The 71599-nt window shown below is 40.2% G+C and overlaps 4 protein-coding genes and 1 long non-coding RNA gene across 8 annotated transcripts; 3 read left to right on the top strand and 2 right to left on the bottom strand.

The window, feature by feature from the left end:
- The first annotated feature begins 3775 nt into the window (after positions 1-3775).
- On the top strand, positions 3776-5366 carry LOC121398362 (protein FAM135A-like). The gene is made up of 3 exons (XM_041577553.1): positions 3776-4011; positions 4884-4963; positions 5085-5366. The coding sequence occupies exons 1-3, from the start codon at positions 3935-3937 to the stop codon at positions 5315-5317; spliced, it is 390 nt and encodes a 129-aa protein (XP_041433487.1). The 5' UTR covers positions 3776-3934; the 3' UTR covers positions 5318-5366.
- A 1665-nt stretch (positions 5367-7031) lies between these two features.
- On the top strand, positions 7032-8464 carry LOC108703901. 2 transcript variants are annotated; one of them, XR_005964285.1, is made up of 4 exons: positions 7032-7359; positions 7510-7644; positions 7783-7856; positions 8220-8464. It is a non-coding gene; the product is annotated as an uncharacterized LOC108703901 (long non-coding RNA). The 2 variants fall into 2 exon arrangements; XR_005964284.1 differs by lacking the exon at positions 7032-7359 and having other exon boundaries at positions 7408-7644.
- Positions 8465-13072: 4608 nt separating this feature from the next.
- On the top strand, positions 13073-14856 carry LOC121398363 (protein FAM135A-like). Of its 2 annotated transcripts, XR_005964276.1 has the most exons (4): positions 13073-13247; positions 13557-13670; positions 14026-14326; positions 14774-14856. XR_005964276.1 is itself a non-coding variant. In XM_041577554.1 (3 exons), the coding sequence occupies exons 1-3, from the start codon at positions 13184-13186 to the stop codon at positions 14229-14231; spliced, it is 384 nt and encodes a 127-aa protein (XP_041433488.1). In that variant the 5' UTR covers positions 13073-13183; the 3' UTR covers positions 14232-14425. The 2 variants fall into 2 exon arrangements, 1 of the variants encoding a protein (XP_041433488.1); XM_041577554.1 differs by lacking the exon at positions 14774-14856 and having other exon boundaries at positions 14026-14425.
- Positions 14857-25464: 10608 nt separating this feature from the next.
- On the bottom strand, positions 25465-28661 carry LOC121398358 (DELTA-thalatoxin-Avl1a-like). Of its 2 annotated transcripts, none has more exons than XM_041577550.1 (3): positions 28466-28661; positions 27571-27755; positions 25465-26324 (listed from the first exon to the last, which is right to left on the bottom strand). In XM_041577550.1, the coding sequence occupies exons 2-3, from the start codon at positions 27672-27674 to the stop codon at positions 25907-25909; spliced, it is 522 nt and encodes a 173-aa protein (XP_041433484.1). In that variant the 5' UTR covers positions 27675-27755; positions 28466-28661; the 3' UTR covers positions 25465-25906. The 2 variants fall into 2 exon arrangements, with proteins under 2 accessions (XP_041433484.1, XP_041433483.1); XM_041577549.1 differs by having other exon boundaries at positions 27571-27741.
- Positions 28662-33018: 4357 nt separating this feature from the next.
- LOC121398350 lies at positions 33019-64279 on the bottom strand. Its single transcript, XM_041577538.1, has 13 exons — positions 64252-64279; positions 62910-62993; positions 52055-52184; positions 49998-50084; positions 49123-49209; positions 47681-47758; positions 43992-44062; positions 40316-40580; positions 38715-38924; positions 38265-38287; positions 36597-36858; positions 34256-34486; positions 33019-34089 (listed from the first exon to the last, which is right to left on the bottom strand). Exons 1-13 carry the CDS (start codon positions 64270-64272, stop codon positions 33980-33982), a joined length of 1659 nt encoding a protein of 552 aa, XP_041433472.1. The 5' UTR covers positions 64273-64279; the 3' UTR covers positions 33019-33979.
- Between the last annotated feature and the right edge of the window lie 7320 nt (positions 64280-71599).

Below are 71599 nucleotides of genomic sequence, written 5' to 3'. Positions count from 1 at the left end.
TTAATTCCGACGTCTATAACTAAAATGTGCTAAAAAGTCATTGTTTTCATGAACAACACAGACTCCCAGACGCCATATTTGTCTGACAACTCTACACTGATCACTGTGTGACTTGTAGTTCAGTCATATCTGCGGCTGAGCAACATGAAGCAACTAACGAGGTTTTGCCTCAGGGAGCCATTGGCAGACGTGGAACTAGAATTGCTGCCCCTTCCACATCGCTCTCACATATCACACATTCCCCGCGAAGTGCGCAATAGTTCTGCCGCGCCCGGTCTTTTTATTTGCGCTGTTGCCAAATAACTTACATATTAACTGCAGGAACCAATCTCTGTCCTACTGCCGTGCTCTGAATGAAGCAATGAGTGCGTCCAGCCTCCATTAGTTATTTGTTAAGTTATAACACAAACGCTAGGCCTTCCTATAAGGTGTGCAAATCATTGGTGTGGGGACATGTGACCCCAAAACAATTAAAACTAGTCTTTTGAACTGAAATACCAGTTGAGTGGACTCTGTATCCTACATTTGTTTCATTACTTCAATGTGCCCAGCCATTATCAGCTCTGCAGCCTTTGTTGCCTAAACACAACTGCTCTGCTATAGTCACACACATAATTCCCACTCATGAACAGCCCTCTGAATAATCTGCAATCAAATAAAGGGCATTGCTCATTAAAACTACATATGTATAAGTATATAATGGTGCTGCATGTTCTTTAGACCTGATCATGTGCTGCAATAAATACATTGTGGCAAATTCACTGAAGGGAGAATTTTCACCTTCATCAGGCGCAAATTCGTTACTATCAGTGTCGGACTGGGACACCAGGGGCCCAACTCAAAACCTTAGACCAGGGGCCACCAAAGAACCATAGACCAGGGGTCACTCTCACTACTATTATACTCCTTCTTCTCAATCAACCTCTATTCCCCTAGTCTCTTTTCTTTACATACTATAATCTGTTATTCCATCTATTTAGCCTCTTTGTTCTCATAGAAATAGGGAATGACTAGGGATGGGCGGATTTGACACGTTTCGTTTCGCCAAAAATTTGCCGTTGATGAAATGTCGCCGACGGCTATTAAAGTCTATGGGCGTCAAAACAATGTTGTCGCGCAGCGAAATTTCGTCTTTTTTGATTTTGACGCACAATGCTATACAAGTCTATAGGCGTCATTTTTTTGGCGAAACAAGGCGAAAAAATTCGCCCATCCCCAGGAATGACCATGAAATAGGCCAAATGTTTAGCAGCACAAGGGCCCCCTGACACCTGGGCCCCCCGGGAGTTTTCCTGGTATCCCTGTGGGCCAGTCCGACACTGACCACTATGCTAATTTCCGAAAATGCAAACATGCGTCTCAGCAGCTGAACGCCGGCGAAGTTTCTCAAGTGTAAATTCGTCATCGGGAGCATTTCATAGCGGGGAAAACATTGTTCATACTCTTACGCTTAGGTCAATTTGAATAGGACGGGTACATATAGGTCATATAGATCTTTATTAGAGATGTTGGTAAAGAATAATAACCTAACTGGTGCTTATTGCTTGACCAACATGTTGTGAGTTAAAATTTGTATGATGTGAACCACTTTTCCTTGGTGTAAATATAATAAAATACAAGTTTTCAAAGGCTCACAGTGAAAAACAACTTGTTCTCGTTGTACCGGTGCCCAGTGGGTGTAATAAACATAAAATGCCACATTTACACTGGTCCTTAATATGGTTCCTGCTTATTTATTATATTATTTTTTTTGCTTTATTACATTAACCCAATATGTTCCTTTGAAACCAAATACCGGGAATAAAAATGATACATCCATTGAATTTTATGGAAAGAAGACCCTTTCCTTATCCAGTCAAAGAACATGTCCTATTTCTGAAGTTACTTTAGCCCTCTCAGGAATCTTTAATAAGTTTTATTTTCACTATGGGAGATGTATAAGCCGGAAGACATAACATTCTGCTTCCCATGGAGAAAGCCAAGTGGTAGATCCTATTGATTATTTCAATGGCCGCACATCTTCCCGTATTCAGTGTAGCAACGAGTTCAGTCACCTTCAAGGAGACCTGAGGACTCTGTTTACATGTGGCACATTCTCTCTATTCTTACATATATTGTTTCAATTAAATAAACAAAGAAAAACCTTAAATGTAAAAATACGCTTTTTCCTTCAAAGTGTAATAATTGACTTTCCTAATTCATAGGGAGTCATTTAGTGACTATGTAGCTACACTAAAGTGGAAATTGATATTACAATTCATTTGAGTATGACTTAATGTGGGAATGTGGTCGGGCAACTCATGAGGAGGGAATTGTTTTTTAAATGAATAAAAAAAAAACCTAGACCAATACATGGGCCAACATAGTGACTGGTCTGTACGTGGGGTCTGGGTGCTACTGCCTTCTTGTAAAATCCAACTGAGACATTTACTGACAAACACAATCCACCTTTTGCCATTTTCAATGTTATTCCATTATTATTATTATTATTATTATTATTATTATTATTATAAAGTTGAAGTTACAGATGAAATACATAAAGTATATATATATATTGCCAATAATGGTTCCTTTTCTGCTCAATTGCTTTCCCAAGGTGCTTTTATTTTGCTATAGCAAGACAGTCATAATAAATGTCAAATAAACCCAATAGGCTGGTTTTGCTTCCAATAAGGATCTTAGTTGGGATCAAATACAAACAACTGTTTTATTATTACACAGAAAAATGAGATCGTATTTAGAAAATTGGATTATTTGGATGAAATAGAGTCCATAATTCTGAGCTTTCTAAATAATGGGTTTCCGGATAACGGATCCACATGGCAGGGTTACTCTGAACTATTACTGTACATTTTGTACATCACACACAGTTGTTGCTCTTATCAAACAGGGGCCTCTTATTCAAATCAATGCATGTTGCTATGGTAATTTGGACCCTAGCAACCAGATTGTTGAATTTGCAAACAGGAGAGCTGCTGGATAAAAAGCTCAAAAATAACTCAAAAACCACAAAATAATAAAACATGAAAATGTACAAATAGCAGGGAATGAATTAAAAGTGTAAGTTAAAAGTCCAGATAAAGTCCTGTATAAGGGCAGAATAAACACGGGGAATGAGGACTGATATGGTCGTGATTAAACTGATCCGTTCCTCAAGCCTCACTTATTTTCTGCTGATATCGTCCGTTTGTGTAACAGTCAGTAAATATAGATATTTAATAAGAGAAAGACATTTGAGCTCATTACGAGCGTCAGGCTCATTTATATGATGTGCAGTTAAACAGCTGTTTGCAGCTCTGGGAGGCTGGACATCGGGTCACATGACGCACCATTATGACATCACCAGTTGCGTTCAGTCAACACTTCAACTTGCCTTACAGCTGCACCACTATGACATCATCGTCACCATGGCAACGGCATCAGTAAACAAGTCAGTGCCATTATGACATCACAAGGCATCCTGTGATAAGTCAGTAAACACATATTAAGCATCAGTTTTCCTGCATCTTCGCATCGTGACGCATCGCAGAAAAACTTCCCCGCTTTTACTTCGACTTTTCTCAATTCTCTTTCTATTCTCAATATTCTCAATTTCTTTCTTTATTTCTTTCTTTCTTTCCTTCTCAATTTCATCTTTGTTACTAGGTAAGTGAAAAAAAACACCTGCAATCTTGAATTTTATTACATTTGAACATATTTCAGTAAAGAGACAGATAAAAAAGTGCATTTTGCAATGTTCATTCGTTTCCAGCTTTGTAGATTTGGGTTTGGCCGGTAGGATGGTTTATTCCTCACATGTAACACAAACCTACACACACCAGGGAACACGTACAACACCTTTTACAGCCACATTATCAGATGATTTGAAGCATTAACATGATTTTCCTCTTTGTTCTTTTGCTTTTTAGTAGATTAACCTGAAACAACAATAACTATGGAAAAAGTACAAGCTACACTTGAATTTTCATTACAACTAAAGCAATTCCAGATTCCGTTTTTTCTTCAAAGTGGGTAAGTGTGTCTTGATGCTTTAAGGAGTCCAATTTGGTTGAATCCAAATCTTCCAAAAACTTCCTAGGACTGAGTTGAATGTTAGATTTGGCGCATACTTCAATATGGCAGCTTGTAAGGCAATTGCTCTCACATACTCACAATGTCCTATGATCAGTGTTGAGTAAATAGTAAAACTGCAAGTTACTGGGCCCTGCAGTAAAATCATTTTAGGTCCTTTAGACATTGAGCATCATATTCCAATTGTTTTTGGATTGGCATCTCCTTCATAGAAATTACATTTACACTGTGGGGGTTATTTATCAAAGTCCAAATTTATCTCAGTATTTTCTGCTGCAAACTCCAATAAAATCCGCTCACGTTTTTTTTTGCGCTTATTTATTATTACATTTTCCCAAAAATGTGCTTTGCTGGAAAAAATCTGATTTTCACGATTTTTTTGGATTTTTCTTCAGATTTTCACTTTTTTTTCGGATTTTTCACCCGAAAACTCTGAAAACTTTGGGGTATTGCATGAAACCCAGCGCATATCAAAAAATCATTGGGACTTCTCCCATTGACTTATATGCAACCTTGATGGGTCTGAGATGCCGGATTTTCCAATTTGGACATTTCCATCCTAACAAATTCAGAAAAATTCGTGATTCGTGAAAGTTTAATTTTATAAACAAAAAAATCACGATTTTTTGTGATTTTTGCATTTGGAGTTTAGTAAATAACCCCCTACATATGGACTGCAGCAAAGGGCGGCTTGTGTAGCAGTGAAAGGAGCACATAGAAACATTCAGGCAAATGAACGTCCCCTTTAACAGAACGTGTTCATGAGGAGCAGAGAGAGTTTGATTTTAATGTCACATTGTTTTTGCTTTTAGATGTTACCAAATTAAGACATCCTTTGAGATTCTGACGAGCATCCCTCACACAATCGAAGCAAGGATTTTCCATACTGAAGGTACTTGTTACTTATAACCTCGTTACCTAGTTCTGCATATGGAGTTTTATTGCTGACAATCTTCTTTGTTCACTCTGTTGTGTTATAGTTTGGTAAATTGATTAAAACTCTTCTGTTTTAGATAACGTGAAGTATCCGGCTTCAGTTGAGGGCAGTGTCCTTTTCAGCAGTGCATTTAAATTAAAGAAAACCAAACGCGCTATTAGAATTGACGACGTTGTGATCTACACCGTTAATATCCTCCTGGATGAGAGTCAAGTAAGTGATAAAAAGTCTTTTAGATCAGCTTTGTGTTTGTGTGTTCCGTATACCGTATCTTATGTTTCTTCTATTCTCTCTACAATGGCAGATTGAAGAGACTCTGAATACCCTGGAGAGCAAGATGAACTTTGGCCTTTACTATGCAGAAAATCATAAAGAGTAAGTAGAGAAATGATCAGAATTGAAGAATAGATTAAAACTCTGACTCTATATTTGTGCTGTAATTCCTTTCTTTCCCATTTCTCTAATGTTTTTGCTTTACTGGAAAATGTTTAGATTCCCCCAACCCCCCATGTATTGGCCAGTTAGACTTACATATAGAAACTGATTTTCTACCTGAGCAGTTTAAGGGGTGGTTCACCTTTGTGTTAACTTTTCATATGTTATAGAATTGCTAATTATAAGCAACTTTCCTATTAGTCTTCATTATTTATTTTTAATAGTTTTTTTTAATTTAAATTTAAAACCAATTGTAAATTGTCTCAGAATATCACTATCTACATCAGTTCTGTTCAATTAATCAGCATATAATTAATTCTAATACAATAAAGCTAACAAGACTGATGGGTTAGTGAAATCTGATTTGTGTTTAACACATCGATCTTCTGGTTTTATCTGAACAGATTAAGCAAATGTAAGCGTTCGGCACCAATGTGGCGTGAGGACATGAAATTGCACTTTAACCTGCATCGAGGGATTCACGGCCAGACGAATATAGTGTTTGAGTCATGTTCAAAGCTGTCAATCATTGTTCATGGCCTGTTGGTTGTATTACAACCCCCACTGAAGACGTAAGTACACGGATTGTTATTGTCAGATAGAGATGATGACATTATTTTACTATTCCATTAAGAAATAATATCAATTTCAAGATAATACAATCATCTGTATTTGTTGTTTTTATAGCTTTTCCAAGAAAAACTCAGTATTCCAAAGAATTCTTCCCAGCCGGTGGACAAAGGCTAAAAAAACGAAAGTGGAAAGTGTCATTTTGGGCAAAAACTTCAAAAAGAAATTGGCAGCAGACGTAAGTAACAAACATGAATTTGTATTTGAACCTTTCAGAGGGTAAAAACAGTTATGTGAGTGGAATTATAATTACAGACAACCCCAGGCCCCACTAACTGCCTCCCTCCCTCCTCCTGAACCCCAACGAGTCTCACCATTTCACCGATGTCTTTAACTGGCAAAAGAGTAGTGCTGTGGGGTAGTAGGGCACCATCTTGTAATGATTTGTGTCCTCTTTGCTTTCTTTCTTGCTTCATGACTCTGTTTCTCTATTTTAGGGTAAAAGCTTTGTGATAGAAGAGAAATACTTGCAGCATGCCTACCGTTTCCTTTCAACACTACGATCCTGCTTGCTGCTTTCCTATGATGGACTGTACAGTTATTTCATCTCCGTATCAGAAACGCTGCCTTCCTCATGCAAGCTGGATCTTGGTATGTGATTGCTTCTACTTTGTGACACCTAGTTGTCCTGTTCTTTAGGTTTTGTTCAAATTAGTTCATTTAAACATTGACCTTTCTCTGACCACCCAACATCCAAAATGGATAATAGATATTGATGAGTCAATGAAAACATTCTTTCCTCTTGGAAGTTGAAAGATTATGGGCATGATCAAACAAAGTGCACATTTAGGTATCCCAAAGTGACCGTTAGTTTACACACTGGCCTTGATATCATCACAGAGTCAATATTAGGGCAGTGGCAAATGGTAAAACACCCGCTACTCATATTAGGTCACTCACCATCATTAGGAAGCACCGCGAGTAACTGGGCACCTACAATTATTGCCTACATGTCTAACAAGGCTCCTCTTATTCATTTTATTGAGATGTTCCCTGTGGTGGGTAACAGATGTTGGAGAATGACATAGGTCACCTGGAAAACTCCCAAGATTAGATTCTTCTGTTGCACCATTGCTATATCCTAGGGGATCTCATTCCTTTCCAGTCTGATCCACTCCATATTTTACATCACAACAGCAAAGTAACACACGTGGGAAAGGGAATAAACTTATATTCTTAGATGTACAAAACATTATTGTGAAATGTAATATAATGCCGTCTTTGTTTCCTCCACAGAAAAACTGGATCTGAAAGTCCGGCTCAGTGAGTTATCTGACAAAGTGACGGTAAATTTGCTCATTGCTTATTCTGTAATCTCATACTAACCTGTCACCCCAAACTAGTTTCCTTATACTATTGGGGTATTAAAAAGTGCTTTACATACTGTATTCTCTGTGTTTACACAAATTGTTGATTATTTAATATTTTAACCATAGGAAATAGAAGACCCCAATGATCTGGCAGACGCAATAAATAGCAGCCTAATAGAACTATCAGCTCAACTTCTCAATCTGTGGGGAAAATTTCTTCAATCCTCCTTCGAGAGTGAACAAGAGAAGAAGCAAATAAAGGTAAGAAGCGCATTGAATAGGCTTTAAGGCAGGGGAAGCTTAGTGCTCAATCTTCAGTGCGACTCCATTTATTGTTTTACATTGCCGCTATCTCTCAAGGTTGTGCTTATGAACTGTGTCTATTTTATTGTTTTATAGGAAGAAAAGTTCAAGAAATTATTCTTTTCTACTGACCATCCCCAACAAGAAGCTATTTTATATGATGAGAAGATGTGAGTACATGGTGTTTCTTCAAATATTTATGTTTAGATAAAGCCAGTTCTTATTTGATTGGGGAATATTACATTTACACATTTTATGGACATTTACGGTCCTTTACAGTTTTACTTGCAAGTGATGTTTATATATGAAAATGTCATGCTGTTGTCATACTTATATAATAAATGGGAATATAATAAATGGTCTAGTATCCTTAGCAACCAAACAACAGATGTAATTGGCCTGATTTTCAGGCGTTTAAAATCATAGGATTGGTTGCTTTTGGATACTCCAGATTTTTTATTCCATCCCTCAGTTTTTAGTTTACTGATCTCTGGATGTGATTTATTTCTAAATATACCCGTTTCTCATTGCAGAACCGAAAGCCACAAAGAGATTTATGAAAAAGTCAAAAAAGCTCCAAAAGATGATTGTCTCGAGTGCCGGGACACGGACATGGTATCAAAATCTGCCCCCGTTGTCTTTGAAGACCGGTACTTAGAGCCTGAAGCAATAGGTACGTATGGAAAGAATCCACAGGTGCTGCTGCCTCAGTGTGTGACAGTTGTTCATCCAGAACTCCTTCCATTCATTATTATCTATTAAATACGTATTTCTAAAGTATCAACGTATCCCACCGCTCTGTACAATAGAACCACTGAGATGACGTACTGAATGAAAGATAATATCACTTTTCTATATATGAGTGTGGATGGGAAGGCATTTTCCTGCTAACGTTAAAAATTTTGTTTTATAGATTGTTCAGAAGACTTTGTAGATTGTTCAGAAGAGTTCATAGATTGTTCAGAAGAGTTTATGGATTGTTCAGAAGAGTTTATGGATTGTTCAGAAGACTTTGTAGATTATTCAGAAGACGTTATGGATTGTTCAGAAGACGTTATCGATTGTTCAGCAGAAGTTAAACCATCCTCTGTTGATAGTATTGAAGATAACCTCAAGAGAATTATGTCACTCCTGTCAGCTATCGATGCAGACAATGGTTTAAATCCCTCCTTTTATGCCATGCCATTGTCTTTGAGGAAAGGGTAAGTTCTGATTCCTAACAAATATAAATATAATACACAAAATGTAATGTAAATAAAATCAAATAGTAAAATATATAAAGGGCCATAACAATCCTAAATAAGTATAAATCCCAGGATCACTAGTTATCGTGCAATATAGTCACTTGCATTCAGCTATAAAAGATAACGGGGCTTTTACTGGAACAACTGGATTTTTGTTGCTGTTCATAAGAATCAAAATGAGCAATACAAGCGGCACTCCGGATAAATTTGAAGGAGTTTATTGCAACATTAGGGTAACAAAATCGTCTTACGCATTGCGGGAGACATTCGCTTAATCATAGGCCTGTTGTTGCGTGGTGGGGTGAGTCTTGAGCGGTCATATTCTCACTGTGCTTATAAGAATGTAACATCCCCCCAAGTTCTTTTCATCATAAAGCCAGGCTAGCAGAGGCCGAGCCATTGGGTATGGCATTCAAGCACCTCATTGGGGACATTTGTTTTCTACAAATGATTTAGTTTTGGAGCTCAAGACTCTTAATCCAAGAGACACAGACTTCTCATGCTTTACTAAAGCAAATAGAGAATGTATATATACTTAAGACTAGATTTTGCTTAGTCAATACCCTATTGTTAAATCAGGTTTATGTGTTTTCACCTAGAAATTTGGATTTCCCCCACTGGTGTCAGTTAGTTTTACAGATATCGGTATTAGCCTAAAAATATTTTTTTTTTGTGTTTTTTAGGTTATTTGACGTTAAAAAAGAACTGAGGAAATGGATAAGTCAATTCTTCTCCAACAACCCTTCCAAGGAGTTTACTCTGAGCATGGAACTAGACAACGGATCAAATGAAGGAATATCTGTGCATATCAGGATGAGACCTACTTATTGTAATTCCCTTTTTACTATATCTTTTCAGGTGGGAAATATGAATATAACATATATTTTACCTTGACTTGAACATTAACCATGTTCTTATTTTTACCCTAGATACAACAGATCCGCAAGCAATAATTACCTTTGTATATGGATGTCTCGGTGGAAGAACTGCTGTCATTGGACATCTAGGAAACAAGGTACAGTATGTAGCTGGGACGTGGAACAAGATCAATAACTGAGGGAGAAATGATTATGGAATATATTATTCGCTTGCCCCTTGTTATTTCCTGCATAGCTGGTTCTGACTATTGAAACAATATTGTAGCAGCCAAATGATAAGAGGAAATACAGTCTAATCTGCTTTGTCACATCAAAGTTTTATTTTGATATTTTATTAAAATCAGCCCCTATAAGTTGTTATAGGAAAGGGGCTTTAAAAATAGTCGTTAGAATGGCCAAGGCATTGTCTCAGTTAGTCTTCTAATTCTTTGGTTTTCAAGGCAATGCTGCATTTATTTCAAATTACTAATTATATTTGTTTGTTTATTTGTTTTCTTAGGATCAAACTCTGGATGAATATAATTCTGTGGCTAATTCTCTATTGAGCCAAATTGCAAAACTTGTGGAATCTAACAGCCTAATCATATCCAGGATCAGGTAAAGAATGTGATATTGTACATACAGAAATGCTATCCATCTATCTATCATCTATCTATCCATATATCTATCATCTATCTATCTATCCATATAGCTATCTATCTATCTATCTATCTATCTATCTATCTATCTATCATCTATCTATCTATCTATCTATCTATCTATCTATCCATATATCTATCATCTATCTATCTATCTATCATATATCTATCATCTATCTATCTATCTATCTATCTATCTATCTATCTATCTATCATATATCTATCATCTATCTATATATCTATCATCTATCTATCTATCTATCTATCTATCTATCTATCTATCTATCTATCTATCTATCTATCTATCTATCATATATCTATCTATCTATCATCTATCTATCATCTATCTATCCATATATCTATCATCTATCTATCCATATATCTATCATCTATCTATATATCTACAAAGAGAGGGAGGCAGCAGACAGGGCACTTACTATGCGCATTACATAGAAATGGAAGTTGTAAGTTTTCCACCAGGACAAGTAACTTTGAGTAGCCAATCAGTATGTGATTGGTCGTCCATTGGAAAGGGAGAATCTAATTGGTTGCTATTGATTACTGGGGCTGGTGCTTTTTATAAATCATTATTCTTATGTAAAGTTAATGTTGTCTGATGCAATCTGATACTGTAAATACTATATATATATATATATATATATATATATATATATATATATATATATCTCTTCATGCAAACAGTGAAAGTATTCACATCAGACATCACTTGCATTTTACTCTAAATATGCCTAATTTTATCATTATATGTAAAAAAGATGAAGATATTGGATATTAACTTTTCTTCTGTTATGGGTTAAAAGTGAGCTACAGTTAAGAAATGTACATCAATGTGAGACCCAACAGTCTTATAGGGCAGGGCCTACGTAACTCACTGTGTCTAATGGGGATGTATAATGTATACATAGAAATGCATCATATCATTTTCTTAGAATATTAGCTCATAGAGTAGAAAAGCAACAACACACACAGAGAGCAAAAATAAATGCTAATATTGCTGATGGACACCCAACATTGTGTGTTTTTATTGTGTAGATTATTCCAAGAAACCAGCAAAAAGAAACTCGTTTGGCGGCGACTTATACCTACACAAAAACAGCAGAGCAGTTCTACTGGTGAGTTAAACATTGATTTCCCCATTTGATTTCAAAGGAAAGAGGACATTACTTTGATAAAATTGACTTATTTTATTTTATTGTAGGTTCCAAAGACGACTCCAGTAGTGAAGACGGAACACATCTAATAGTCAGTGCGCACGGCTTGGGTGGTAAGTAAAATTTTAAAGATTTGATTCTGAGACGAACACTTGAGTGTGTTTTGTCATATGATTTACCATTGCCCTGCCCTGTTAAAATTAATGGCTTTATTTCTACTCTAGGTTCCGCACTTGATCTTCTATTAATAAGACCTCATATCGAGTCTGGAGTGACACATGGGAAAATCAAATTCCTAATGTCTTGTTGCAACGAGGTACGTATATCTGTGTGTCTAGTTCTGAGGCGTCATCTCCATTCCTATATGAGACTGTTCAAACATTCTATCCATCTCAGCTCAATGGGAACTAATAGGCAATGATGATAAAATGTAACTATCCTGGGAAATCCTTTTATTATTAGTATTTTATTGGTTTACTGATGATTAATATGAAATTATCAGTTATAGTGGGGCCCATAAAGATCATTCTGATATATAACTGTAACAACTGGTCTGTAACAAATTGACGTAACAAATAGATCGACCAATGACAATTCCTTTTGAACAGAAATGTCTTCTGTAGGGTTTGGTATCTCAAAATATATAGAAAAATTATATTAAATTGCATGAAAAATGTCGCATTGACAAGGTGGGAAGTGGATAGGTCTTATAGAAGATTATTGTTGCTGATTGTTAGCAGACAGGCCCTTTAATATTACTATTTTATACACCGTTAAATAACTGTGGCAATTATAATGTTTTCATTAGTGTCGGTCTCTGTGCATGTCTTGTTTTAATTCTGATGCAATATTTATTTTTCACTTCTTGTGTTTTCTTTACAGGGCTGCACCACTGGTGATATTGATAAATTAGGCAGCAGTCTCCTAAATGAAATATTACAGTACATAACAAGCAAGAAGCTCATTATTTCCAGGATCAGGTACAGTAATTAGAGTAAAAAATCTCTATATAATCTCTTATATATATGAATTTTATATAGTAATGTTACTTTTCTCTCCCCGCAGCTTTATCGGCTTTTCTTTGGGCAATCTAATAATACGCTCAGCCTTGTCGAGACCTGAATTTGAAGGCTACCGTGGAAACCTGCACACTTACCTCTCCTTCGGTGGACCACATATGGGCCTTCTGTACCCCAACTCGTTTCTCTATAAAACTGGTAGGGATTTACTGGCCATTGCTTTATTATTGACAAGTAACTCAAAGATTAGAAACAACAAGTAATATATGTATATGGATTTAACCATGCTTCATTTACATCAAGTACAATTCATTTATCATTATGATAGGACAAAAGTCAAAAATGTCAAATTATGTTTGGGAAAGATCACGTCTGTATTTTAGAACTTTCAAGATGCAGTGTGTTTCCTGATAATATAACCCCACACCTACATTTCAATGAACTTTAACATGCTTTTATATAATACAATGAATAAATCTGTGCATCTCTTTTGTTATAGGCCTGTGGATAGAGAAGCGGTTGCATATAGGTGTCTCCGTATCTCAGATGGCATTATCAGATCACAAAGACCCAAGACAAAGTTTCCTCTACAAACTCAGTCAGAAAAAAGGTAAGACATATGGCCCGTCTTTCGTATGGCTTTCATCTGTATATTAAATCATATAAAACCCTAAAATAAAACTGCTGTGATCTGAAAGTTTTATTAGAAACTTTTGGGAACTATTTTAACCATAACCAGCAAGGTAGTATTTTAAGAGATTTTCCATGTCTTACCATTGACCTGACATGGACCCAATACTCTTCAGTAACTTACATAGTGATTTGAAATTTATCTTATTGAAAGTATTATGCCCGTGATTTCATGAAAGATACGTCTATATTGTTCTGGAATCTCATGGTGAATATTATTGTATTACAGGCTTGGAGCACTTCAAGAATGTGATTCTCGTGAGCGCGTTACAAGATTACCTTGTTCCCTATCACTCCGCTCGTATTGAAATGTGCAAAGATGCTGTGAAGGGAGATGAGTTAGGTAAGGTCTCACTTTTAAACATACGTCTACTGAACAGAGTACATGTACCACTGAAGCAGTAGCCACTTCTCCTCCAGCCAAGACTACAGCTCCCACAATGCCTTGCACACTGATGTGATTCTTTACAGGTTTGTTTATCACAGATCATGCAACACATTAAGGAAAGTAGGCCTCTTGGCTGGAGGAGAGTTGACCCCTGCTAAATAGTTCCAGCTGTACATTTTATTAAAAATCTTTCCTGCACATTAAGAAGGTGCACAAGTCTTTGCTGGATAAATCCAAGGTCATTGTTTGTTGGTCGGATGGAAAGACTACCGTGTATTTATATAACAATGTAGTGCCGTTTCCTTTTCAGGAGCTGTTTACAATGAGATGCTCCGAAACCTCCTTGAGCCTGTTCTACACAACGAGAACTGTAACTTTGTCAGATACGACGTTAGTTTCGATCTGGCCAAATCATTCTTGTCTTTCGCTGGGATTGAAGGCCACCTCGCATTAATTTCATCTTGGCAATATTTGGACAACTTCTTTCAAAACGCTGGCCTGAAATATTTTGAATAGAAGAAATGTGATGCCCGACGTTGTGTAATACTATGGAAGTGCCAGAGACATTGAGTTGCAGAACCTTTTCTACCTTGTTGCACAATGGACTAATGGTGAGATTTATATCTGTTTAGATTGTTCCATGTAGGTTTATAGATAGGGCCTTATTTATCAAAGTCCAATTTATCTCAACATTTCCAGCCGCAAACCCTGATCTAATCCGCACAGGTTTTCTTCTGTGTATTTATTATTACTTTTTCACGAAAATTTTTCACACGAAAATTGCACGAAACCAGGCGCACATCAAAAAAACTTTGACACTTCTCCATTTGACTTATATGCAACCTCGACAGGTCTAAGATCCCGGTTTTTCTAATTTGGACTTTTTCCATCCTCAGGGTTTACTGAAAAAAATAATAATTTTTTAAAAGTTTGATATTATACTAAAAAAATTGGGATTTTTGTATTCGGAGTTTAGTAAATACCCCCCTTGGAGTCTGTTTTATTTAACTGTATTATAGCTGATTAATATACTGACATAATCTTATTCTTACCTACAGATTTTGCCGCAAAGACCGATCTACTGTAAAATGCTGATGTTATAGACCTGTGAAATGTATTTGTTCTTTGTAACTGATTTACCAATAAAATAATAAACTTTAATTAAACATATTTGTTGATTCTTTTATCCTTTAATAGAAAATGGTCAGACATGATCATGGGGAGGGACACCATGATAGAGACAAATTGCATAAAAAATATGTATAAAAACTTTCCGACAATGAAAACACCATTAAGCAATAACAATAAGCCAATTGGCAAAAAAAAAGATTATCATGATATGTGTTGGTCACTGAGTATAGTTGTGAATACAGCGATTTGTGCAACAGAGAAAATAAACATCTCTCAGCTTTGTACAATATATAAATCAAATACTGTATAAATCAGCCTGATTTAATGAGAAAATACAAATTATATTGAAACCGGTAGTGTTCAGTCCCCGATTGGCTGGCAATGTATTTCCTATACTGGGAGAGAAATGATGAATTTGAGTGTTATTGAACAAGTAAAATACCCCATTAGTCTGTAACCTTGTTATGAGCTAAGGGGGCCCAGTCTGAAGGCCAGTTAGGGGGAGATTTGGGGTGAGTGCTTATTTGTGCCCTGGGTACCCCTGGAACTATAGCAGGGTGACTGTTACCCCAATGTTTCTATATATCTGTAACCTTGTTATGAGCTAAGGGGGCCCAGCCTGAAGGTCAGTTAGGGGGAGATTTGGGGTGAGTGTTTATTTGTACCCTGGGTACCCCTGGAATTATAGCAGGATGACTGTTACCCCAATGTTTCTATATATCTGTAACCTTGTTATGAGCTAAGGGGGCCCAGTCTGAAGGCCAGTTAGGGGGAGATTTGGGGTGAGTGATTGTACCCCTGGAACTATAGGAGAGTGACTATTATCCCAATGTTTCTAAATATAACCTGCTCCTCTTGCAGAATAACCTCCCTTATGTAACTTGTAGCCTAGATAGAAAGATACACCTATAAAACCAATATAAAACCAATAAAAGTATAAACACAGATGGAGGTTTGATAGATCTGGAAAACAGCAGAATGTACAATATTCCTAAGCTCCCTTTACTCACCTTGTCCTAAGAGGTAACTTTGGTGATCTGAATTTGATTATCTGAAAAGATTATCAAGATCCGTCACTGATTTATCAATGGCAGTGGAACAGCTAAACCTCAGAGGGGGGTGTAAATAAAATTGGTAAAATCTATTAAATGGTAAGCAAGTATATGTAAGTATATGTAGCTGCTATTTTAACTTGCCCTGATCTTTGAGAAATTCTAAGCTACTCCTAAAAGGCCACAAATGCACGGCCCCTTGAAAATGAAGGAAGAGTTGGAGATCTTAGAGAAGGAGGATTAGAGCAGGAATCACTGCACCCCACACCCACAAAGAACCCAGACCAAAATTGTAGTTAAAAAATTAATTGGATGGGGGGCGTGTCTACACGTGAAGCAGGACGGACGCATAAGGGGAAAGCTCCGTGCCCGTGCTGATTTTACCCTGATAAAAAAGCCGTTCCCAGCGGAGACACAAAGTCGGAAGCGGGCGCAGGTATAGCTAAAGGCAGCTACATTAGCCGATGGCGAGCACAAAAAAGAATCGCGCTCAGACGAGCCGACATGGCCCAGACACCCCATGTGCAGGCTCCCAAGATGGCGGCCGCGTCCTCGTGGCTTCCACACACGCCGCACATAGGCCCACAAGCAAAATTGAAGGCTCCGGCCGTAGAAACATTGCAGCATCTGCGGCCAAGAAGCTGGGGAGATATGCCAGAGATCAGATGGATACCAGCGAGGCCCAGGACGATGGCGATGCTGAGTCCCCACCGGCCTCTCCATATCAATCTCCTACACTCTCTCCTTACCAGGATCGTAGTGAGGATTCTCAGCAAGGCGCGCCAGGCCAACCCACGCTGGCAGAGGTAATGGCACTCATTTCTACTAACCATGCAGTTACAATCAGTAAATTCGATGATCTCAAAGGTGATCTTGCTCTGCTTAAACATGATGTACAGAAAATTAGAGAGCGTACATCAGAGGCCGAAAGACGTATTAGCGTCCTGGAAGACACATTAGGCCCTGTGCCTGATAACATTAACAATATGACGCAGCAATTGCGGGATCTTGCAGCTAAAAGCAGATGATATGGAGAACCGTCTGCGTAGAAACAACATCAGATTAGTGGGTCTCCCTGAAAGAGCAGAAGGGGGTACCCCTGAACTTTTTGTTGAGAATTGGCTTCAAGAAAAGTTGGGAGCTGGGATCTTTTCCTCTACCTTTATAGTTGAGCGTGCCCATAGAATACCGGCTCGACCCCCTCCACCAGCGGCACCCCCAAGACCTCTCATTGCCCGCTTGCTAAACTACAGGGACCGGGACGCATGATAACGCAAAAGTGTCCATTTATCTGGATTTTTCTATTGAAGTGCGCAAGCAACGCATGAAATTCACTGAAGCTAAGAGGAGACTACGCCAGTACAACCTGCCCTATGCCATGCTTTTTCCGGCCAGACTAAGGGTTCAAGCAAACGACCAAACACATTTCTTCACAAGGCCAGAGGATGCAATTCAATGGCTGGAAGCAAAAGCCATCAGATCACCACGTCGCTAAAGCAAATTCTTGCGCAACATCTACAATTTTCATTATGCCTACTCCGTTGGGGAATGTTCATCCTACTTTGAGCACGGGACACATGACTCCAAGTGACTCAGAGACTTCATATTCCTGCTATAACAGCAGACCGTGTCCATAAGTATATTTACAATTGTTTGGGGATAGATCCACTTCTAATGTTGGGGATGGCTGTGGATGGGGTGGGGGTAAGGGTATGTTTACAAGTTATGTTTTTTCCCCTCGTTCTCCTCACCTGCTTTATTACTGAATGTGTGTGGTATCAGCATTTAACTTCACATTTTACAATAAGTCATACAGTGCTTTGGTGGCCTTTAATAGGTCCTTATTTCTTACATAGTATACAATGTCTGAACTGAATGTCATGTCATGGAATGTCAGAGGTCTTGGCAGCGCTATAAAGCGCAGTTTGGTTTTCCAATTTATGAAGTAACATAACCCGCATATTGTGTTCCTCCAGGAAACACATTTAGATGGCAGCAAGCTTATGCCACTCAAAAAAAGGTGGGTGGCAGCGGCATATCATGCAACATACTCAACTTATTCAAGGGGAGTTACAATTCTAGTCAACAGAACATGTCCCTTTAATCTGTTACATTTAATAACTGACCCAGGAGGCAGATTTCTGATAGTACAAGCCCGTATAACAGGCTCCATAATCATTCTGGTCAATGTATATGTTCCCCCACCATTCTCAGACGAAATATTGTACAGTATTATGAACAAACTAGCTATCTTACCTGATGCTCCGATTTTGTTATTAGGGGACTTTAACGCAGTGTTAGATGAACGTATTGACAGACTCCCGGTGCCCGCACGCTCAGATAATGCCTTTCACAGATGGTTTGATGCATTTGGGCTTAAAGACCTGTGGAGATACAGGAATCCAGGGATTGCCCAATACACGTGTTATAACCAAACCCATTTTACTCTCTCACGTATTGATATGGCCCTGGGCTCCCCTGAAACCAATCAGTTAGTGTTGGATGTTCAACACCTCACAAGAGGGATATCAGACCACTCACCCATTCTAGTGCGTCTGCAATTGGGAAGAGAGGCAACCAATAATATCTGGAGACTGAGCCAATATTGGGTGTCCCATGCAGACCTAGGTGACCACATCGAATCTAGTATTAAAGAATTCCTACAAACCAATGAACAAACGGTCGAATACCCGATAATGTGGGATGCTCTTAAAGCCTTCATACGGGGGGAATATATCTCGCATATAAAACGTCTCAATGTACAGCATAAGCTAGAGTTGACTAACCTTACGCAAAATGTGGTGGACCTGGAGAAGACATACATTACGAACCCTAACGAGAATACTAGAATAGCTTGGCAGCTTTTCCAAACTAAGTTGTTGACAGCACAAACAGAGAAAGTTAAAAAATCACATATCTATCATAGAGCAAACCTGCTAGAATCTGGGGACAAATCCGGAAAATTACTAGCACAACTAGCAAGAGACCCAACCTATACCACAACAATCCCAGGTACAAGGGATGAGCATGGGATCACTCGTACACTCCCTGGGGAAATAAACACTGCCTTCTGTAACTACTATCAAACCCTTTACCAAACTAACATGACCATGTCAGAATCAGAAATTCACAAATATATCAATGACATTGATATGACTCCCTTGCCAAATGCTGATAGTAACAACTTAAACATACCTATAACTGCTCAGGAAGTAACGGACGCAATCAACTCGTTTCCATCCGGGAAAACCCCAGGCCTAGACGGTCTTCCCATGGAGTGGTACAAAAGATTTAGCTCGACCCTAGCACCATGCCTGGCTAAATTATTTAATGCCATCTGTGACAATAATACTTTACCAAGTTCCGCTAATAACTCACTGATTATCCTGATTCTAAAACCAGGCAAAGACCCCATGCATTGTACATCATACTGCCCGATATCCCTTATAAATGGGGATGCAAAAATCTTAGCCAAAGTACTGGCCCGGAGATTGTCCCCTTTTCTCCCTACCATTATCCATCCAGACCAGTCTGGGTTTCTCCAGGGTAGAACTGCGGATGTTAATCTGAGGAGACTTTATACCAACCTAGTACTTGAACATGACAACCCAGGTGAAAGGGTCATAGCTTCACTAGACAACGAAAAAGCTTTCGATTCAGTCGAATGGAAGTATCTATGGTCCATCATGACTTACCTCAGATTCCCTGTCAATTATCTGAAATGAACAAAAGCTCTATATGCTGCCCCTAAAGCATGTGTTAAAACCAACCACAACATCTCCCCATACTTCGCCCTCTCTCGGGGGACGAGGCAGGGCTGCCCATTGTCCCCTTTGCTTTTTGCCATTGCTATGGAACCATTAGCTTGCCTAATTCGGGACTCCCCAGATATAGTGGGACTTAAATTTGGCCCACAAACAGAGAAATTGTCCCTATTTGCAGATGACATGCTCCTATACTTGGCTAACCCTACCTCGGATCTAGTAGCGGCGCTATCTATTATCAATAAACACACAAGCTATTCAGGCTTGAAAATCAATTGGGCGAAGTCCTCCCTATTTCCTATCGATACCCCAGCACCACTCACTTTACCAGATCCGATGGGTCTGCAATGGACCTCGTCCTTTAAATATCTTGGGATTAGGGTTCATAAAGACCTTAACCAGTTCATGGATCTTAATCTCCAACCCTTAATGCTCGTTCTGGAGAACAAAATTAAAGCCTGGAACAAATTACCCTTATCTCTAGTGGGACGCATTAACCTGTTTAAAATGATTATGTTACCAAAATTCCTGTACATCTTCCGGCAAACCCCTATTAGTATCCCATCTCAGTTTTTCCAGAAACTTAAATCTCTATTGTCGTGCTTATATTGGGGGGCTGCCCAACCCAGGGTAAAGGCAACAAAGTTACAACTTCCCACAGATAAAGGGGGGTTGGCAGCACCCAATATGTTTATGTACTATCTAGCAGCCAGGTTAACAACAGCATGGTGGTGGGCCTCTCCATCAAGGGAAAACCCAGCTACCACTTTAGAGGCTCGAGTAATGGGATCATACGAGGGCCTCAAAAATCTATTATACAGGGGCACCACACGACCACACAATACTACAATATTAATGAAGGCTGTAGTGCAGGCCTGGCGTACAGCAACCCAGCTATTCCCGAGACCTACCAACCACCTGTCACCCTACGCCCCTCTATGGTACAACCCAAATCTGTCACAGCTGCAAACAGTTCCTGAGCCCCAACTGTGGGGCAGTTTCGGTATTAAGTATGTTAAAGATGTATGTGATTTCCATTACCTGAAGGCCAAATTTCATGTTCCGAATTACATGCTGTTTAGGATTTTCCAACTAAGACACGCCTTGACATCTCAAGCCTGTAGTCACAATATTGATACAACCTCAAGGAGTATTGAAGATGGAGTCCACAACCCTCAACTCACCAAGCCATTGTCCACATTTTACGCTCAGTTAATTCTAACCTACCCAGTTCATGAGCTTACTCCTTTTCGACAATGGTCACATGACATTCCTCATTTAAACAAGGACACTTGGTTGGACATTCTGGACTCACAGCACGAGTATCTAGTTGGAGCTAGAGAAAAATTACTTCAATTTAAAGTTCTACACCGAACTTATCTCACTCCCTCCAGATTACACAAAATCTCTCCACAGCACTCAGAGGAATGCCCAAAATGTCACCAGGTTCCAGCAAATTTTATGCATATGTTTTGGTCATGTAACAAAATACAACGGTTCTGGAACTCTGTTTCTAATTACATGCTTGAAGTCATAGACATTCCTGTCCAACTTGACCCGTTCATTATGCTACTCAACCAAGTAGAGGATTTGGCCCCAACAAGGGCAACAAGGACTCTTTTAGCAATCTTATATACTACTGCGAAAAAATGTATAGCCATGAAATGGAAATCACATGATCCCCCTTCACTTGCTCTGTGGCAAAAGCAGATTAACTCTAACATCCCTCTGTACAAGTTAATATACACTAGAAGAGGCTGCCCTGAAAAATTTAAAAAAACATGGGACATGTGGTTGGAAGCTCAACCGAATCTTACGGCATAAGGTAAATTAATACCATTGCACAAGGTGTATGCCGAAACCTAGTCATTCTTGAAACTAGACAGCTCTGATACATAGCCCACTGACTCCCCTTTCTAGACATTGCAGTGTAGCAAGAATCCACACAACGTATTCCCAATCACTGTACAACCGTTAAGTATTTTAAGCAGGTGGTTCTTTCCCTCCCAGTTAGATCAAGGTAATATAAGCCCATGAGACAGGTGGATACATCTCACGCAAGTCTATAAATACTCCTGTGTTACCTAATAACCCACTTGACCACTACATAAGGTAGGCACAACAAGGTTCTAAAACGAAGATGCTTGCAATATATAGGTGTAATTATTATTCAAGATTTCATTATATATGCTTATACTATTGTGGCAATAACTACCTGTGTAACCATGTTGCTATTCTGATATGCTTAATAAACTTGAATTGTTAAAAAAAAAAAAAATTAATTGGATAGGTTTAAAACCAAAAAGGTAAAGCAATCGCTTTGTAAGGAGATGTCACAGAGCAATACCAATATATTTGTACCATCCACAGAGTAGATATTACGAAAGTCAAAGTATGAGTGATTGGTTAGACCTCCCCTTGACTATAGGGTGCAGTTTGGGAAGCCATCTATAAGAGCTGGGACATGGCAACCAAGAACAGTTGTCTTAAAGAGCTTGTGCACCTTTGAGCTAAAGGACAAAGTGGCTAACGCTAGCAACAATTGGCCAACGTTACCATCCGCAGGGACATCAGATTACTTGACTGATCCTCAGCACAGAGCACAACAGAGCAGCCTCCTTCTTTATATCATTAGGATATTTCAGTTGACTGATCTTCCCAATGACACCAGCTCACACCCCCCTTGCTCTATCCCACTTGCAGTCTTCCAACTATCCACCACATGTGGAATCTGCTCACATCAAAAACACAAGGTGGTTCCAATTAAAGTTATTTTTAGTATATTATAGAATAGCTAATTCTGAGCAACTTTGCAATTGACCTCTTTTTTTATTTTTAATAGTTTTTGAATAATTTGTCTTCTTCTGACTCTTTCCATCTCTCAAATAGGGGTCACTGACCCATCTAAAAAGATAAATGCTCTGTAAGTTTGCCCATTTGGGGGGTATTTACTTCAACAGGCACAAATTCGCTCAGACAACGCTAATTCACTAATATACAGAGTTTCGTCAGTGCGAGCATTTCATAGCGAACATGCGCTAGCGTTCATTTGTGCCTATAGAAAATTCACTAGTGATCTTGCGCTTAGGTCAAGTTGCATATGGCGGGAAATTTAAAGTTGTACAGACGTTTTTATTATAAATGTTGGTGCAAATGGTTTAAGTTACCACTTTTTATTAGACAAGTCCAGGGAACCTTAATAAAGACAAGAGAGTTAATATAATGCCCTACACATGAGCCCACTGTAAAATGAATGTTCCATGTTATGAAATGTCTGGGAAAAAACAGTTCCCGACAAAAAAAGTTTGTTAGGACTTTTGCAATTACTCTGAAAAAAAGAAAAGTCATCAGCGTTTTTTGAACTTTTATGCATTTTGGGCTCACAGGATATGATGTAAGTGATAGAAGATTGAGGAAGATCTGGCTGCTTTATTGCACTTCATCTGGTCTGAGGTGATGAAGGCAACTCTGGCGAAAGAGTTAACGTTCAGTAAATTCCGTATTTGAGTGAATTTGCGGAGCAGCGTCCGTTCCTCAGAGAGAAAAGTCGCCTGGCAATACAGTGAGAATGACCACTAGCGACAGTCCTGTTCACTATTGAATTGGCGCCTACGACCCGTTAGTAAATTGGCAATGTCCCTGCGGGCGTCTATGCTGGTGAATTGTCGCTAGCGTTAGCCATTTTGCACCTCAGTAAATCTGCCCCCATCTCCAGAGCTATTTCAGCACATGCAACCTGAAAAGTTATATGGATAACCATTTCCTATTCATGGAAGGAGAATAACTGGGGCAAGTTGCAGATGTATCGATAGTGAATGTGTGTTCTTCGTACATAGGCTGCCGTCGCCATCGTTATAATTAAGGGCCCTATTTCTTTCTCTCCTGTCCCTGTGCCGCTATTTCTTCCCTCTCTCTCCTTTCCCAGGGTACAGATTAATATTTTACAGCAAACAGTGTACAAGGAAAAGTCTAAAACAAATCATGTAATTCATTTGTACTTTTTACTGAAGAAAGAATTAGAAATTTATGCAGAGATTTCGAGATTAAAAATGAATGTTATCATACCCCATTAATATGCCCCATCTATCCCACCCTATTTCTCTTTTATCACCTTTAATATCTTTTTGTGTTGATTAATCTTTAGTTTTTTATTCTGGCTCACTGATCTTCTCTATCTGACACTCTTACTATCTTGTTTTTCTTGCTTCCTGATTCCTCTATTTCCCCTTTATGTTCTGTTTCACACCCAAATTGTGCCTTTCAGTTTCCTTTTCTGCTCATTGTACTTTGTTTTGCATTCTCAGCAGTCTTACAGTAACACAGTGAGTGGAAAAAAGACTCACATCCAACAAACCTGCCTAACTGCCAGTTGATCCAGAGGAAATAATGGGCCAAATAGTAATAATGGGCGCCTGGAGATTCTTGTGATGGACCAAATGAATAACAGTTTATTTGTACAAGACAAATGTGCCCAGGGTTTACTTACAGAGGTACAAGTCATACACAATGCCACACAGCAGTCTGAAACAGGTTACATTACACAGCAGAGACAGTGAGTCCCATCAGTAGTCAGGTAGTACATCCATTTTCTTCTGCAATATACTGTACCTCCGAGTGGTCCGGCTCCCACCCAGTGGAGTGATCAGGGAGAGAACCTTTCTAATCCTGACACCCTATCCACTGTGATCCCTTCACTCCAGGCAATTCAAAAGCCTTGGGAAGCTCCTCCCTACTACAATCCTCAATGGAGCTCCAACTGCTCTTACTATCGGTGCTCTCTACCTTACTCTCCTAGAGAGTCTATGACAGAACTAACCCTGCTTAGCTAACCTCATTCACGGGGTTCCCTGCTCCCCAACCCGGTCCCTCTAGGGCTCACACTTTACTGGGCTTTGCTGTAACCAGGCTCAATGGGAACAACCAGTCGATCAGGACACCAGCAGCCAAACAGGAAGATCCACCCTTTGTCACTCACTATACCAAAGTGTGACAGGAAGTGGTCACAGTGCCTCCTGGCCAATAGCATTGGATATGCAAATACTTAAATAGATACATGAGCTTTTCCCCTGTAACTAGGAAAGGAATAGGGAAATAAAGCCATAGGGGCACATTAACCCTATGGGCTCCTACATGTGCTTCACAGGGGGAAAGAAATCCTTCCTGACTCCAAAATGGCAATGGGACCAGTCCCTGGATCAACTTGTACTATGAGCTATCTCCCATATCCCTGTTTTCCCTCACTTGCTAAACACCATCCAACCCCTTCTTATACCTATCTAATGTATCAGCCTGTACCACTGATTCAGGGAGACAATTCCACATCTTCACAGCTCTCACTGTAACAAACCCCTTCCCAATATTTAGCTGGAACCTCTTTTCTTCTAATCGGAATGGGTGACCTTGTGTCAGCTGGAAAGACCTACTGGTAAATAAAGCATTAGAGAGATTATTATATGAACCCCTTATATATTTATACATAGTTATCATATCACCCCTTAAGCGCCTCTTCTCCAGCGTGAACATCCCCAATTTGGCCAGTCTTTCCTCATAGCTAAGATTTTCCCTTTACCAGCTTAGTTGCCCTTCTCTGTACCCTCTCTAATACAATAATGTCCTGTTTGAGTGATGGAGACCAAAACTGTACGGCATATTCTAGATGGGGCCTTACCGGTGCTCTATACAGTGGAAGAATGACCCCTCCTCCTGTGAGGAACCTTTGCTTTACATTTACAAATAATGGAAAATCCTCTGAAAACTTTAAAAGAGCTGATATAGACCTTAGTAAAATAATACTGTACATAGTTTGCAGAAGTTACTTTATTCAACAAACACAACAGGAAGTTAGTAAATAGCGTTTATGAAGGTAAAAGCCAAGCGCCATCGTCTTGTTGGTTGCTATGGATTGCAATCTTTGTGACCTTTATTACATTTCCTCAATATCTGAAATAGGTGAATGATCAGTTATTCTTACAGCAAATACTATAAAATAATACTATTATTTTCAAGGCAGTTACAAGTATATATGTGTACAGAATAAGCCTTAGTTATAAAGACTTGAGGCTTATTTACTAAGAAAGATGCTAAATTGCAGTTTCCTGATCCAACCAGCAGTTACTTCAGTAAAAGGTAGAAAGTAAAACTCTTATTAATTGCTATTGATATCTAGACTGGTGCTATTTAGTAGTTAATAAGCCCCTTGACTGTTGATTGACAATCAGCCATATGATCAATACCTACCAGTAGCCTATTTATCAGTCTCTACAATATCTAATTTTAGGATGGCCTTGTAGTCATTGGACATTGTGGCCAAGACTTTCAGGTTGCCATGAGAAACCTCTAAGGCCTGTGCGTGTCTTTTGACGTCAACACATTTAAATTCAGTGGACGGGTGTTTATTGTAGTACATCTCATTGTATAGGGTGTGGTCAGCCTTACGGATCTGATCAGTGATCCACACCCCAAAATATATGCTGTGTAAATTATAGTCGAAGGGGTTTGAGAAGAGAATGGCTATAGTGTGTGATGTAGAGTAATGATAAGTGAGGACCCCCACGCTGCCACGGGCTGTTAATGACTTCTTCACAAACACACAGTAGTCAGTGGCATCAGGAGAGATGGTGGGAGGTGGTGGAGAATGGACGTAGCCACTTTCACAGTAGGTGCTGCAATGGGAATAGAAACAGTGTCAGGGTTCTGTCTTTAATAAGAACTAAATATCTCTCAGACATGAAAGGATCATTGTTTTACTCAGGAAGAAAAACTAAGAAGCACTTTATTCTGTATTCGGTATCCCACAGTTTAGACAACTAGTCTCCATTAGGGATGCATCGAATCCGGGATTCTGCCAGGATTTGGTCTTTTTCAGCAGGATTCGGATTAACCAAATCCTAAGGAAGGGAATCACATGACTTTTTGTCACAAAACGAGGAAGTAAAAAATGTTTTCCCCTTCCCACCCCTAAGATTTGGTTTGGTATTCGCCGAATCTTTCACAAAGGATTCGGCCCAATCCAAAATAGCGGATTCGGTGCGTCCCTAGTCTCCATAAAGTTTAATAATGTTACTCTGGTCATAGCTATAGTTATAAAAGTCTAAGGGGCAGATTTACTAAGGAGCAAAGTGGCTAACGCTAGAGATTATTCGCTAGCGTGAGCCCCCGCAGGGACATCTCCAATTTACTAACAGGCGCCAATTCACTAGCGAAACAGACTGTCGCTATTGATCATTCACACTCTGGTGAACGGATGTTACTGCGCACATTCACTAAAATGCTGATTTTACGTAACGTTACCTCTTTCACCAGAGTTGCCTTCTCCACCTCAGACCAGACGAAGTGCTTAAAAGAGGCTAAATCTTCACTTACATCATATCCTGTGTGCCGGAAATGCATCAAAGTTCAAAAAACCATGGTGACTTTTCCTTTTTTTGAGTAAGCGTTTTTTTTCCAGAAATTTCATATCATTTGGAAGTTTGGAACATTAATTTTACAGTGGGCTCATGTGTAGGGCATTATATTAACTCTCTTGTCTTTATTAAGGTTCCCTGGACTTGTGTAATAAAAACCGGTATCTTAAACCATTTGCAGCAACATTTATAATAAAGACGTCCGTACAACTTTACATTTCCCGCCCTATGCAAATTGACCTAAGCGCAAGAAGTTTCTCTAGGCACAAATGAATAATAACGCATCTTCACTATGAAATGCTCGTACTGCGGAAGTAACGCTAGTGAAAAGTCGCCAGCGTTCGATGCCCGGGACAAAACATTGCATCTTAGTGAATTAGCGTATTCGTTGCGTATTTGCGCCTGGCAAAGTTTTGCGATGGGTGTGAAGCGGTCGCTGGTGAGAGTTTGCTCATTAGTGAATCTGCCCCTAAGGCTTTAGGATATATTAGGGCAGAGGCTTTACCTTGGAGAGGATAAAGTAACAGATCTGGTCTTGTTGGATATTTCGATGCCCACGCATCTTCCTGAATCCACTTTGGAAAGTAAATCGACCATTGATACCTGCATGGCGCCTTGGGACTTCCCACTGCCGACTTCAGGGTTTTATTCTTTGGTCGGAACCTCAGGTGAAGTTCTATTGCAGGGATACTGCCATTAATAACATGATTATGTAATAAGAGTAAAGTTAGTCTGTATGTCTCAAAAAACATTGTTTATTGCTGCACTGCAGAATCATTTCATGAGACTTTCTGATATAGCCCTGATATATTGCTTTATGTCTATGGGCAGAGATAGACTCTGTACTGCCGAACGGGGTTGTGACTGATTGAACAGTCAGACTGAAAAGGTAAGAAACCTTAGATGAGACACAGGCAATAGAATCCTGGCACTATAATAAAAGGGACTAATTGTGATAACAGAAACCCTTGTGTTCCATCTGCAGCCGCCCAACTAGTGTTACATAATGGAACTTCCCTTAAAGATTATTGTCATCTATAAACACTGAGTTTATATAATAGTTCACAAAGCCAGGAGCTGTTATAGACAGTAATATATAGGGTCCTGCCGGAATTTAGGAAACAACTGTAACAGAGCGATACCAACACCAACATAAGTGAAGTCATGAAAGCCCAAGTATGAACTGGTTAGCCCTTGAATATTGGGTAGAGTATTGGCTCCCATCTACAATAAAGAAGATATGAGCTGAAAATACATCAGACAATGGCAATGTCAGCCAAATGTTTTTTTTTTTAATATTCTCTTTAATATATTGTATATTTATCTACTTCCCTACCTATAACTATGAAAATACCAAATTAAATTCTCAGTTTCATAACAGGCGTAGACATGGCTCTTACCTCCCTTCACAAAACACTGCTGCGTAGCTCCTTCCTCTGTTGATTTTAGCAGGGAAACGAAAGTCTTTTTTTTTATTTCGTCTGGAAGAGTAAGAAACAATCTATTGGGCAGCCACTGTGGCCCCTCCTTGGAACTAACTGGAGATGTTTCCTGAAAAGAACATTAACTCCAACCATGTGCATTGTTTTCAGGCGCTCTTTTTTGGCCAAGTGCCCCATGGATTTTGTTTCCCTCCATTTAATTATATAACTGCTCTGTGGTCGCAACACTTCACATTTAAAGAACATTATTCGACTTTGGACAGATTAAAAAAAAAAAAACTTAAAAATCCTGTGCTCTCCAACATTTCCTTGGCTTCAGTGCAGTGCCCACCGACTGGCACCTGATAAACCTGAGTGTTTTCACTGTGGTGTGGGGAGACAGTGGGTATTAGGTACACTCCTATCTAGTATAATCCAAAAATAACTAAAAGAATTAACCCATTGGGTAAATTATTGCACACAAAATAATGATTAACAAAATACCTTTATTTTTTTTAATGAATTGCTACTGATTAACCACTAAGGTACCAGCTACATAACTCAAACACTAATATTGACTTCTCTAACTAACACAAATGCACAGATCCCTTCTACAGGAATATTTCTTCTGAATACTTTAGGCACCTTTCAGCATTCAGTATTAACGCTTCAGAGTACTCGCTTATGGAATTCGTTGACAGTTTTTGTGCAGTCGGACGTGTTGGCATTTCGTACTTGGCTCACTGACTTCCATTAATCCTGAATTTCTGTAGGGCTCAGACTGCCAGATGAATTCAGCAGCACAAATGCTTCCCACCCACCATCCGCTGACTGTCAGATGTGGGAGTTAGGGGGCAGAATGGGGCAGGTAACAAGGAAGGGAATGGCCTTTGCACCCTTACACTGCAGTCTGTACCTCTCTTGTTCCCCAATGTCAATGATCCCCAACCAGTAGCTTGTGAGTAACATGTTGCTCTCCGACCCCTTGGATGTTGCTCTCAGTGGCATCAGAGCAGGTGCTTATTTTTGAATTCTAGGCTTGGAGGCAAGTTGAGTTGCATAAAAACCAGGTGTTCTGCCAAACAGAGACTCCTGTAGGTTGACAGTCAACATAGGGGCTACCAAATAGCCAATCACGGCCCTTATTCGGCACCCCAGGAACATTATTCATGCTTGTTTTGCATCCCAGCTCCTTTTGCATCTGAATGTGGCTCAGGGGTAAAAAAGGTTGGGCATCCCTGTCCTTTATCAATAGGTTAATGTGTGGGTAATATTGTATATCAGGAGAGGCAAGATTGAGGCAGTACTACCGACTATATAAAGAAGCGCAAAAATATATAAATCATTAAAATCAAAGGCAATAAAACATTATTTACACCCACAGACTAAACCTGGTGCAATATATCATTATTGGAGTCCATTAATGTGAAATGCCAGACAGGCACATATGTGATACAAAATAAATGTGTGTGACTTTCCAGCCAAGTGTGAGATACTATTTGGAAGACTCCCTTTCACCAGGGTCCATGTGAAGTCTCTGTTGTGGCAGTTAAATATGCTGCAACACTGAATATTTTTAGGAATACATCAGCCCTATTACACCCTATTTTCTATTCCTCTTTATTCTGTCTCCCCACCATCTCCACATCTCTAACCTATCACCGTAATATCTGTCTCCCTGCCCCAGAGAAAATCCTACCAGGAGCCAAGTAACCTGCCTGGAGTGTGGGAGGAAACCTGAGTGCCTGGAGGAAAACCCAAACAGACATGGGGAGAACATTCAAGCCCATCGCATATAGATCTCTGTCTGGAATAGAATACAGGGAAAGTGAGACAGAAAGAGGGGGAAAGTGAAAGGTGTGGGATGTACCCAGAAGGATTCATTTATAAACATGGGTCCATGTGTAGTTGCCCATAGCAACCAATCTATAGTTTAGTCAACTACCTGTTAAAAAAATAAAAGCATCTGATTGGTTGCTGTTCTATATTTTTAGTACTGTCCTACTTATTACCTGTAGTGGGCCAATTACTGTATATTTCATACAGTATTTAGATTCATGTTCAGTTAAATTGATGGTGTCACATAGTTAAGTTTATGGAGTCTCTGAGTGAACTGGGGGCCATAAAAAAACCATTAGAGGGGACACATTTGGATCATGGGCCTCCAGTTCGACAGCCCTGGTATATTAGTGTTTCCTTGAGTTTCTCATCTCTTAATCTACTTCCATCTGTTTATTCTCTTCTCCCTCAATGAGAAAGTTGGAATGCTGAAGGCCATTGTGTAGGCAAAAGAAGACGTTGGTTAAGTTAAGTGTTGGTTAAGTGAGTGTTGAGTGAATAGTAGAGGCCACTACTACCTAGATGTAACAGTAACCCTTGTATTCCTAATATCTCAAGGCCATAAGCTATCTAGGGGTGAGCAGCATGCCAAGGTCCAATAGCGCTAAGCAAATAAACAAATAGATATGCACAATTACTCACTTTAAGCATTTATTAGTGAACAAACACCACATCAATACATTATATATTGCCTGATGCATTAATCACCATTGGTTGCTTCATCGGAGGGGCACCCTTGATCAAGCACCCTTGTATTCCACCAAATTTTCTTCTGCATTTTGAGAAAATTGCAGCAAAAGATTTGAAACATGAACCAAACAAAGTGTATTTTCAATGTTAAAGCTATTTCTTGAGAGTTTTTAACCGGTCAAATTTGAAAACAAAAGCAAGGAAACAATGTGATTGCTGTTGCTGCCAAGTTCCTTTTTGGTTCAATTTTTTTTGTAAATATTTTAGCGCTTGGAACTAAATTATTGAGTTTAATTATGATTGAATTTCAAAAATTGGTTAATGAACAGAGAGATTTAAGTACATTAAAGGGGGATGTTCACCTTTAAACAAACTTTTAATATGATGTAGACAATTTGTGATTGATTTTTATTTATTTCTGGTTTTTGAGTTATTTAACTTTTATTCAGCAGCTCTCCAGTTTGACATTTCAACAATCTGGTTGCTAGACTTTTAGAGGTTTTTTTTGCTAGAAATTGTCAGAAAAACTAAATTTTTTTTAGGTTTTCACATTTTTTACTGCATCATTCACTGCTTTTTTCATTTGTACTTTTTAAATTGGTTATATATTAATACATTTCATTACATTTGTAGTTTTAGAGAAAGTAAGTTTAGTCGTGGTTTTAAAAACCTCTAAAACCACTAAAATGAGACTTTTGATAAATAAGCCACCTCAAGGATGTTCTTTTGCTGGCATCTATACTGTTTTATGGAAAAAAGTCCATCTAACCAAATTGTCCCCATATATTGCAGAAACTCACATTTCACATGCATAACTGATGACCTTTATGTGGGGGAGTGAAAATATTCCCTATATGTATCCGATACATTTTTATCATTTGTATATTTGTAACTGGCACTAATGTTGCCATTCCCTTAAAGGGGTACTCACCTTTAAATAAAACCAAATTACCATAGCAACCATACATTGACTTGAATAAGAGGCTGGTATTAGGAGAGGCCTGAATAGAAAACTGAGTAATAAAAAGTATCAATTATAATACATTTGAAAGCTGGAAAGAGTCAGAAGAAGAGACTTTATCCCTTTTTACTTTAATGGTCAGGCCACACAAGCAGATTCGGGGAGATTAGTCACCCCAGCGACAAATCTCCTATTCTTTGGGGCGACAATTTCCCCGAACTGCCTTCCCCCTGCCCTCCGCCGGCTACAATGAAAATCGGCTGGGGCAATGCACATGCGGTGCTTCATTTTCAGAAGTCGCCCCAAGTTTCCTTGTAAGGCAACTTCGAGCGACTTCGGAAACTGAAACTCAAGCTTTTAGTTTCCTTGTAAGTTGCCTTACAAGGAAATTTGGGGCGACTTCTGAAAACGAAGCGCCGCATGTGCATTGCCCCAGCCGATTTTCATCGCTGGGGTGTCTAATCTCCCAGAATCTGCTCGTGTGGCCAGACCCTAAAGGAGCCATCAGCCTAACTTCAATTAGAAATTACTATTATTAACCACATGTTCCTTCTTGTTCCTTAAAGGAAAACAATATGTTTAGAATGAATACTTAACCAAAAATGAATTTATATTATATGAATTATTTTATGATTACATTAATTTATATATTTATTATATACATATTCTAAGGTTGACCCCATCCTCAAAGGACAATTTTGGGCAACTTCGAAAAAACAAAGCTCTTTTTTCATCAGCAATTTACTTTATTGACAGTGGGAAAGTATTTTGGGGAGATCTGTCGCAATTTAATCTCCCTATATTACCATTTCTTTGCATTCGCCATTCCACTGAACACTTTTTTCTTTTCTTTCTTACTTCTCCATGGATAAATCTTTTTATAGAGACCTGCAATGTTCATGGGTATAGCCTTCCTATAAACAGGGTAGGAGAAGGCACGGAAATGGTTCACTAAGGGGAAGCAGGGCTTGACCTCAATGTTAAGAAATAGAACAATCTAATAAATACAAGTAACTAGAAAAAAATGGACATGTACAGTAACTGAGGTTGAGCTGCCATTTAATGTATTATACCATAGTCACAGCCAGCTTACTATAAATACATATACAATCACATTCAAACCATTTAAAGGAGCTTAAATTCATATGTGGGCAGACAGAATATCAAAATAGACGTCAATTAAATCCAGCTCCTTCCTCAGGTGTCACTCAACAGCCATGACCTAGAGCAAGGAAACACCATTATCTTTAGGCAAAATGTGCGAAATGCAACAGTTTTCCATGCACATAGTCAATATATTTATGGATTACGAACAGATTGTGACTCAACTGCCATAAGAAGCAGGTGTTAAAAGTTTGCAACATGAAATTGAAATTCACAGTGTTCTCACTCTCTGTATCTAATGAGGGATAAGCACCCTCCAATCATATAGCAAAATGTTTCATGAACATGATTATATTGCTTAATGTACATTTTCACTCATATTTTGATTAATATCCTTTGTTAAGGAAGGATTCCCATAAATGCTGAGGAAAATTGAAAATAGTCACTAGTAAAGCTTTTTTTTTCAGTTGGACAAAATTGTGAATCTGGAAATATTTTCAACTTCATCTTCATCATGTAGCTATATAGCATGTGGCAGTCTCTGTTTAAGGGGGAAGAAAGTTAAAATCGCATTCTCTAATACTTGGCAAATGTGCACATTTCAATACAGCCAACCAGTTCGTTTTCACCGGTCATCTGCAAGTGAAGAAAATGAAAGTGAATATTTGATTGGTTGATGAGACCAAGATAGAGAAAGGACAATATTTTTTGCCCCTCAACCACCCCAAAAAATATATTTATAGCAGAGTTTATCATGTCCTCCACAACTATTTCACTGACTGGGGGTCTTTATAATAGCAATGATCCCGTATTTTGCCAGGGCTAGGGGTTCTAGAGCTCTGCCTTCATCATATTTTTATTTTGCTGATGCAACTGAAACCATGAAGAAGCCATGAGTCTTATTCTGTCTCATTTACTTCATTTGTCTCCAATGGGAGTATATTTGAAGTTTCCTCTTGTCTGTGGACATTTGTGGTATCTGCTGCTCCACTCATCATGGTAGCTTTTGCTAGAAAATAAAAAAATAGAAAAAAATGTTAAGGATGGCCAAAGCTTGGTCATCATTTACTTGTAACACTTGGCCTGTGTGAAACCACTGGAGGCGCAGAAGAATCTTACTGAAAGCATTTCTAATGAGGTCACTGGCAAGTAGTCACATTTACAAACAGCCTTACCCTCTCCTAGAATCTCTTTCAAGGCATCAAGTTTTTTCTTTACATTAATTTCATCTTCTTCTATCTGCTGTGTAACAAGTCTCTCGTAGTTAGGATCTGTCTCCTTTTGGGTTAAAAGGATCACATTTTTGGCTTGGTGCCCAATGCTGGGTTGGCTCAGCAAGATCCTCTCTTTCTCCTCATTGCTGCTGTTATCAAGATCACCTACCACAACAATCACATTGTCCTTCCCTACAGACATAAACAAAAACATATTCCTTGTATCTAGGTGGGCTTTGTCTTTACTAATCCATTAATAAGCAAGAGCCCAGTGGGTGAATCCCATAACAAGTCATTGAAAAAAAATTTGTCTCCTCTTAATAGATTGAATTATACCATGTACAGTATGTCACACATTCGGTTGAAATAATGAGTGTTTGGGAGCCAATGAAAGTTTATGAGGTGTCCCTAACATCGAGGGGCTTTGCCTACACTACTTATTTTTACCAAATGACACATTCATTCATAGATACTTTGGAAGCAATTCTATTTCAATATATTACAGATTTTTAATCATGTATCTTTTCCTTTAGGCATTTAAATTAGTGCTGGGTTACACAACCTGCAGCAAAGTAAGTAAGTGTCCTCAGCATTAAGCTTTTCCCCTGAAGAAAAACTCTATATTGCCTACAAGAGTTGATGGCTATGGTAGGATGTATACGACTGTCCATTAAGCTCTAAGATGGAGCTTAGGGCAATATTCTTGATACTTCTTAAAATGCTCATTGAAGTTGTCAACGAAGTGGATCTTTGAATGTTTTGACCACCCAAGAGGAGCCAATCAGGCTGATCCAATCGTTCACCCTCGTTTTCATTGGCTTTTACATACAGTACTGTGGCTTTAAAGTGGCAATGTTTGGTCCATTTCAGTGCTGGTTTTTGACACCTTTATAAATATGCTGTCAGAAAAGGCTTTGGTTACAGTTTACCGACAGCTTAAATCCAGAATACCATTGCAGGGCCGGATTTCAAAATGCCTGTGTCCCCTGCCCCCCCCCTCGTACCTGACTCCGCCGGGCTCGAAACCTTCCCCTACTGCTCATTCTCTCACATCAACCTGCTTTCCACACCTGCTCTGCTACTTTGCAAACTCTTTCTCTGCCAGCTCTTCTACGTCAGCAGGGGACATGCTGCACCCTGAGGCCCAGGCCTTTGTAGCCTTCCTAGAAATCTAGCCCTGCATATATCAATAATATAGGCACCCAATATAAAGGAACAACAACCCCTGGGGCCCACTGCCAATAGTCCAAGAACTTGAATATAGCCAAGGCAGATTTATATAATTTTTTAATAGGGGAATTATGCCTTCCTGCCATTGTGCCCTAGGCACTTGCTTTTTGTGCCTACCCCTAGTTCCAGCCAGGTCACACCAATAATGCATAGACATCAGAAACTTTAACTCAGTGTAGAATCTGATTTGCGACATGCACAAACCAAGCATGGGCAGCCACTTTCTCACCATATAATTGTGTAGGAGATCAGACAAGTCCTTCCCTTGTTTTTCTGTCTGTGACTTAACCAGCCCAGTTACAGGGTGGAGAGCCATCCCATTGGCTGGGTGCCCCAGTGCATCCCAAGGATTAGGAGGACCCAGGGGAGTGCCTGACTTTGGAGCCAAATGTACAGGGTTACAGACAGAGCTTATAATGGAACCCGGTGGCAACAGACAGCCAGAGAGATCCAGATATGTGGAGAGTGACAGTGCTGCTGTTTGAAAAAACTAACTAGGAGGAACTTGGAAAGGGCTGTGTTGTGCTCTGCTTTGAGTAAGCATTTGAGCTTCAGGGAGAGCCAGTGTCTATCTCCTGCCTGTGGATACTTTGGGCATTGTGTGTTTCCCCAGGGTGAGGACAGGTCTTGCTCATGTACCTGCCGTGTGGGATTGGCTACTAACTCCAAAGGTAGCACTTCCTGGGGACATTAGAGCTCTTGGGGAAGGGACATTGAACTGACCTGAGTTATTCTGCATTGATCCACCCAGTGTGGGACTGTGGCATTGAGAGACTGTACCAGGGGTTGATTGTTACAGAGGTTCCCCAGGGCAAAGTTATTTTGTGTGATTTGCTTTAACAATTATTGCATACAGCTTTACATAAAGTTTATATTTTTATTACTGCAACTGTGTGATTTATTTTTCCTAGAGGTGTGCTCCTCAGTGCCTACTAGGTGGAGGCACTGCGCTGTAATCCCAGTTCCCAGTATCTTTCATAAGCAAAGAGAACTTTAGGGTCCTAAATTGCAAGGGGTTATTTACTATTTAAAGAGTCAGTAACCAAAGTGGGGTTACAACTGTGTTCCATACCCAGTGCAGAGGCCAGATATTTAATTTCTTCATCATAGAGAGAGTCAGTGACATCAGTGATGTTTATCCTCCCTCTTTTCTTGGTGTGATAAAGGATAACGAATGTGCAATGAGAAACATCATCCCAGAACTTGTGTCGCCCATTGTTAGAGATGTAAATGTATCTGACATCGGCCTGACATGAGTTTTTCAGAAGCTGGGCCAGCCACTCAAAATCACTTTCTGAAGACCGTGAAGCGATTCCAACAGTATGTTTCTTTGGCTAGAAAAAAAATGTTGTGCATTTAAAACAGAAAAGAGACAAGGCACAACCAAATGCATTATTGCCACAGGAAGCAAACTGCAAAAAAGGCTTTCTCTTTGCACCCTCCACTCACTGAGCACCAAGAGGCACATCCCAATTATAGCCTGCATTTACCAACATTGTATTCATAAGGGGTGGGCAACCACCATTCTGGCTCCTACTCACCCTGGCCAGGGACAAATACATATGGCTCTGTAAGTATCGCATTCTGCTTGGCAGCCAATATATACAGAGCTGCTCCTTGCACCTTGCCTTGCACCTAAATTCCCTCATGTGCTCAAGTTTTGCACCTTTTATTTCTTTAGCACTTGTGGTCACAATAACTCACAATAATGCATGTTCTTAAATGTTACATTCAGGACAATGACCTGTTGATGTAAATAACTGCATAGTTACTGCACACTAGAGGCAGAAAGAATCACTCCTCTACTAACTTCTCTTGATGACGCAACTGTTGCTTTAGGTTCATAGGTCCACTGTCAAGGAGCGTAGGGTACAGTATTATGCATGGAGCTTGGACCAAGTAAATAATTCTTTGCATCAAGTGAACATGTGGACCTAACTGTATAATTGTGTAATGACTGGAATCTTTTAGTCATTTTTCCAGGTGTTTTGAAGAACCTTAATGTATTACATTGGCAAGAAGCCATTGGGCTCTTTTAGCTACATCTTAATCAACACAAACTGCTATATTTGTTCATAAAGATCATTGTCTTCATTGACTTGTAGTTATCAGTGATTATTTAAGTCATGAGGTGGCATCTGTTATTTTAGAGGCCCCAAACTATTAGGCTGAAGCTTTTTCAGGAACCCACGACATTGAACAGGTAGGATGCTGCAAAAGTAGTCATGTAAGCCCACCCTGAATAGTATTATTCAATACTTAATATATGAATAATCTTCGAACTTGAGAAGTTTAACTGACACAAAGTGTTTATCTTCTTGAAAATGTTGACAAAATGTTGGACCTCAGACTAAAAAAAGTCTGGAAAAAACTGCTCTGTATATAGTTAAGGAGGTATATGTTCTAAGCCTCTTGTGTGGAACCTGACCCCAATAGATTACCTCTACCTTACTCACCCTCCCTAGACAGTCTTGAGAGCCAGAAGGTACCCTAAAGAAGTGTGGGTATCAGTGCTAAAATAAAAGACAGTAACATGAATGGTCATATGCCCACCAGATAAATAATGTCCTCAAAGACCCTAAGCACTACTTCTGTAAGCTACATTGCTGCAAGAGCCCCTTCTGAGTCAAGTTATCAGTTAATTGGGGCATGGACAACTATTACTTCTACTCTGCATGCATTTAGGTATTTTATTCTTCAGATAATTCAAGTTTATCAAGGCAAATAAATTATCTCTTACCGAAGAACCGTAACTTTCATATCCTAGAAGAAAAGAAAGGTTATTAACATTAGAGATTTTGTTCACAATCAATGAGCAATGGTTGGGGGACCCAACATGAAAGTCTTTTAGGGGATGACAATGAGGATGGAGGTACACCTACACTGTACTGTGTAGCTAAAAGCTCTTAACAACTTTCATAATGGGTAGATAATAAATTATTAAAATTGGTAAAAATATTTATTATTGTTGATTTTGTATTGAATATATTGACCTCTTAGTATCCACTTCAAAATATGTCTCCCAAATGTTATTGTACAATAACAAGCTTCTTTCCTGCCTGTCTGTATTATGACCATACAGGGGGCTACTGTCCAAGAACTACCAACATCCTATGCTCAGGGCTGTATGAAACTATAGTTGGGATTTCTAATATGAATATCTGTCACCAATGTATGCATATTTTGGTACCTCTGCAAGCAGTAGATAATGCCGCCTTTATCTGGTCCAATTTCTTCCATGGATATAAACCAATGAGGTTTTCATATTGCTCGATTTCTCCTCTTGTGAAGAGCAGTTGGTTATACTCTTTTCCAATTTTCTCGTGCAACTTGTTCTTCATCTCGTCTTCATGTTTTTTGTTTTTAAGATGACCCAAAGCAATCATCATGTTTGTCTTCTCTGTGGTATAAAAATAATAATACAGAGTATGAGAAAAGTAATATACAAGCATCTGGAATGAAGAGAATATGATTACATCTTCTAACATGGTGCAGAGATATTTATTATCTGTATTCATAAGAAGTTTGCATTACAATTGTATTTACAGATTGAAGATAGTATGGTTCAATAAAGGCATTGTTTTTGCACCTCAGTTGTTTGGAGAATTGTTGCTAGTTTCTACATTCTGCTTTGGAGTGCAGAGACCAATAACTATCCAACATGACAGCAAAGCTGTCTGTTCTTGGCCTTATTCAGGGGAGCAGGTCTCTCCATTCAGTGCCAACAATAAGAAGCCCATTTATCAAAGGTCAGATTTTAGTGGTTTTAGAGGTTTTTGAAACCACCATTAAACACTATTTCTCTAAAACCATGAATGCCATGAAAGTTATTAGAAGAAAACGATACCACAAAAAAGAATACTTAAGCAACAGATAGTTAATATAATATTACGTGGCATATTAAAGAATCTTACCAAACTGGTCAATATATTTAAGTTAATACTGACTTCTACAGGATCTTGACAACCTTTACTTTGCAATTTTTTTGTGTTTTTCATGAGTTTACACATTATAAATCTTGAATGTGAGAACCACTTTGTTCCTACAATGCTGAGACTGAGAATAGCAATGTTATGATGCATATGACATTGCTATGACAAAGGTGTTGCTTAGAGAAGAACTTGAGCGAGGAAGCACCAGCTAGATTTAATGATACAACCAGTGGGTATGGATGATATTTCCAACACTCAAGGATATATTTTTTGCCTATAGTAGTGACACAATGGTGATTAATTATGGGACTGTGAACCGGGAAGGATGGGATATAAAAAGGACCATAATTCTATAATTTGGAGAGACCTGAATTCTCATTAAGGAAGGCTGTTCATAGGCCAGAAGAAGCCCTCAACTTCTCCAGATCGAGTTGGCATCATATTAGTCTGTTATGAAGTCCTCTGTCAGCTTGGCCATTCTATACTGTATATTGGCTAAAATTTGGCAGATATCTATCAAGCAGGTTACAAAAAGAGAAGTGAATCAGCGCCTTGATCCACAGCACTCCCAAAGGGTCTTTCTAAGTCCATATCACAATCTGACCATTAGGCTGGGGGCCAAGATCCTGAGTTGGTCCAGTGCACTTGTGTCCAAATGAAGTAAAGATCTCCTTGTATAGTGAATCTTACAGCATATGCCCAGGTTGAGAAGAAGCTTGCCCATATTCCCTATACTATTTATGTTGTAGAGGTTTACTGCTACCCAATAGAAATGTCTTTCACCCATTTCACCCTCAACTTTCTCCCATTCCACATTTCTGTACTGAAGATCAGAAACTAGTTATGGATGAACTTTTACCAAGTTTGGAAGTTGTCTGTCTCACGGTGCTGGCAATCATAGAATCAGTCATTTTGGATCCAAATGTGCCTCGGTGGTAAAAAAGTATATAGGAACACTCTGTGAGTTTCTTTTTAAGTCCTTCTATATCTTCAGAGTAGCAGATAACTTGCACATTATCTATGTGGCCTTTAAAGATTGGCGATTGCAACCAGTATTTCAACCATTTGCACTCGTCCTTCTCCGAATAGGTCAGTATCCCAACAGTGAAGGATTGTCTGAAAAGCTGAACAAAGGCAAAGCAGATGTTACAAAACAAAAAGCAGTCATATGGGAAATAATAAACAAATGTTAAATATATTTTAAATGATAACATTTCTTTTGTTCGGTGGATATGGGTTGAATGTAATTGAGGATATATATATATATATATATATATATATATATATATATATATATATATATATATATATATATATATATAAATGTTCAGTGTCAATGCAATAAACTGTAATGTTGGGGTTAACTTACCCAAACAAGCAGGGGATCCAGGTGCACAAACCCTAAACCTTCAGCTCAGGAAGGCAATATAGCAGATAATAAATAGTGATAGGCTGGCACAAAACGGATCACACTCCAAAAATAGATGTAGTAAAAAAGTATTTTTATTAGAGCAAAAACATCACAACAAAGGCCTTACGTGTTTTGTGCCATAGGGGCACTTAGTCATAGGCTAAATGAACAATTATTATATTTAAATGAAAAAGAACCAATCAGTTGCATGTATCTAACTGCCAGTCCAAATTGGAGGCGGTAATTGGAGATAGGCCAATGGTAAGGATTCATTCCACAGTATGATTAAAGCTTATGGTTACAAATTGAATGTCTATCAAAAACTTTATACATAAAAATACAGTTACATAGTTAAAAATGGAAGTTTTTGCAGCTCGTTAAAGCAGTCAAATAGCAGCATTGTATTTTGATTTAAATAACATAAAACAAAGTTCAAATGTTCAGTTTACATAGGGTGACTATACACTTTCAAAGATTTTCATTTTTACACAAAACAGGAAACGTTATATTCCAAGTTCATGCCAAATTGAATGTAACTGCTTCAAAACAAAAAACAGAAAAAACTAGAAGAAAGATTTCACCTTTAATCTCTTGAAGACCTCAACTGGCTTAGTAAGGAACTTTATGGAATAATTAATAAAAGGTGTTAATATTGTAGATAAGAATATCTCACCCTGCTTGGCCTGGTATCTCACATAACCATTCCTATGTGGTATCTGGCTATTCATCCGTCTTCAACATTGTTGTTCTCAAACTTTTATTATATTTGAAAGTATCTTTATACCCTGCCAGAGCGGATCCTGTTACACATTATGACAGACATGTCTGTGCATCAGTACAAACTAGATATAGTCATGGCAGAATGTAGCTACGGGCAGCAAGACTATGCTCTATTATGGCACACCAGTTTATGCTGAGTTTATTTGTCTTTATATAGAATAAGTATACAACTGATTACATATTTTAACAGCTCTTCTAACATTTAACCAATGTAATTTGCAAGGAATTGTTGGGACAAGTATATTTAAATCCTCTACTAGTTAAGGAAGTCCCATTAACAGTTACCTATGCACTTGGGAAGATGTTTCCTCAATTGGCCCAAGGAGGTTACAACCATTTCCAGTTCTATGGTTAATAAAATAGGTTCCCATCTCCTATGGCTTCCACCTAATAACCAGAGTGGATGCTGCTGGGGAATCTGGTACATAAGTTCCCAACAAAGACGAATGCCCTAACTGAAATGAGCCATTAGTGTAAATTGGAGAACAGTCTGCCAACTGTACAAGTATGCTCTAGAAGTGTAATACAGAATTTTGGATATTTCACAGTTAAGGTGGCCATACAATATTAGATCTGCTTGTTTGGTGAGGTCGCCCAATGATCGGATCATAACCCAATATGCCCACTAACGACTGGGCGATACCGGATGAATCCAAACGTACGACCCTGGGGCCTAATGATCGGATTACAATGCTGAGAATGGGCGCCGATGGGTCGAAGGAAGGCATCAACCAGCGGAAGCTTGCCCAATTTTTGCCCTGATATCGATCGGGAGGACCCGTCGGGAGCAGATAAGCTACCGAATCGGTCTAAAGGATCGATATCGGCAGCTTTAATCTGCCCATGTATGGCCACCTTAAGCCTCATACACACAATGGGTTAACAGATATCTGCCTTTCCATCAATGGCAACTGTGAAGGTGCAAACCTGGGCAACAGCCACCCTGCCATAAAACAATCCTCGCAGCTACTGTAATGTCCATATCAAAGATATGTGTGGTGTGAGCAGGGATAGCAAGAGTTCCCAAGTAATGGAGACTCTGTTGGATCAACAAAGGGGCATTGGATGTTGGGATTTCATCCACAGTGCCTCCTAACTTGATTTCACTCCCTTCTCTACCTAAGCAGAGATGAATCATCTCCAAAAACAGCTAAGATTGACCTGACTGGCTGGGACTGTCTTTTGGGTGTGGCTATCCTGGGAGAAGGGTAGTATGCTTGATTGAATGGTCTTCCTTATGTGTATATAAAGAGCAGTATACAAACGTTGTTAGTTAGGCACTTTCCACTCCCCTCCATTGCACCTTTCCCTAGCCCTTTCTTCCTTCCTCCATCTTAGTTAGTTCCCTTTTTATTGTATATCTTTTAATTCATTTGTAAATAAATACCACTTATTTAAAGATCAGGCTGTTTCAAGTCATTAGACTGGCACCCCAAAATAGAGCAGATCCAACAAGGAGTGCAAGCTAGACATAACTGCTAGGAAGAGCAGCACTGAGCTCTAACATAGGGACTCAGGCTAATATTTGTCTCTGAGGCTTTCACTGGAGGGGGCCCCAGACTACTAGCAGGTACTCTAATAGGTGAACTGGAACTTACCACCATGAACATTATTAATTAAATCTACCTAACTGTACAACATGAGTAGTCACCATTCAGTGAGGGTCCTCCATCACCATGTATCAGTTACCCAAGTATTCATAAATTAAAGGGTAGTTTAACTCTGATACATTATTAGGCTAGACATTATGTAACTTAGTCCAGAGCTTCTAGAAGCAGATGTACATCAGCACTCTGATTGAGAAGATCATGCATCGAACTTTGTCTACCAATAGATTTATGTTTTAGGTTTTTTTATCTTGGTCAGCCATTTCCTTGTCATTGGCATTGCGCATGCAATGCGTCCACTGGGCCAGTTAGCACCCGGGCAGTTACCCATGGCAACCAATCAGATGTTTGCTTTCACTGTTCCACTTGAAGTTGTTGAAGAAAAGCCAATCACTGATTTTTTGTCATGAGTTACTGTCCAGGTACAAATATTGACAAGTATTTATAAATGAGCCCAGTTTTGCCTTCCTGGTGAGGCCGCCAGCAGGAAAAAGGATTCCATGAGAATAAAGAGATTTAGCATTTTATCTTCATGACTCAGGACTTGGCTATTGGCTGGTTGGTGTTTGTTTTGAGAAGGTTCTTGTTGTTACACTGATTGCACAAAAAATATAATTTCTACTCATTTATGCACCTTTAGATGTCCTTTATACTGCCCAGTATCAGAGACACACTAAAAGATAACATTATGCCGTTAGATCCAAAGCAGACACTACTAAAGTATGTAAAATTCTTACCCAAGATGTAGTATAGTTAGACAGAGTTAAGAATATCCATTCGATCCACTCCTCAAAAGAAATTAGTTTTTCTGTAACAGTAAAAGTAAAAGCACTTAACTGATTTTACACAATTAAAACATTTTCAGGTCGTAATACTAATCTATGTAAAGGAGAAGGAAACTCGTCTTCCACTTGGGGATGCCAAATGTATTGACTTAACTGAAACCAGGGGCCGGTGCTCCTATCAGCAGAAAACTGCACTGGCCCGGGGTTATTCCAGTGAGCACCACTGAGCGATCTTCTTCCAGCTTCTTATTTCGGCTGCGCATACACAGTAGAACTAAAAGCCAAACTTTAACTTGAAAACTGGCTATTGAAATTTGAAGAAAGAAGAAGCCGGAAGAAGATCACTCTGTGATGCTCACTGGTATAACCCTGGGCCGGTGCAGTTTTCTGCTGATAGGAGCACTTGTCCGGACTTAAGTAAAGGTAAGTAAAGACAATCACTTGGGGGTGCCTAACATTTGGCACCCCCAAGTGGAAGAAGATTTCCTTCTCCTTTAAGGTAATAGTTATTGAAAATTAGAATTTTTGTGCTGGAGAAATTATTGCGTGTTTTTGCTTGAACCTTCTGAAACCTGAACACATACAATAACATTTTATTGCATTCTTAAGTAAATCAAAAGTCAATTCTAAAGTAAATGGAGTGAGTGGGGCCTGGGAGAGGGAAATGGAGGTGGAAGCAGAGGAGAAGGGGAGAACAGGGAATATGGATAGTGGCAATAGAGTATATGGATAGTGGGTAAAGGATGTACGAGTCTTTGCTGGTGGTGAGAAGAGGACAACCAACATCACACCTTTGTATCAGGATCATCAGCAGCAGGGTAGGTTCAGTTAGGGGCATCAGGTTTGTTTTGTCACAGCTGGCAGTGTAATGCTGGCCCCAGTTTTAAGCTCAAGCGTGACTTTGGAGCCAAATGTACAGGGTCTCCCAGAGAGCTGAACAGAGCCAGCATGAGTAGCTGTAAGACTGTCAAGTACAGAGAAGCTGTTTAATCTGTGGAGGTACAGATTGAGCCCAGGCTGTCCCCTGCCAACCTGCTAGAAACTCAGGAGGAGAAAGGTGCCACTGGTGAGATTTATCCTGCTGCAGAGCTGCCTATAATCTCCAGTGTGATTGCCTCTGAGAGCATCCCGGTGAGTGAGCCACTCAAGGGAGGATACTGGCACGGATACAAGTGTGGGGCCCCAAAGTGAAGACAAGTCTTGTGTTTTTACCTGCTACGTGGGAGCTGCTGCTAAATTCCAAAGGGAGAGGTACTTTTGGGAAATGGTAGCGCTACCTGGGGAATAAGAGCTCTGGGGAAGGGACATTTCATTTTAACTGTGTTGTTATTAACCCCTTCCAGAGGATTGTGATCTCATGAAACTGGTGTAGAGGCTGCCAGCATTGGTCTCAAAGGGAAAAAAAATGTTCTGTCAGTAATGATGTTACATGTTTGACAAAATGGCGGTTAAGAAGGGTTGCTTAACTATGAAAAATAAGTGTCATCTTATCTTTTATAGTAGATGCTATACTATAGCCTGGATAATGAAGCAGAGCCAGGGCTTTACTTTGTACATTTTCACTTTCTCCTTTGTAAGAAAAAAGAGTGAGAAATAATACTTTTTAAATTATTTTCCCTACAATATCAACATATGTAGATACTCCAATGAAGTAAAGGTAACACTCAACAGGTCATCCGTACAGAGGAAGTCATTTGATTACAGTGGGCAAAATGCAAAGTGTGGAAACTCACAATTTGCTGTTTGTTATTAACAATGCAGGTTTCCATTCCCACCCACAGAATTCCAGGAATGTACAGAGATAGATGTAAAACAGCATTAAAGGAGCTGTAAAATAGCAAGCTTACTGGATATACAGGTATGGGACCTGTTATTCAGAATGCTCGGGACCTGGGGCTTTCCAGATATTGGATCTTTCTCTAATTTGGCTCTTAATACACTTAAACATTAAATGAACCCAATAAGCTGGTTTTGCCTCCAATAAGGATTAATTATATCTTAGTTGGGATCAAGTACAAGAGAAAAAGGAAATTGTTTTTAAAAATTTTGATTGTTTGGATAAAATGGAGTCTTTAAGGGACGGCCTTTCTTTAATCAAGAGCTTTCTAGATAATGGGTTTCCAGATAACGGATCCCATAGGGTGACTAATCTCCCCAACCTGCCTCCCGCCAGCTAAAATGTAAATCGCAGACGAGATGGCACTCGGAGCGATTGGTTTTCCAAAGTCGCCTCAAGCTGCCTCACGAGGAAACTTTGGGCGACTTTGGAAAACGAATCGCTCTGAGTGCCACCCCGCCGGCGATTTACATTTTAGCCGGCAGGAAGGCAAATTACACTCATTGTGGACCCTAAATGAAGCTGACAGTTGTGTTATCAGTTTGTAGGATTGAAAAGGAAAATTGTGTTCCAGTGCATTAAGCATAAATTTGACACCGGATATCGACTGCTAAGTGTTTTAGGAGAATTAAAGATGTAGTTGGAAATTAGAAACTTTTCTAAAATCTTTCCTAAGCAGAAGAACAGAGCAGCCTCTTTCTTTCTCCTGACAACTTTCTTGACTACTTGGTGGTCAGACTGGTGGGAAACTGACCAGCAGGTGGCGCTGTTGTAACAAAATTCATTCATATTAACAGTACATGTATCCTTTAATATCTTGGAAGTAAAAACTAATAAATAATGAAAATGCATTGCAAAAGTGCTTAGAATAGCCCCCTCATTAATTTTACATTCACTTATTTTTAAGGTTTTCATATCCTTTAAGACTGCTCCCTCCATTTCCCTCCCAACCACTTAGTTAAGTGGTTGGGAGGGAAATGGAGGTGGAAGCAGAGGAGAAGGGGAGAACAGGGAATATGGATAGTGGCAATTGAGTATATGGATAGTGGGTAAAGGATGTACGAGTCTTTGCTAGTGGTGAGAAGAGGACAACCAACATCACACCTTTGTATCAGGATCATCAGCAGCAGGGTAGGTTCAGTTAGGGGCATCAGGTTTGTTTTGTCACAGCTGGCAGTGTAATGCTGGCCCCAGTTTTAAGCTCAAGCGTGACTTTGGAGCCAAATGTACAGGGTCTCCCAGAGAGCTGAACAGAGCCAGCATGAGTAGCTGTAAGACTGTCAAGTACAGAGAAGCTGTTTAATCTGTGGAGGTACAGATTGAGCCCAGGCTGTCCCCTGCCAACCTGCTAGAAACTCAGGAGGAGAAAGGTGCCACTGGTGAGATTTATCCTGCTGCAGAGCTGCCTATAATCTCCAGTGTGATTGCCTCTGAGAGCATCCCGGTGAGTGAGCCACTCAAGGGAGGATACTGGCACGGATACAAGTGTGGGGCCCCAAAGTGAAGACAAGTCTTGTGTTTTTACCTGCTACGTGGGAGCTGCTGCTAAATTCCAAAGGGAGAGGTACTTTTGGGAAATGGTAGCGCTACCTGGGGAATAAGAGCTCTGGGGAAGGGACATTTCATTTTAACTGTGTTGTTATTAACCCCTTCCAGAGGATTGTGATCTCATGAAACTGGTGTAGAGGCTTCCAGCATTGGTCTCAAAGGGAAAAAAAATGTTCTGTCAGTAATGATGTTACATGTTTGACAAAATGGCGGTTAAAAAGGGTTGCTGAACTATGAAAAATAAGTGTCATCTTACCTTTTATAGTAGATGCTTTACTATAGCCTGGATAATGACGCAGAGCCAAGGCTTCACTTTGTACATTTTCACTTTCTCCTTTGTAAGAAAAAAGAGTGAGAAATAATACTTTTTAAATTATTTTCCCTACAATATCAACATATGTAGATACTCCAATGAGGTAAAGGTAACACTCAACAGGTCATCCGTACAGAGGAAGTCATTTGATTACAGTGGGCAAAATGCAAAGTGTGGAAACTCACAATTTGCTGTTTGTTATTAACAATGCAGGTTTCCATTCCCACCCACAGAATTCCAGGAATGTACAGAGATAGATGTAAAACAGCATTAAAGGAGCTGTAAAATAGCAAGCCTACTGGATATACAGGTATGGGACCTGTTATTCAGAATGCTCGGGACCTGGGGCTTTCCAGATATTGGATCTTTCTCTAATTTGGCTCTTAATACACTTAAACATTAAATGAACCCAATAAGCTGGTTTTGCCTCCAATAAGGATTAATTATATCTTAGTTGGGATCAAGTACAAGAGAAAAAGGAAATTGTTTTTAAAAATTTTGATTGTTTGGATAAAATGGAGTCTTTAAGGGACGGCCTTTCTTTAATCAAGAGCTTTCTAGATAATGGGTTTCCAGATAACGGATCCCATAGGGTGACTAATCTCCCCAACCTGCCTCCCGCCAGCTAAAATGTAAATCGCAGACGAGATGGCACTCGGAGCGATTGGTTTTCCAAAGTCGCCTCAAGCTGCCTCACGAGGAAACTTTGGGCGACTTTGGAAAACGAATCGCTCTGAGTGCCACCCCGCCGGCGATTTACATTTTAGCCGGCAGGAAGGCAAATTACACTCATTGTGGACCCTAAATGAAGCTGACAGTTGTGTTATCAGTTTGTAGCATTGAAAAGGAAAATTGTGTTCCGGTGCATTAAGCATAAATTTGACACTGGATATCGACTGCTAAGTGTTTTAGGAGAATTAAAGATGTAGTTGGAAATTAGAAACTTTTCTAAAATCTTTCCTAAGCAGAAGAACATCAGAGCAGCCTCTTTCCTTGACTACTTGGTGGTCAGACTGGTGGGAAAATGACCAGCAGGTGGCGCTGTTGTAACAAAATTCATTCCTATTAACAGTACATGTATCCTTTAATATCTTGGAAGTAAAAACGAATAAATAATGAAAATGCATTGCAAAAGTGCTTAGAATAGCCCCCCCATTAATGTTACATTCACTTATTTTTAAGGTTTTCATATCCTTTAAGACTGCTCCCTACATTAAATTGTTTGTGGGGGGGGGGTGGCACCACAGTGTTTCTCTATTGGAGCATCACTATGTTGTTTCTGTCTGATTAAGTAATCTATGCAGTATAAAAATAATGCACCCATCAATTGTGATCTCTGTATCTGGCATGCAGTGCAACACTAATTACCTGAGAGAGAATCCTACCTGGATTGTGGACTATTTCATAGGGTTCACCATCTATACCACACTCGGGGGTTGTGGTTATTGAAGTGTCACATGGTTCTTCATTTTCTGTAGCAACAAAAATTAATTTACAAGGTAAATGCATGTATGGTTTATGGAGTTTCTCTATCTATGACTAGCAACCAATCAGATGTTTGTTAATAAACAGGTAGCCAGGAAGTGCTAGCTGCTGATTGGCTGCTGTTGATTGCTAGGCCTAGAGCAAGTATGTCTTTTATCGTTACTCCATGAACATTAGTTTAACATGAAAATGGACAAAGTCTACACTTTACTAAATATTAATATTAAAGTTAATGAAATAAAAAAAAAATCTTATGTTTTGTTATTTATTGAGCTAAACAGAGAAACTGAAGCGCCTCCATGTTTGGTCCTTGTGAGGTAGATTATTCGATTCCTAGTGCTCAGACAATCCTCCTGCATAATGGACCCCTGCTAAAGTTGGGCCGATAAAAACTGCCAAAAGACTAGGGGTATATTTAGTAGGGATGCACCGAATCCAGGATTCAGCCTTTTTCAGCAGGATTTGGCCGAATCCTTCTGCCAGGCCGAACCGAATCCAGATTTGCAAATGCAAATTAGGGAAGGGAAGGGAGATCTCGTGACTTTTTGTCACAAAACAAGGAAGTAAAAAATGTTTTTCCCTTTCCACCCTTAATTTGCACACGCAAATAAGGATTTGGATCAGTATTCAGCCAAATCTTTCGCAAAGGATTTGGGGGTTCGGCTGAATCTGTCTGATTAAGTAATCTATGCAGTATAAAAATAATGCACCCATCAATTGTGATCTCTGTATCTGGCATGCATTGCAACACTAATTACCTGAGAGAGAATCCTACCTAGTTTGTGGACTATTTCATAGGGTTCACCATCTATACCACAGTCGGGGGTTGTGGTTATTGAAGTGTCACATGGTTCTTCATTTTCTGTAGCAACAAAAATTAATTTACAAGGTAAATGCATGTATGGTTTATGGAGTTTCTCTATCTATGACTAGCAACCAATCAGATGTTTGTTAATAAACAGGTAGCCAGGAAGTGCTAGCTGCTGATTGGCTGCTGTTGATTGCTAGGCCTAGAGCAAGTACGTCTTTTATCGTTACTCCATGAACATTAGTTAAACATGAAAATGGACAAAGTCTACACTTTACTAAATATTAATATTAAAGTTAATGAAATAAAATATAAAAAATCTTATGTTTTTGTTATTTATTGAGCTAAACAGAGAAACTGAAGCCCCTCCATGTTTGGTCCTTGTGAGGTAGATTATTCGATTCCTAGTGCTCAGACAATCCTCCTGCATAATGGACCCCTGCTAAAGTTGGGCCGATAAAAACTGCCAAAAGACTAAGGGTATATTTAGTAGGGATGCACCGAATCCAGGATTCAGCCTTTTTCAGCAGGATTTGGCCGAATCCTTCTGCCAGGCCGAACCGAATCCAGATTTGCAAATGCAAATTAGGGAAGGGAGATCTCGTGACTTTTTGTCACAAAACAAGGAAGTAAAAAATGTTTTTCCCTTTCCACCCTTAATTTGCATACGCAAATAAGGATTTGGATCAGTATTCAGCCAAATCTTTCGCAAAGGATTTGGGGGTTCGGCTGAATCCAAAATAGTGGATTCGGTGCATCCCTAATATTTAGCAAAGATTGAAATTAGAGATGACCACAATCCAATAGTATGAAATCTCGCCACTTTACGTTAATTTCTATGGGAATTTTGATCCATTGATAAATACTCTTTAAAAAATATGAATGGTGCGTGGAGATTGATCTCTAACTTCACTCTTTGATAAATATGCCCCTGCGTGCTTCCTCGACCAATATCTGGTGGAAAAGGAGGCAGCTATTGATCAGGCAGGTTTAAAAATTCTGTCGGATCAAGGACCACATCAGTTTGTTAATGCGGTCCTCTCTGACTGACTGCATTCCTGGCATTGTGAGCCAATCATTGGGCCCTAGAGACCACGATTGGATCAGCCCAACTTTTCCCACTGAAGACGGGCATATCGGGGCAAGATTCACTCATTTAGCGACTTCTACGAAGAAGCGGATCTGCCCTTGTATGGTCACCTTAACATAACAGGCACAATAAATAATGAGCTGACTCGAAAGAACCAATAATGGAGTACCGCAGAGTACAGCAAAGGTTTTCATCAACTACTTGCCCCAGGCTACCCATATCAGAACAAGGACGACATTAAAGGGAATGTAAAACCAAAAATACAATATTGAATAGTGAAAGAAGTGCAGTATTTTAAGAAATCGCCGTTTTTTCCAGGTACAATGCAGCATTTTTTCCTTATTTTCAGCAAAATTGCTGGAACGGGTTAAGATACAGCCACTGCTGAACATTGTGCACAACTTGGCCCATGATGCACCAGATTAGCTTCTGATTGGCAAATCACTTTTTTTTTTTTAACTTTTTATTTATTGCTTCCACAATCCAGTCAGATAATACAGCAGGCAGGCCACAGGAAAAAAAAAATAGTTTCACAGTTCAGAGAATATCTCAGGAATTCCTGGCAAGTAGAGGTAGTTGGATTGTGAAAGTACCCATCTCTCTGATTTTTGGTGCAACTTTCCCAACTTGCAGGTTATGAGGTGCAATTTTGCTGAAATTTGGGAGGGTGGGGAAAGCACTACATGGAGGCTTTTTCCAAGTTTTGTTTAGCAAATAATGCAAGTTTTGCAAGTTACCATAGAAACATTTTGAGCAAATATACAGTAAGTGCCAAGGATTTATATAAAAGAATTGCTTCCTTCCTTAAAGTTAAAACACCTCATTGGCTTCCAAATTATAATGTTATTTAATAATATAATAAATACAGTATATTATTTATGGTTTCAAGTTTGACACTGTCAAAATACTCCCTAAAATTTTCTCATACGCTTACCAATAGCTGATGGCGGGTACTCTCCTTGGGATGGCTCCATTCTGATAAGTACCTGCAGCTGTCTCTTAGTATTCAGTTCAAATACACTTTCCCGACAAATAATGAGCTGCAACCTTGAATGTGTTCTTTTCTGTATATAGAAGAAGGTACAGCAGAATGAGATGGTGCCTGTAGTAACAGTGGATAATAGTCTCTGGGAAGGGAGTGTGACTGTGGGATAGCAGGTATAGTAGGGAGAGATGGTGCCTATAGTAACAGTGGATAATAGTCTCTGGGAAGGGAGTGTGACTGTGGGATAGCAGGTATAGTAGGGAGAGATGGTGCCTATAGTAACAGTGGATAATAGTCTCTGGGAAGGGAGTGTGACTGTGGGATAGCAGGTATAGTAGGGAGAGATGGTGCCTATAGTAACAGTGGATAATAGTCTCTGGGAAGGGAGTGTGACTGTGGGATAGCAGGTATAGTAGGGAGAGATGGTGTCTATAGTAACAGTGGGATAATAGTCTCTGGGAAGGGAGTGTGACTGTGGGATAGCAGGTATAGTAGGGAGAGATGGTGCCTATAGTAACAGTGGATAATAGTCTCTGGGAAGGGAGTGTGACTGTGGGATAGCAGGTATAGTAGGGAGAGATGGTGCCTATAGTAACAGTGGATAATAGTCTCTGGGAAGGGAGTGTGACTATGGGATAGCAGGTATAGTAGGGAGAGATGGTGTCTATAGTAACAGTGGATAATAGTCTCTGGGAAGGGAGTGTGACTGTGGGATAGCAGGTATAGTAGGGAGAGATGGTGTCTATAGTAACAGTGGATAATAGTCTCTGGGAAGGGAGTGTGACTGTGGGATAGCAGGTATAGTAGGGAGAGATGGTGCCTATAGTAACAGTGGATAATAGTCTCTGGGAAGGGAGTGTGACTGTGGGATAGCAGGTATAGTAGGGAGAGATGGTGTCTATAGTAACAGTGGATAATAGTCTCTGGGAAGGGAGAGTGATTGTGGGATAGCAGGTATAGTAGGGAGAGATGGTGCCTATAGTAACAGTGGATAATAGTCTCTGGGAAGGGAATGTGACTGTGGGATAGCAGGTATAGTAGGGAGAGATGGTGCCTATAGTAACAGTGGATAATAGTCTCTGGGAAGGGAGTGTGACTGTGGGATAGCAGGTATAGTAGGGAGAGATGGTGCCTATAGTAACAGTGAGATAATAGTCTCTGGGAAGGGAGTGTGACTGTGGGATAGCAGGTATAGTAGGGAGAGATGGTGTCTATAGTAACAGTGGATAATAGTCTCTGGGAAGGGAGTGTGACTGTGGGATAGCAGGTATAGTAGGGAGAGATGGTGCCTATAGTAACAGTGAGATAATAGTCTCTGGGAAGGGAGTGTGACTGTGGGATAGCAGGTATAGTAGGGAGAGATGGTGTCTATAGTAACAGTGGATAATAGTCTCTGGGAAGGGAGTGTGACTGTGGGATAGCAGGTATAGTAGGGAGAGATGGTGTCTATAGTAACAGTGGATAATAGTCTCTGGGAAGGGAGTGTGACTGTGGGATAGCAGGTATAGTAGGGAGAGATGGTGCCTATAGTAACAGTGGATAATAGTTTCTGGGAAGGGAGTGTGACTATGGGATAGCAGGTATAGTAGGGAGAGATGGTGCCTATAGTAACAGTGGATAATAGTTTCTGGGAAGGGAGTGTGACTGTGGGATAGCAGGTATAGTAGGGAGAGATGGTGTCTATAGTAACAGTGGGATAATAGTCTCTGGGAAGGGAGTGTGACTGTGGGATAGCAGGTATAGTAGGGAGAGATGGTGCCTATAGTAACAGTGGATAATAGTCGCTGGGAAGGGACCTTGGGGTATGTAATAATGGTCTCTGGGAATGGACTATTGCAGAGCAGATATACTTTGATTACTTACATGCAGAGGCAGAGTACACAGTGCACTTAAAGGAGAATTCAAACCCCCAAACTAATAAAAACCCCTACCCTACATAGTCCCCCTCCCTGCTCCCCCTGCTCATATGTTAACACCTGTAAATGTCCCTATTCCTTTAATCACCCCTCGTTGCAGTCAGAGCTCATGGGCGCCATCTTCGGTCTTCGTTGCATGCGCAGTTGGAGCAGTCTTCAGCTTTGTGATAGCTCCGAAAGTGACGGAAATTGTTGAAGGAAAGGAAAGGGACACAGAGATACCAAAGTGATGGAAGATGACGCCCGTGATGGCAAAACCCTTGTAATAGGCCATGAGACACCAATTTAGGAATGCTGGGTAAAGTGTTTGGTATTGTTATCCATTAGTTACACAGAGCTGACATGCTTTGCAGCACAACTTGTTAATTCTGGAGGAGCTCACAGTGTAAGGTCCATATTAAATTCCCATCACACAAAATTACTAGGGCCAACTTCATTAGTAGCCATTCAGCCTGCCTGTTTGAACTGAAGGAGAGAACCAAAGTAATCAGGGGAAAGCCAAAGAGAAATGCATGCTGGGAAATATTTTATAGACTAAGAATACAGCATTGCTGATTATATGGCGCAGGCAACAGATTCCATTGCTCTTACATTTCCCCCCACTAATGTATCTTCTCATTGCAATGATCCAAAAGACTAAGTGCACCTATATGTAAAAGTATCTACAATAGACTCAGATTTAGTCTTCCAGACTGAAGGAAACAAGATTCAAATAATTTATACAGTGTAATTAAAGTTCATTTTGCTTGACTAACATGATAAAATAGAATTTGGAATAATTGTTTTGGGTGACGGGTCCCCTTTAAAATCCAAATTTTTCTGAATTATTTGAGTTTTTGGCATTCGGACTTTAATAAATAATCCCCACAATGTTAGGCTGTTTGTCAAGTGATTAATTATAAACAATTCTAAGCTATTTAATGGTATTTATAGTACCGTACAAATCATAGTTATATTGATTCTATATAAAATTCTCTAGTAAATAAAACTCCCCATTACCCAGTGGTGCAGTCGTTGGAAAGATTTTTGAGAATTTATATGGGCAATCGTCTTTTTCTCCCATTTGATCCATATGCCTCTTATTTTCCTTTTGGCAAAGGCAACCCGAATCTGTCTAGGGGTCCCCTATGGGGGCAGTGCGTATTTTTTAATTATAAGGATGAAACAAATGTGGTCGCCACAAGAAGTCTAGGAGAGAATTCCTTACTGCCCCCCGCATATTACTGCACAACAATTCCCAGCACAGTTTAACCCTGGATTATACATTACAGGATGTTGGGAGCTTTAGTCCAGCGCCAAACGTAAGGACAAGAGAAATACATTTAAAGGAAAACTATACCCCTCAAACAATGTAGGTCTCTATAAAAAGATATTGCATAAACAGCTCATATGTAAAACCCTACATCATGTAAATAAACCATTTTCATAATAATATACTTGTAGGGGGCCCTCCGGTGGAATTAAAAGGCAAGTACACGAATTTTCCAACTTTGAAGAAAAATAACTTTTATTCACACGGGTCACAATGTACTCACACAGTGCACTTCAGGACATCACCAGGGACACATTCAGGATTTACAAGAAGCCTCCAAGTTTGCCAGGATCCACGAACCCAACCAAGGTCTTTTGCACCACCTAGTCGGTCAGGCAGTCCGTCACACGACCTGCGACCCTCCACCTCGCCCCGACTCAGGACTTTTACTGTGTGCCACCTCCCTCCTTCAGCCAGGCCGACACCGCTTCAATGCCTCACTGACCTTTCCGGGTAGGACTTTTCCTTGACCTTCTTCTTGGGTTGTCCGCTAGACCCTGCCTAAGCACTTGGTCCCTCACTGTGGCTGAACCACTGCTTCTAAACCTCTAATGCTCCTCGTTGGGGAAACAACTACCCGTTCTCACTTAGCTATCACTAGCTAGCTTAAGTACCTAGTACTTTTACTTATATTTCCTTAGCACTGTCTACTTCTAGACTTCACGACATCCAACTCTCCACAACACCCTGGGTGTGTCTCCCCTTTAAATACTTTCCCTCTAGCATTAACTACCCACTAGCTAAACATGTGTTTCCCCAACTCTTGTGCATGTGCCTATCACTCCTTAGCACATGAACCATTCCAACTGTAATACAATACTGCCATCTAGTGGCCACATTTAAACATTACATGAAGATTTTCAAACACAATTAAATCACATACACATTTAACATTTCACATTCATACAACTTACATAACTCACATACAATTTTACATACATCACTCGAACACCCTCTTACATCCGACACCTGTTAAATCAAGCACGTCCTCGTGCACACAAACATTCATAACACATGCAGATGGAAGAAGAAACAAGACAACAATATGTGATGCTATAAACTGTTTATAACATAATCAAAAAGTCTTATTATTTTGATAAGACTCAAAATGTGTTTACTGATTAATATAATCAACTGTTTCTTTAAAGATAAAAGAAGACATAAAATATACAAGAAAAAAATCAAATGCTGCCCATAAGGAAACATGGCAACAGTAAAACCCCGATTGGGCAACCTCCCTGAACAGTTCACCCCAACTGGGCGACATCCATAAAACTGGAACTCGAAGAAAAACGGTTTCTTTAGGTGACTCAAACAGTTCAGTCATTTTCACCTTGGTGCACAACAGTTAACCTGACTCATTCAGATCATTTTATGAAACCAACACTTGGTGTCTTCAAAGGACACATAATATGCCGGATGAGGCTTTTCGGTGTAACCGCCTTTGTCGTTGGGTACATCCTTGCTATAATGCCGCTCAGGCGCTCTCTTGCAAATGCTGCACACATAAGTACGCAGAATGGTGCGGCCCAGCCACCACATGGGCAATTTTTCTTGCACCAAATCCTTGGCTCTTCGGCGAGCATCACGGTCATGTTGGGTGAGGCTATCCCTGTCCATTTTTAGATAGTCCAGAATGTCCTCTTGAATCCAATCCTCTAGTAACAGAGACACCTCCAAATACACGTGTTCTGGGGCATAGGGCATATAGTACCCCCACTTCTTACTAACCTCCAGATTCATTTTCTTTTGTACACGTGAAAGGGCTCGGTACTCTCTTACCGGCGCCTCCCCAGGTAGCACCCAAAAACTGGTAACATCATTGATTAGGACGGAATGTGGGGAAGGAACCACCTCTCTCGGTGGAACTGCAGCCATAACTACAGCGGCCGCTTCACCTTCATGCTCAGCAGCTATTGGGACTTCCAGCACTGGGGCTAGTGATGAGGGACCCACTTGTACGGTGCCTAACTCCCGGTCTTCCTCCCAGGGAGATTCTTCTGAAGAAAGGCCAGGCGGCAATGGTGTAACAGCCGCCTGTGCTGGATCCCGCCCAACTTGGGAACCCGGCCTAATGGCTCCTGCTTGGCTCTCTCGCCCCCTGGGTGCGACTCGATATCCCTGGCCTAAAGGGAGTGGCGCACTTACCGCTGGTGCTGCGGTTGCCTCCTCCTCACTGTAGGAAGGCAATGGGGTCTCCTCCCGGAGTGTCTCGGTCTCCTCAGCCAAGTCCTCGAGGGTTGCTGCATCAGCCAGTACTGTTTGTGTGACTTCGTTGGCGGTAATCGGGTAGCGATCCTCCCACCTTTGCAAACGGCGGTCCATCAGCTGCCAGTCTTCATCGGCGTGGCCACGCACGAACAGGGGACCCTGGAAAAATGGTCGCTGGCAAGCGGGACAACGCCCGGAGACATCCATGATGTGCCAGTGGGCTTCCGCGCCACACCCGCCGCACAGCGGCAGCAATCTCACCGCTCCTCGGCTGGTAAGCTTCTGGCCAAACACACCCGCCCAGATGAAACGACGGCCAGTGTCCAACATTTCCTTCTCGATAGGCTGGGAACTTTCGAATCGTGGCGCTGCCATGTTTGGTTCCGTCAGTATCACCACAACTGCTCCGTGCACAATCACCATGCGGTCTGCAGCTTCCAAGATGGCCGCGCCTCTTTATACTACGTACGCATCACTTCCTGCTCAGCGCCCACGTCCAAGATGGTTCCGTCTCACTTGCCAGTACCTCTGGGTCGTCACAGCCACCGCACTACTTTAGGATTTGGCTCCCTCTGCTGCTCGGTCTCTGTCACTACCCTGCTCACAGCGCGAAATCCAAAACCACAGCTGCCGATGACAGCCACCTTCTTGGATCCAAATCACGTTGTCCTCTTTGGTGGGGTGTCCCAACAGCGCATACACTTTCTTATCCTGCCGACTACGCCATTTTGTGTAGGGGGCCCTCCGGTGGAATTAAAAGGCAAGTACACGAATTTTCCAACTTTGAAGAAAAATAACTTTTATTCACACGGGTCACAATGTACTCACACAGTGCACTTCAGGACATCACCAGGGACACATTCAGGATTTACAAGAAGCCTCCAAGTTTGCCAGGATCCACGAACGGTCAGGCAGTCCGTCACACGACCTGCGACCCTCCACCTCGCCCCGACTCAGGACTTTTACTGTGTGCCACCTCCCTCCTTCAGCCAGGCCGACACCGCTTCAATGCCTCACTGACCTTTCCGGGTAGGACTTTTCCTTGACCTTCTTCTTGGGTTGTCCGCTAGACCCTGCCTAAGCACTTGGTCCCTCACTGTGGCTGAACCACTGCTTCTAAACCTCTAATGCTCCTCGTTGGGGTAACAACTACCCGTTCTCACTTAGCTATCACTAGCTAGCTTAAGTACCTAGTACTTTTACTTATATTTCCTTAGCACTGTCTACTTCTAGACTTCACGACATCCAACTCTCCACAACACCCTGGGTGTGTCTCCCCTTTAAATACTTTCCCTCTAGCATTAACTACCCACTAGCTAAACATGTGTTTCCCCAACTCTTGTGCATGTGCCTATCACTCCTTAGCACATGAACCATTCCAACTGTAATACAATACTGCCATCTAGTGGCCACATTTAAACATTACATGAAGATTTTCAAACACAATTAAATCACATACACATTTAACATTTCAGATTCATACAACTTAAATAACTCACATACAATTTTACATACATCACTCGAACACCCTCTTACATCCTTTTCTAATAGTATGTGCCATTGGGTAATCATAAACAGAAAATTGGCATTTTAAAAAATAAGGGCCGCCCCTTGGGATCATACGATTCACGGTGCACACAAACATACCAACAAACAATACATGCTAGGTTACGAGCCAGAGTTGCGCCTTTTGCGTCAACACTTCCTGTTACAGTTAGAGCTGCAGTATTTCTGGTCAGGTGATCTCTGAGGCAGCACACAGACCATCACAAAATGGTGGTTCAAGGTAAGAGGTGTAAAAGGACAATATTTACTTTAGTATATATACCAGTTTGGTAAGATTCTTTAATATGTCACTTAATATGATAAATTGTTTAAGTATTCATTTTGGGGGTATAGTTTTCCTTTAAGCAACATGACTCTGACTCAATTTCTGGTAATAACTATTGTGCTAAGCAGTGAAATCTATGAGAAAAACATTTCCTTCTGCCATTGTTACAGAAAACGCAGCTCTGAATCTAAGCACAAAGCTCTATCAGAAGTGATACTAATAAATGTACTGTGTGATGCCTATGGGTATGATTCCTCACCCAGGATCATTCCAGAGGGTTACATACTCACCTATTGGAACCCCAGCAGGAGAATGAGCCGTTCCACAATCCCCAAATATTCTCTGCTTCTTCTGCGCTAGAGCTTTGCTATCTCCCTCTTCTTGTTTACTTCTATCCTTGTCTCTGACTTATTCTCCTCTCAGTTTAGTTTCACTTTCTGCTCTGCATCTTCCCTCCCTGCTCTGTTACTCAGTAACCTCCTGTTATTATGTAAAAGAGGTGGTTCACATTTATATTAACTTTTAGTATGTTATTGAATGGCTAATTCTAAGCAACTTTTCAGCTGAGCCTCATTTATTTTTCTTTTACAGTGTTTAAATTATTTGCTTTTTTCTTCTCACTCTGTCCCCCTGAAATGGGGGTCACTGACCCAATCTAAAACGCAAATGCTAAAACATGTATTGTTATTGCTGCTTTTTATTACTCATCTTTCTATTCAGGCCTCTCCTAGTCATAGTCCGGTCTCTTATTCAAATCCATGTGTGGTTGCTAGGGTAATTTGGGCCCTAGCAACCAAATTGCTGAAACTGCAAACTAATAAAACATGAAAACCAATTGCAATTTGTCTCAGAATATCACTCACTTTACATCATACTAAAAGTTAATTTAAAGGTGAACAACCCCTTTAAAGGGAACACAATGTTCCCACTTGGCTGAGCACCTGTAAACATGCACACATCAAAATGTGGCGCACAAAGAATTTTGGGTGCAAGTGCATTATTTCAAACTTAATCAAAGCAACCACCTCTCAGCTCACACAGCTATTTAAAGGAGCACATGATGTAATATTTAATATAAGATATTTTCAGCAAAAAAAAAATTAAAAAAAGATAAGAGCTAATTTTGGACACAATCCCTTATCATTGGCACAACCCAATACAAGTTGCACGGGGGAGCTTTGGGTGCTGGGTTGGGATGGAGGGGAGCTCTTTGTTCCTCCAGGAGGAAGTGGAAAAATTGCAAATGACACGCAGAGTAACTTCTAACTGACCTAGTCATTTAAACCCTAAGCAGCCAGAAGGGCAGAATCCCTTCAGTATTATAGGTCCAGTACCAGACTCTGTAATCAGTGGCAAAAATCAGAGTGAGCTTGAGCATCAATTTTAAATTACATTTTTTTTTGTTAATTTCATTATTCAAGCCAGCACATCATTCTTTTAACCAATGTGATAAAACAGGGGGGTTGTTCGGAACTCCTAAAAAGTTCCAAAAACAAGTTGAACCCACTAGTGCAAGTGGAAGTCCGGGTGCACCTGCTTTCAGAAAAGCCGGCCAGCATATTGAAAAGAGCCATTTAAATGAAAGCAGAAAATATTTTATTTAGAAATTACACATTTTATGGAAAAAGTACAGAGCCATGCAAGCTGCCTCCGTTGTTGTTGAGTTGTTGTGAGTTGAGTTGTTGTCATTTCAGACACACCTCTGAAGATGTTGCTCTAGAACAGTGGTCCCCAACCAGTAGCTCGTGAGCAACATGCTGCTCACCAACCTTGGATGTTGCTCCCAGTGGCCTCAAAGCAGGTGCTTATTTTTAAATTCCAGGCTTGGAGGCAAGTTTTGGTTGTATAAAAACCAGATGTACTGCCAAACAGAGTCTCCTGTAGGCTGCAAGTCCATATAGGGGCTACCAAATAGTCAATCACAGCCCTTATTTGACATCTCCATGGATTTGTTCATGCTTGTGTTGCTCTCCAACTCTTTTTTAGATTTAAATGTGGCTCACGAGTAAAAAAGGTGGGGGACCCCTGCTCTAGACAAAGCAGGCCTCAAATGTATGAAGACTACATCCACCTTGAAGTTTGGTTACAATCCTTTCTCAGTTTTCCTCTGGATACTTCAAAAGTTAACCAGATATGTGTCTGGTATGATCATCATCAAATAGCATTACATCTCAGCAGGGTGTCCTTCTTCCTCCATAAAGTTCATTTAAAGCCTTGGCTACTGACCACACAGGCCAATTAAAAAGACTATAAAACTAGTAAAAAAAAAGTATATCAGCACTAATTCCTTTTATACTTGGAAATAAATCCCCTGGCACCATCTGAGGTTTGGAAAGTTTAAGACAGAACTTCTTGCCCTGGAACCACTGGTCAGCAGCCCAAGATCAAGTAGCCTCCCAGAAGCTCCCGCTGTTGGACTTTGCTCCCATCATACCCAGGAGCAGTTCACAGTCAGCAATCTTCTGGTGTGCCTTTGAAACCCAGTACCATTTTTTACAGACTGTGGGGTTCATTTATAAACACTGGGCAAAGTTGCAGCTGGGCAGTAAGCCATAGCAACCAATCAGAGATTAGCTTTTTCCAGTCAACTGCAGGGTAAACACTGAAAGCAATCATCTGATTGGTTGCTATGGGTTACTGCCCAGGAGTAATTTGCCCAGTGTTTAGAAATGAACCCCAGTGTGTCATTTATATTGCAGTTTATTAATCTGGACCTGGTGTTAATTCTTGTAACCTGGAGCCTAACAGTGTAACTGACCTTACATATAAAAAAGAGAAAAATGAATTAAAGCATAACACCATCTGTACCTTTCGCTTGGCCACTGATTTAAGAAAAAAGTAAACTTTGGCCTTTACTTCCCCTTTAAAATTGCTGTATAAATGTTTCCTTGGTTTAATCTCTCCTCCCTTGTTGCTGCGCTGCCAGACACATTGTTATTTCTAATATAAGCAACATGAGATGTGCGTGCGGCTGAGCTACATTCCCGAATCTGCTCCTTTCTGTTTCATTCTGACTCGGTTCAGCAGCGTCTGCTTTAACCCTCTCAGTGCCAACTGACATGCAGAGGGTGGCTTCCTCTGGAACAGGAGCAATTACACATTTATTGAGTAATATTGCTTTAAGAATTTAACCCTGATGTTACAGTGAGCTGACAGTTATGTGGCCCTATTAGGCCCTATATGCTACATGTTTTTCTTATGTTTTCATGAAAGTAGCAACATGTGTGTTTACTGTGCCTTTACTGTGTGTGACACATACCCCACATCCTGTGCTTGAGGTTAGAGCTGCACAGACATTTATTTTGTGCTCCAAAAATGGTTTTAGAAACGGTGTCAGTTGTATTGGAGAGAACAAGGGACAGCAACCTTTCACTTGTCTGGACTGACCATGCAGGGCCACCATCAGGAACCACAGGGCCCTTCTACAGGGGGCTTCACTTTGCTACTCTAGACCCTGAATGGGACCCCAGCTTTTAAGAAATGTCCTTGCCCACTCTGGGCCCCTAATCCACCCAGTTATGTCCCATTACATACCTCCCAATTGTACTTTTTTTCGCGGGACAGTCCTGATTTTGACAGCGCAAACTGTAGTCCAGAGTTTCTCCTGCTCTGAACAGCCTGAAAAAGATACAACGTTTCCAAAGCTCAATCAGATAAGGGGCTTTTGGCAGAGAGTCCAGAATTACGTGACAGGTGCACTTAGATACTTTTGTAACAATTTGAGATAAGCAAAGAAACAAACGTAACAATTGTAAGATAAGCACGAAAACTGACTTGAAGCTTAACCGGCAATTCACCTTCATTAGCAAAACTGTAATAACACATAAAACTTGACCCTTAAACCCCCAGACATGTGTTCAAACTTTTTATAACCTGCAAATTTTGTAAAATGGATGTGGTATTTAGGGGTTGTGCCCATAAAATGGGCGTGGTAACTCTTTTTGTCCCTCTTTCTGTTTTCCAAATATTGGGATGTATGCCATTATGTTGAAACCCTGCCCATAATCTAACCAAACCCCATCTGCTCCCCTGCAAGTCCAGCTCTTTCATGACTTGGAAATCACACATTTATGCCTCATGGGGCCCCCCTGCTACAGGGGCCCTCAGGGTTGGACTGAGACAGTGGGACACTAGGAAAAAACCCGGTTGGCCCCGGTCCTCCGGCTGGAACTTGTGGGCACCCCTCCCCCCTTCATGTGCTTCAGAGGTGGTGGTGTCTGGCCAGTTCCATATGGAGGAGTTGTGTCCGACACTGGGGCCCCTGTACCCTCGCCCCATTGGTGGCCCTGTCTCTAAGCAGTGGCTCATGATGGGCTCTGTGCCAAAGAACAGGGGGCAGGTATTCAGTTTAGTAACATTCCAGCTGTTGATCTCTGCTATTTACACCTACCTGACAATTTTCCTGACAGTCTTACTTATGTTTTATCAAACTGCCACATTCATCAAGACAAAAGTGCCAGTTCTTCAGAACTGATTCACTCCTTTAAGCAGTTGAATTCAGTTTATTTTCCTAAGGGGTGGGCGCCAGTGCAGCGGCAGTACTGAACTATAAGTCACTAATACACAAGAAGCTTGCTGCATACCGCAGTTTGTTTGTAAATCAGACCAGGATGGGAAGAAGACTGCAGACGACTGACAGATCAGCCCTGTGTTTGTGGCACATCCGTGTCATACATGCAGACTGGCCTACACGGCATGCTGGGAAATATTTTGCTCCCTGAGACACTTTTTATGACCAGAGGTTTTTGCAGTTTATACAGAGAGTCACAAGTAAACAAACATGCCATTCCCCACCTAATGAAAGTGATGTCACATGACTCACTGAAACCTGTGTATTATAATAAATAAAATAAAATATCAGGATATTATTAATCACCTTGGCGTTCCATGACTTCATGCTTTTATATAGTGAATAAAGTACCCCCTCTTGTAAAATATAAGGATATTATGAGTTACCGAGGAGTTTCATGACCATATAAAAACACGAGGCCGAAGGCCGAGTGTTTTTATGCAGGTCATGGAACTCCGAGGTGACTTCTAATATCCTCATATTTTGCAACTGGGGGTACTTTATTTATTATAATACACAAATTTTTAGTGAATCATGTGACTGAAATGACATCAGAACTCACCGTTTATAACTGATGACATCAGAACTCACCGTTTATAAGGATATAATTTACAAGATATTCATGGCTTTTGTGTATTATATGGTCATAAGTGGCGTAACTACCGAGGAAGCAGACCCCGCAGTTGCGGGGGGGCCCGGAGATACAGGGGGCCCGGCGGGGCCTGCTTCCTCAGTAGATGGATTGCTGCTCACAAACAGAACCTCTGCAGGCAGTGCTGGGAATGCGCCGATTTTGTCCAGTCGGGCCCCACATTCCACTTCCTCCCCCACAGCGGAAGTTCAAAAGCAGGAGTCACGAGACTTGGACTGTGTGATTGGTGCCAGACCAGCATCATCAATCACTGTGTGGACACCGCCGCTGCTGGCTGATAATCGCAACGCTGCTGTTGCTTTGGTGAGCAAGACTATACGCAGAGAAATTGGGGGGGGGGGTTAATTACCTTGTAAGACACATGTACTGTATAGTGCTAACCACCAACTACTTCTTTCATTTAATTTTACTTTTAACCCCTAAAAACTCTTAATGTCTGTTTGACCCTTTAGTTTGCTGTCTCATATATTTTTAAATATTGCTGCAAAAACTTTTCCCTCCTCTCCATGCTCTGCCACCCCCCCTTTGCACTAGATACTGCATCTAATAATATTCTCCAGCTCTCCATCTGTGTACTTGCGATTGAGCTAGCTATGAATTATTTTACTGGGGTGGGGACGCTTACAATAAATTAATTAAAAGTTGATATAAACAAAAAAATAAATAAAATGTTCCCCAAATTAATTATTACTTTATTAATTGAACATATCAAATAATGTTTTAGTCAAATTACAATTTGATTAAATGAAATGCAATTTATAGAGCTGATGGAGTACTGATGTGTATGAAGTGTGTGTGTGTATCATACATACTGAATACAGTAGAACCCCCATTTTAGATTTCTCAGGGCACCAGAAAAAAAAAAGTTGTAATATCCAGGATAATACAGTGGGACTTGGATTTTTACTAGTAAGTGTTATACTCATATCTACCAGTTATCTAATTTAATATGTCTATTCTATTTTCATACAAATAAAAATGTTCACTATTATATGAATTTCCTTGATTTTCCCCGTTGGGCTTTCATTATTAAATGATGGGCCTTGAGATCAGGTTCTCTGGTGGGCCCCAGGTGCGCCAGTCGGACACTGTGTGCTCTTAAAAACAAAAAACTTTTTTTTTTAACAGCGCACACAGTGATTGATGATGCAGGTCTGGCACTGATCGCATCTTCAGTCTCCTGCTTTTGAACTTCCTGTGTTCAGGGTGTATGGGGTAGAGCAAGGGGAGGGTGACAGGAACAAGAGCAGCAGAAGAGCCACTGTGCCATCCTTCTAAAGTTCTGGGGTATTTATATGTGAAATTGACACTGTGCCATCCTTCTATAGTACTGGGGTATTTATACATGGAATTGCTACTGTGCCATCCTTCTATGAGTTGTGGGGTTGTTATACATGGAATTCTCCCACTGTTTTGTGCAGAGGGGGCCCTGAACAAACTTTTGCAGGGGGGCCCTGGCATCCGAAGTTACGCCACTGGTCATAGAACTTGTTGGTAACTTCTAATATCCTTATATTTTACAATGGGGGTACTTTATTCACTATATAATGCCCCTAGTCACCAAGCCCTTTGTACTGTATAGACTGTGTTTGCACATAATCAGCCCAAGGACTCAGGAGTGGCTGCAATTTATTCTTACATCTATTATAACTAAGTGACTGCTATTCAGGCCAACAGATTGTATTGTACAGACGTTGCACACAATCAGTTTGCTATCATTTGCTATCAGCTAACTTCTATAATATTACAGCTAGGAGGGGAATGAATGGAGCCAGGCACTATGTGTAAGTAAAAGTAGCAGTGAATAAGTGATCCAATAAGGAAGTCAGAGAGGGCGGAGCTTGTGAGCTGGCAGGGAGGCTGTAGCTGACAGCTGGGACGCTGCTTCCTGGATCCAGTCAGTAATATGGAAGCAGAGGCTTCAGATGATTTCTGCTGTACACAGAGTGTTTGTAGGAACAGCACAATGGAGAGATCGTGTCCTGTGAGGCAGGCACAACCCAAACTGGTATCTGGATGTTTTAAAGGGTAAGTTCAATTCTTATGATCATGTGCAGATCATTGGCAATTAGGGCTGCCACCGGTATTTTACCGGCCTGGCCAGTAGAAATGATGGATGATCCCAATGTTATTAATAGGGAAAAAGATAAATATATAGGAAGGCCAGTGATCCCAATGTTATTAATAGGGAATAAAGATAAATATATAGGAAGGTCAGTTATTCCAATGTTATTAATAGGGAATAAAGATAAATATATAGGAAGGCCAGTGATCCCAATGTTATTAATAGGGAATAAAGATAAATATATAGGAAGGTCAGTGATCCCAATGTTATTAATAGGGAATAAAGATAAATATATAGGAAGGTCAGTGATCCCAATGTTATTAATAGGGAATAAAGATAAATATATAGGAAGGCCAGTGATCCCAATGTTATTAATAGGGAATAAAGATAAATATATAGGAAGGCCAGTGATCCCAATGTTATTAATAGGGAATAAAGATAAATATATAGGAAGGTCAGTGATCCCAATGTTATTAATAGGGAATAAAGGTAAATATATAGGAAGGCCAGTGATCCCAATGTTATTAATAGGGAATAAAGATAAATATATAGGAAGGTCAGTGATCCCAATGTTATTAATAGGGAATAAAGGTAAATATATAGGAAGGTCAGTGATCCCAATGTTATTAATAGGGAATAAAGATAAATCTATAGGAAGGTCAGTGATCCCAATGTTATTAATAGGGAATAAAGATAAATATATAGGAAGGTCAGTGATCCCAATGTTATTAATAGGGAATAAAGGTAAATATATAGGAAGGTCAGTGATCCCAATGTTATTAATAGGGAATAAAGATAAATCTATAGGAAGGTCAGTGATCCCAATGTTATTAATAGGGAATAAAGATAAATATATAGGAAGGTCAGTGATCCCAATGTTATTAATAGGGAATAAAGATAAATCTATAGGAAGGTCAGTGATCCCAATGTTATTAATAGGGAATAAAGATAAATATATAGGAAGGTCAGTGATCCCAATGTTATTAATAGGGAATAAAGATAAATATATAGGAAGGCCGGTATTTTTTTCCAGAAAAGGTGGCAACCCTATTATGCAGCTAGCTGACAAATTCCTTTAAAGGGAACACACGAGGGGTTATCTATGAATGCAGTGCAGAGTGCAAAGTGCATTCTTTTTAGATTTTTACCCACAGTGCAGTGTTTCCCTCACAATTTCAGCATAAATGCTGGCGCTGAAAGAGTCAAGTCTGCCGCAGCTGCTCCTGAATCAATGCAATTGCCGCATGTGTGTGGCAGCAAGATGGAGGCAACTAGCAGCTAGTGGGGATGGAGTCCGTTCCAGCACACAGCATTAAAACCAAATTTAGGGGCAGATTTACTAAGGGTCAAATATCGAGGGTTAATTAACCCTCGATATTCGACTAGGAACTAAAATCGTTCGACTTCGAATATCGAAGTCGAACGATTTAGCGCTAATCCTACGATCGAACGATCAAAGGATTGTTCGTTCGATCGAACGATTCGAAGGATTTTAATACAACGATCGAAGGAATATCCTTCGATCAAAAAAACACAAGCAAGCCTATGGGGACCTTCCCCATAGGCTAACATTGAGTTCGGTAGCTTTTAGCTGCCGAACTAGGGGGTCGAAGTTTTTCTTAAAGAGACAGTACTTCGACTATCGAATGGTCGAATAGTCGAACGATTTTTAGTTCGAATCGTTCGATTCGTAGTCGAAGTCGTAGCCGAAGGTCGAAGTAGCCCATTCGATGGTCGAAGTAGCCCAAAAAACACTTCGAAATTCGAAGTTTTTTTAATTCGAATCCTTCACTCGAGCTTTGTAAATGTGCCCCTAAGTGTTGTTTGACTGCAAGTCCTTATTGAGGGGAGCCACTGTGGAAATGAGTGTCAATTTGTGGGGTGTCTCCTGGGTTCCCCAGTGTTAATTGATGCACTTGGGCAGGATTCAGCGGAAGAGGCAGGACAGACACAATGGTGCTTAGTACAAGTATAGGGAAGTACAAGGAGTGTGTTTGGATGCAAATAATTCTAATGAGCAGTGTCACTATACACACAGCCTCCTGGCTTGCTCTGTCACATTTTCCCCTCCCACTTCCTTCTGCTGACTCCCAGACTGCATTGCAACTTCCTGCAGCACTTCCTGGCATCCAGCTGATTGCTAGGCAACTGCAGACCACAAACCTGTCAGTGGCTGGGGCCTAGAGGGTTGTGCTGGGCCTAGAGTTGTCACCTGTTCAGTTTTGACCCAAACAGTTTGTTTTTTGTAAGGCCTGTTCGGTTTTCAGCTTTATGAAACCCGAACATTAATCTGGCCAATACATGAAAAGCATTTAAATACTGAGATACCTCAACATGGCTTAGTTACTGTCAAGTCCAGTTCATTTCTTGTTATAACAGATACAACAAAAATCAAATCAATCAAAAATAAGAATGTTCTTTTTCTAAATGAGCATCGCTGTATTTCAGTGCTTTCTGGATAACTGATTTCTGTATAATAGATCTTGTACTTGTAATTAAATGATTGGGCTGAATCATCAAGCAGAATAGAGCTGGAGATAGGGTTTTCAACTGGGCATCAACACTTTAAATATTGAGAATACTGGATAGAAATCCAGCCAGTTGCATCTAAGTGATGTAATAACCTTGCCCTGGTGTCATAACTCCACCAACGTCATTGTTCCCACCTCTGATGTCATCATGCCTGTTCCTACCTCACTGACCCACCCCAAATGTTATCTGCCCCACCCCTGAGTTTGGGTTTAGCCATCAGCAAAGGTGGCAACCCTACCTGGGCCCTGAACAGCAGCTTTAGTGAGGCCTGGAACCCACAGTCCAACGCTGGTCTCCATGCACTTCCCCATAGTTCTCTCTCTGCCCCATTGAATCTGTCCCTCCTCCTGCTCCAAATCACACACAAGTGCAACTATTGACCCTTCACACTGTAATTCCATGGTCCCCTCTGAAAGCTGTGCCAATAGTTGCATCAGATATTTACACCTAGTGCGGAAACTGTCCCTTTTTGAGCGGGACAGCCCGCTTTTGACAGCTCTACCTGCTGTCCCGTGTTAGAACTGGAAAGTCCCTATTTCTCTGCACTGAACGGGAAAATCCCTATTTCTCTGCACTGAACAGCCAAAAAAGATACAGTGTTTCTAGCTTAATTAGCTCATGGCAGAGAGCCCTAAATAGATACTTAAGATTAGGGATGCACCGAATCCAGGATTCGGTTCGGCCAAATCCTTCTGCTTGACCGAACCAAATCTGAATTTGCATATGCAAATAAGGGGCGGGGAGGGATATCGTGTGACTTGTCACAAAACAAAAAAGTAAAAAATGTTTTCCCCTTCACACCCCTAATTTGCATACGCAAATTCGGATTCGGTTCTGTATTCGGTCGATTCTTTCGCGAAGGGTTCGGCCGAATCCAAAATAGTGGATTCATGCAGATACAGTTGCACAGTTGCAACAGTTTTGTCCCTTGGGAGAAGTTAGACTCACAGTTTAAATTAGTAAAAGCTTCATTAGTAAAACTGTAATAAAACATAAAAACTACAGAAATGTGTTCAAACTTTCATAACCTGCCAAATTTTGTAAAATGGGCATAGTAATTAGGGGGTGTGGCTGCATGCCAAATATTATTGTTCCTCTTTCTGTTTCCAAAATGTTGTGAGGTATGTGCTCGCAGCGTGACAAAAATTTTACGCCCACACCCCCAGGTTGGTTAAGAAAGTTTGAACACGTTTTTTGGGAGTTTTAGTGCAATGTTTTATGGTATAACAGTTTTGCTAATGAAAGTCTCAGTTCTCCCAAGGGACAATTGTATCTTTGCTTATCTTAAATTGTTCCAAAAGTATCTGAGTGCAGCTGCTGACTGTTTTGGGCTCTCTGCGGAAAAAGCCTCTTCTTTTAATTAAAGGGGTGGTTAACTTTTACTATGTTATAGAATGGCCAATTCTAAGCAACTTTTTGATTGGTCTTCATTATTTTCTTTCTTTATATAGTTTTTAATTATTTTCCTTCTTCCTTTGAATCTTTCCAGATTTCAAATAGGGGTCACTGACTCCAACTAAAAACAAATGCTCTATAAGGCTACACATTTATTGCTATTGCTCCTTTCTACTGCTCGTCTGCCTATTCAGGCCTCTCCTATGTATACTCCAGTCTCTTATTTATATCAATGCATGGTTGCTTGGGTAATTTGTAGAGATGCACCGAATCCAGGATTCGGTTCGGGATTGAGCCTTTTTCTGCAGGATTCGGTTCGGTATTCGGCCGAATCTTTCACAAAGGATTCGGGGGTTCGGACGAACCCAAAATAGTGGATTTGGTGCATCCCTAGTAATTTGGACCCTACCAACCAGATTGCTGAAATTGCAAACTGGAGAGTTGCTGAATAAAAAGCTAAATATCTTAAAAAACCACAAGTAATAAAAAATAAAAACCAATTGCAACTTGTCTCAGAATATCCCTCTCTACATCATACTAAGAGTTAAGTTAAAGGTGAACAACACCTTCACGTTCCACAAACGTTGTATCTTTTTCTGGCAGTAGTGCAGGAGACCAAAGAAGAAAGCAGGGGCTGCGGGCTGAGCTGTCAAAATCGGGACTGTCCCGCAGAAAACAGGACAGTTGGGAAGCATCTGGGGAAAAAATATAGCATTCTGGGAAAAAGCCATGATGAATTTTGGCAAAGATTAAACTATACACACGTCACTGCTCCAATACAAGGGGGTCTCTAGATTACTAGAAGTTGTGAGACAGTTTTCTCTGTTTGTTTCTATCTGCTTGCAGTGATGCTTCGTGGGATCAGACCCCAGGAGAACATGTGACTGTAATATACTGGGATACACCCCCTGATCTATGGTTTGTGGAAGCAAAAGTAAAGGAACACTGGTCAATGGGGGTCAGGGAAGTGACGTACATTCCTCTTTGTAACACCACTGAGGATGAATGGA

This window comes from Xenopus laevis, chromosome 9_10L (assembly GCF_017654675.1).
Source record: "Xenopus laevis strain J_2021 chromosome 9_10L, Xenopus_laevis_v10.1, whole genome shotgun sequence".
NCBI classification, from domain to species: domain Eukaryota; kingdom Metazoa; phylum Chordata; class Amphibia; order Anura; family Pipidae; genus Xenopus; species Xenopus laevis.
This window is presented reverse-complemented; position numbering and strand designations above follow the sequence as displayed.

Excerpts from the sequence above, each read along its gene's own strand:
- LOC121398362 (XM_041577553.1), top strand. The coding sequence starts at position 3,935 with ATGGAAAAAGTACAAGCTACACTTGAATTTTCATTACAACTAAAGCAA. Across the intron at positions 4,012-4,883 it reads CCGTTTTTTCTTCAAAGTGG|ATGTTACCAAATTAAGACAT; the intron begins GTAAGTGTGTCT and ends TTTTGCTTTTAG. Across the intron at positions 4,964-5,084 it reads AAGGATTTTCCATACTGAAG|ATAACGTGAAGTATCCGGCT; the intron begins GTACTTGTTACT and ends CTTCTGTTTTAG.
- LOC121398363 (XM_041577554.1), top strand. The coding sequence starts at position 13,184 with ATGGCATTATCAGATCACAAAGACCCAAGACAAAGTTTCCTCTACAAA. Across the intron at positions 13,248-13,556 it reads CAAACTCAGTCAGAAAAAAG|GCTTGGAGCACTTCAAGAAT; the intron begins GTAAGACATATG and ends ATTGTATTACAG. Across the intron at positions 13,671-14,025 it reads TGTGAAGGGAGATGAGTTAG|GAGCTGTTTACAATGAGATG; the intron begins GTAAGGTCTCAC and ends TTTCCTTTTCAG.
- LOC121398358 (XM_041577550.1), bottom strand. The coding sequence starts at position 27,674 with ATGCAGGTATCAATGGTCGATTTACTTTCCAAAGTGGATTCAGGAAGA. Across the intron at positions 26,325-27,570 it reads GTTACTTTATCCTCTCCAAG|CACCTACTGTGAAAGTGGCT; the intron begins GTAAAGCCTCTG and ends TTCCCATTGCAG.
- LOC121398350 (XM_041577538.1), bottom strand. The coding sequence starts at position 64,272 with ATGAAGTCATGGAACGCCAAG. Across the intron at positions 44,063-47,680 it reads TAAAGCATCTACTATAAAAG|AAAAACTAATTTCTTTTGAG; the intron begins GTAAGATGACAC and ends TTACTGTTACAG. Across the intron at positions 34,090-34,255 it reads GAAAGAGATTCTAGGAGAGG|CAAAAGCTACCATGATGAGT; the intron begins GTAAGGCTGTTT and ends TTTATTTTCTAG.